At 39.3% G+C, this 72,089-nt stretch overlaps 1 long non-coding RNA gene and 2 other non-coding genes across 4 annotated transcripts; all 3 read left to right on the top strand.

Annotated features, from left to right (window-relative positions):
• Positions 1-14,232: 14,232 nt before the first annotated feature.
• Positions 14,233-17,045, top strand: LOC122053764. Of its 2 annotated transcripts, none has more exons than XR_006132346.1 (5): positions 14,233-14,605; positions 14,670-14,750; positions 14,834-14,923; positions 15,457-15,521; positions 16,799-17,045. It is a non-coding gene; the product is annotated as an uncharacterized LOC122053764 (long non-coding RNA). The 2 variants fall into 2 exon arrangements; XR_006132345.1 differs by having other exon boundaries at positions 14,688-14,750.
• Positions 17,046-43,086: 26,041 nt separating this feature from the next.
• Positions 43,087-43,194, top strand: LOC122054431. The gene has a single exon (XR_006132743.1). It is a non-coding gene; the product is annotated as a small nucleolar RNA R71 (small nucleolar RNA).
• A 6,654-nt stretch (positions 43,195-49,848) lies between these two features.
• Positions 49,849-49,956, top strand: LOC122054315. Its single transcript, XR_006132642.1, has one exon. It is a non-coding gene; the product is annotated as a small nucleolar RNA R71 (small nucleolar RNA).
• Positions 49,957-72,089: the final 22,133 nt, after the last annotated feature.

The raw sequence follows: 72,089 nt of genomic DNA on the forward strand, positions 1-72,089 counted from the left end.
ACTCTCTACTATGATCTTAGCATCTACCCTGTTTGGTGACATTCAGACAGCTTAGGGTCAGGACCTTGAAATTCAGAAAATCAAGCAAGGGTTAACAGAATTAGAAAGTGGAGAATTCAGAGTATCTAATAGTGGGGTATTGTATTTTGGTGACAGACTATGTGTTCCGGATCAGGAGGAACTACGAAGGAAGATCCTAGACGAGGCTCACAGGACTCCTTATACGATGCATCCTGGTTCCACCAAAATGTACCAAGACCTAAAGAAACATTTTTGGTGGCCTGGGATGAAAAAATATATCGCTAGATATGTCAGTACCAGTCTGACTTGTCAGAGGGTCAAGGCAGAACACCAGAGACCAGGAGGAGTTCTGCAGCCTATTCAGATCCCAGAATGGAAGTGGGAGGATATTTCAATGGATTTTATAGTGGGAATACCCAGAACCATGAATGGTTTTGATGCCATTTGGTTAATAGTCGACAGATTAACTAAATCAACCCACTTCTTAGCTATCAGGATATCCTACTCCATGGAGCAGCTAGCTCAGTTGTATCTCAAGGAGATTATCAGACTGCATGGAGTCCCATGGACCATCATTTCAGACAGAGACAATAGATTCACGCCACACTTCTGGGAGTGCGTATAGTCAGCATTGGGCACCAGGCTAAAGTTTAACACAGCTTTCCATCCTCAAACAGATGGTCAGACGGAGCGAGTAAAACAAGTACTCGAAGACATGCTCCGAGCATGTGCCCTAGACTTCAAGGGAATTTGGTGCAAATATCTGTGTTTAGCAGAATTTGCATACAACAATAGCTATCAGGCCACTATCGGCATGGCACCCTACGAGGCTCTCTATGGGCGGAGGTGTAGATCTCCAATCTGCTAGTATGAAAGTGGTGAACAGAAAGAGCTAGAACTTCAGACAGATCTAGTAGCAGATACCACAGCAGCTATACAGCAGATTCGCCAGAGGATAGATGCTGATACACAGCGTCGACCCTTAGAATTTTCAGTTGGGGATACAGTATTCCTCCGAGTGGCTCCCATGAAGGGAGTAATGCGTTTTGGGAAGAAGAGCAGATTGAGTCCCAAATATGTGGGACCATACCTTATCATTAGAAGAGCTGGCAAGGTAGCATATGAGCTAGAGCTACCCCACGAAATGTCAGCTATTCATAATGTATTTCATATCTCTATGCTGAAGAAGCATATCCCAGATGCCATCCAGGTAATTGAGCCCCAGTTGTTATCAGTCCGCGAAGACCTCAGCTATGACAGTCGGCCTATTCAGATAATAGATCGAGCAGTTAAGAAATTACGGAATAAGGAGGTACCATTAGTAAAAGTCATTTGGCAAAATCACACAACAGAATAGGCAACTTGGGAGACAGAAGCTAGTATGAGACAGAAGTACCCAGTGTTGATGCGGGAAGCATCCGACGATCGAACTTGTGTTTTGATAAAGACAAAGGATTCAAAGTTAAGGTGTTTTGTGATCTAACAAGTCTGCTTGAGTATTTCAGGAAAGTCCTAGCTGCGGTTAGGCAAAGGGAAAACCCTAGGGGGTGGTAACCCTAGGTCATAGGGGGTGATAACCCTATGAGGAAAGTCTTGGCAGGTCGATGGCTTCAGGCAAAAGTCCTAGGGGGTGGTAACCCTAGGTGGAAAGTCCTGGTGTCGCGAACCAGGTGAAAGACTGGACTAGCCGGGAAGCAGATGTCCAGCAGAAAGTCTGGAAGTGTCGAGTGCTGAGCAAAAGTCCAGTCGATCTGGAGGATCGCACTGGCAACAGGTAAATCTCCTGAGTGGAGTAGGTGAGGACGCGTTCCCCGTAGAGGGACAGTAGGCGTCGGGTCGACCTAGGATTTCCGGACGGAAATCCGAAGTCAAACCCGGATAGTCTAATGACTATCGATAATATTTTGTTACCTTATTTTTGACTTTATGTGCTAACTTTGTGTTGCAGGATATTGTTTGAGACTAACATGTCTTGCAGGTACAAAATAATAAAGTCTTCCCTCGGATGAACAGTGTCTGAGGCGCCTCCATGGAGCTTGGAGGCGCCTCGGGTGCAAAGCTAGAGCTGGCTGTGAAGCACCTTGGGAGGCACCTTGAAGGAGTCATAAGGCGCCTTGGAAGGCGCCTTGAATAAGGCATAAGGCGCCTTAAGCAGATGAACTGTAACGACCCAATTTTCCTCATTAGGAGTTCTAAAAGTTCTTAAAAATATTTAGAAATACTTTAGAAATATTCTAGAGATTTTTAGAGTATTTTTATGTAATTTTTGGAGATCGTTTGGTATTTTTACTAAACGAAAGAAGTTTCGGCAAAAATAATTTCCAAGCTGAGATTCGAACTGGAGACCTCCCATTAAGCAAAGCCTTAAGTAAATCCGGCTAACCAAGTGTGCTGCGGATATTTTGTGAACATATAGGAACTAAATTATACTTAAGCCATAATAGAAACAGAAATATCAAAATAAAGGGAGCCGAGCAGAGTTTGAACACGCGACCTTTAACTCGCGCTAAACCGCTGCTGACCAAGTATTCAGGCCATCGGTTCTGTTTAGAATTGATAGCAAATTTATTTAAAGAAGTTAACCGAATATTGAAGTTATAAAAGAGAACTTAGGGCTTGATTGATTACCCGTGACCTAAATTCCTTCCTCCCCTTTCTCTCACGCGCGGCGCGTTGACACTCCTCTTCTCGGGTGAAGACGCAGCGGGGAGTTGGGGTTTCTCCGGCGGCCAGCCAAAGAGGATTTCCGCGAGCTCTTCTCGGACCCGAGTCCCTCTCGTCAAGGAGAGCTCGTGGGTGCAAGGAAGAGCTGGGATCTCGAGCTCGCCGAAACCCTAGAAGTTATTCCGGTTGTGAGTCAAAGAACAAGAGGTAAGTTGCTTCTCACCTGCAATAGGAGTAGTTCCCTTCGATTGGTTTTCGATTGGTTTGCTTTCTTGCCACGATTGTGGATTTCCTGTGTAGCCTTGCTGTGTTAGTTCAATGTGTTGTTCAGATAGGATGTGGACTTTTGATTTCATGTTTGGGTTTTCTTTTCCCCTTGACAGTTTGGATGCCAGCATTTGTTGTTAAGTATTTGATGTAGAGCTTTCCGAAGGTTTCAAACAGGAAATTGTGGTACATAATCAGAGGGAATTCGTTTCGAATTTCTTGTTGCTTTTGAGATGCTGGTTGGATTAGAGTGAGTAAGTCCAAATCGATGTTGCTCTGTTACCGAGAAAAAAAAAAGAAAAAATGTGGAATTGGTTTGGATCTTAAACAGGGCTGATATGTCCCTATGACTAGTTAAGTTGTTTTTTTTAGGAATTGATTCAACAGATTGTAAAATATCTGCTATGGTGATTACAAGTAATTGTTATGTTCGGGATTATGGAATTGGTGTTATTTAGTTATGTGGTAGTAGATGTTTTCATTATTTCCTTGGAGGAGTAGATCTAGTGATGCATGCTTTAGTATACCATGTGTTATGAACAATTAGTCTCAGTCTTTAGGTTCTTAAAGTATAAAACAGTTTTAGTTTTTAGGTTGCTTGTGACCTTAACTAGCTTTTGTTTTTGTGTTGAATTACTAAGTGTGAACAGCCCTTTGGAGCTACTATACACTTTAGCTCACTGTTTAATTGCCGAGGCAATCTTAGAGCTTGTAGAGCAGAATTTTGTTAGCTTAGTATGCAGATTTTAGATAAGCATAATATGATGATTTTTGTTAAGCTTTGCATGCAGATTTATGTTAAGCTTTGTATACAGATTTTTGTTTAAGCATTTCAGTGTTAGAATTTGTTTAAACATTTCCGTTTTGTAAGGGGCATTCTTTTATAAGAAAAGTATAAGAAAGATAAAGAAAAGAAAGAAAAAGGCCAAGGCCTTAAGTAGATCCCAAAGTCAAGACTTAGGGATTTTGGCACACAAGGTGCTTATTAAAATGCCAAGGCATTTAAATAAGAAGTAATTAAGATTATAAGTATTTTACTTTTAAGAAGAGGCTAGTATCCGACTTTCGAGGTTGTCGTTAAACAAATCCAGGTGTCCAATTCCGAGGTCTTGACCCTAGTAGACCGAGGTCTGCTCTTTTAGGATTGGTGGCTCGCTACCCCAACCTATTAGGGAACGTGCATAAGATGGTACTATGCCTGGGCCCAAGAAGAAAGTTGATTATTATTTTGAAGTATTATAAGTATAAGTTTTTGAACAAGTAAAACGAGTTTTACATAAACATAAAGTATTAAAGATTAAGTTTAGAACAAATGAAATAAGTTTCATATAGTTCTAAAAATCAGTAAATTTAGTTCTTTATTCTACCATTTTATCTAGTAGATGAGTAGTTTTTCATGTTTACCTATTAGATGAGCAGCATGATTAGCTATTAGAATTACATGAGTAGATTCATTAGCTTTTCTTTGCTATTAGTTTGACATGAGCAGTTATGTTTATGCTTTACTTTCTTTTAGAGCATATAGTTTCTAGTTCTTTCTGTATACATGCATTTTCGTGTTTTTGTGAGTTAGATAGCGCTTACTAAGCAAATTTTGATTATAGATTGCACTTCCTCTTACTGCAGATAAAGGAAACGAAAAGATTTAGCAAGGAAGGCGACAAGGTGGTGCGGAAGGTGTGTGATGTCAGGACTGTGGGAGAGATCAGGGGAATTGAGTCGTACTTTATGCTTATTGTCGACTGAGATTGTTAAAGAGTTATTTCTTATTATTCCGCATTGTTAGTTTGGTTGTCTCCACTGTTGGACCTTTATTCATGTACTATTGCTAGAATAGTTTGTTTTTAGTTGTTGTGTCTTATTACTGCGTGGTTGTGAAATATATATACCAGCCGCATGTGGCTGATGGTCTATTATTTGCATGTATTGATGAATTTGGTCACCGGTACAGGGGAGACTCTGCCGAAATTTTTCGGTAAGGACTCCTCGTGGTTTCGATCATACCGGTTAAGTAGAGTTAGTAGCTAAGTAACGGTCACTCTTAGAGAGTAGTAGTAGTAAGAAGGGTGGTCGTTACATGAACTTCGACCAGTTCAAGCTTGATCCACGCGGGAGACTCGACAGCATGGAGGCGCCTTAAATAGCCTTCAAGGCGCCTTGAACACCCTTTATAAGGGGGTTTCGAGCAGCACCTTGAATAATCAACTTCCAGGCTTCCTTTCTTTAACGTGTCGCTAACAAGATCATTCCGAAGTGCTGCTGCAACATTCCGGCGACCCGAAGCTCCGTAACTTGTGGTTTCTATACTGTTGTCGGTATAACCGTATCTCTTTCTATTGTACTTATTTGCAATACTTGTACTCTATTCGAACTTATAGTTGTTGCCCACGGAAAGCGATCAAGGATCGCGGGCCTTCGAGTAGGAGTCGCCTTAGGCTCCGAACGAAGTAAATTCCCCTGTGTTTGTGTGTTTGTTTTTATTCCGCTGCATTTTAACTCCGATAGTTTTGCGATTCGAAAAATGAAATAGCCGCGAGCACTATTGACCCCCCCTCTAGCGCGTTTCGATCCAACAATTGGTATCAGAGCGGGGTCGTTTTGAATTGGTGCAACCACCATTCAAAACATTTTTTCGTGGTATTTTTTTGGTTTTTCGGAGTCAATTAGAAATTAGCTTAGTAGCTAAAATTCTAATTCTTTTCAAAATCGGTGTTGCTCAAAGTTGGTCAATACCACTTGAGCTCGTTTTTTTTCTATTCTTCCCGCACTACAAATCCAAGACTCAGTCTTGAAACAGATCTTCTTGTTTTTAATTTTTGCAAGATTTAAATGGCCCAACAAGAAGGATATAGCACTGTTCGTCCCCCACTATTCTCCGGAGAAGACTTCGGGTATTGGAAGGGGCGAATGGAGACATATCTGAAGATCCAGTTCAACACCTGGATGATAGTCAAAATCGGGCTTCAACTGCCAACTGACGGCACCGGCAAGCCACTACCGTACGAGAACTGGGACGCAAACCTTATCAAAAAGGTAGAAGCAAATGCAAAAGCAACGTATACACTTCAGTGTGGTTTAATGAATAAGGAGCTGAATCGCGCCGGCCCATTCTCAAGCGCCAAGGAGCTGTGGGAGAATCTGATTGAGCTACACGAAGGTATTCCTGATACGAAAATATGTAAACATGTTTTAATAAATAAATTATTTGATCAGACTAATACTATTCCGGCCGAGGAAGGTGTTGCGTTATTTGCAGGAACAAGCAAGATAAAGAAAGCACTGAAGGCAACATGGTCCGAGTCATCAGATGAATCCGAATCGGACGAAGAAGAGCAAGCGAGCCTTCTCGCTCTACCAGTACTATCACATGTTGTTGAAACCGAGTTTGAGTTCGAGTCCGATTCAGAAACCGAGAGCGAATCAGACACCGAGTCCGAGCGAAGCCACGAATCCGTATCCATTTCTGAAGGACCCAAAACCACTGTAAGCTCTTTAATGTCTAGTATTGACTTAGAAAATTCGGAAAACTTAATTCCTTACCTGCTTAAAAAATTGGCTAAATCTAACATCTGGGTCAAGTCGCTCCAAAACGAGGTAACAGCCCTTAAGGAAGCGACTGACTTGAGTGCTTTAACTGAACCAGTTCAAATTGGAAGTTTGACTCAAGTCCAACAACTTGAGGAAGAAAATTCCAATTTGAAAACTCAAATTAAAGAACTCAAGGACACGTTGGAACGATTTACCTTGGGTTCCAAGAATTTGAACCTAATTCTTGGAAAATAGCGAGCCGTTTATAACAAATCCGGACTTGGATTTAGAACCAACAGAAAATATAAATCATATATATCTCTAGTTAATAGAAATAATAAAAACACAATTCAAGCATGGGTCCCCAAGTCAAACTTGGTTAATCAAGTTGGACTTGGTCAATACTGGGTTCCGAAGGATCAAATACACTACCTCGATAGACCATATCGAGGCTATGATCTAGGGGGAGTTAACAGAAAAACCATTAAAATTAAAATTTAAAATTCAAAGTCAAATTCAAAATCAAATTAAAATTAAATTAAACGAAATTAAAATTCAAAATTTGAAATTAAATTATAAATTCAAAATTCATAAATTCAAAATCAAATTAAAAATTTGAAATTAAATTATAAATTCAAAATCAAATTAAAAATTCGAAATCAAATTATAAATTCAAAACAAATTAAAAATTTGAAATTAAATTATAAATTCAAAATCAAATTAAAAATTTGAAATTAAATAATAAATTCAAAATCAAATTAAAAATTCAAAATTAAATTATAAATTCAAAATCAAATTAAAAATTCGAAATTAAATTATAAATTCAAAATTCGAATTCAAATCAAATAAAATGGAGGATCCAGAATAGCTGACACCCCCAACTGAACTACCCGATAGGGTAACTGAACTTAATATACCCGAAATGGGTAAAACAAGAGTAGATTACCCGGGAGGGTAATTAAGGTTAGATTAAAACGGGCTAGGTTTAACTTGACCCACAGTACTGGTGAAATTTTTGGATGATAGTACGTTAGGGAAACTTGGGCATCGCATGTCTAGGAAGATATGACTTCGACCTGGTGCATTTGGCCAAGTGGAACTGACCGAAGCTGCCTTTAAATGGATCCTAACTAGTTAGACCAAGGTTTAGTATTAAGTTCAATGGATAGGACTATTTGGAAAACCTCGAAGGCATGGTTACATTAATGAGTTCCTTGTGACTCACCATAGCCCAGAAGTTTATCTAAAAAATGCTTACTTGTTGAATCCAAAGCTAAACCTGAATCTAACACAAAGTTAAATCTTACACTAAAATTCAACCATAATTCATCTCACAACAATTATAGGGTTCCCTGATTCAAAATTCGGGTGAGATGACTAAGAGATTAAAATTAATAAACTTAAAACTTAATTTCAAAATTATTTTAAAACTTAATTTTAAAATTATTTTAAAACTTAATTTCAAAATGATTTTAAAACTTATGTTCAAAATTATTTTAAAACTTAATTTCAAAATTATTTTAAAACTTAATTTCAAAATTATTTTAAAACTTAATTTCAAAATTATTTTAAAACTTAACACCATTTTGTAAGGGATCACGTAGCTAAGGGTGAAATTGCACTCAACCATGTTGAGTCCAAATCAAACCTAGCTGACATTTTTACAAAACCCTTACCTGAACTTGAGTTCAGTGCACTTAGAAGGCAAATAGGAATGTGTTGGGTAGAGTAGGTGTCTCGTTTTATTTAATTATCTTGTTTTTTTAATTCTAGGAAAAATAGTTTTCAAAATTCCAATTTATTAGATTTTTCAAAAATTGGACTTAGCTTAAGTTTACCCCCTAGAAATCATGTACCCCTAGACTTAAGTCAGAGCATCTCACAAACACCTAGGTATACCTTGATTGTGTTTGAAAGACATAGAACGGTGTGAGATGCATAGGGTACAGCCTGGACTCAAGAATGCTTATATCTGTGCATCAATATGAGTCTGGGCGTTAAACACGTAATATACATCAATCAAGTCAAGTTTTTCAGCTCTAGTCAAATCTAACTGGGCCAAATGACTTAACTTGACTAACCATGTGAAAGTTTTTGCCCTGTAGGCAATCAACAAGTAGCTAAAGGTTAGACAGTTGGTAAAGGATACTCAATTTTCTGGTTAAGCATGTTTGATCTTTAGGGCTCTGATACCTCTTAAAGTCAATCTATTGAACTTGACTCATGCTTGGACTTAAGGACCAACTGACTTTGAATAAATAACCTAACCCAAATTTTTAGCTACTCTACTCCCTCCCTGTCCTAAAATTTAAATAAGTATTGTTTAAAATCAAGCTAAGTTTTTTTTAACCTAAACTATAGCTTTCAAAATTCAATACTTGCAAAGAGCTAAGCTAAGCTCCAATCTTCATTTTCAAAATTTTAAAACTTAGCTCACTTTGAAATCTAACTTTGTAAATTCTTGCTTTCCTGAGTAATGCACAATTTTGCAAAATTCAACTCATTGCTTTCAAAAGTTAAAAAATGACTTCAAAAATATTCTCTCCAACAAATTTTCAAAATCTAAACAAGTACTTCTCTATGTATAGTTTTACTAGCTTTTCAAAAACTGTCAAAAGGTTCCACCTTCTAGTAGTTTTATAATTTTAACTAAGTTTCCAAAGATCTAACATCATCTTTTCACTTAGCTAAAAATAAGAAATGACAATCATATACTGTTAAGTGTTTTCAAAATCTTGTTAAATCAAATAACTATTTTTGCTTATTTTTGATATATGGCAAAGGGGGAGAGTAGCAAATTCAAATAATTGTAAAATTCAAATTTAAAATAATGAATATTAAAGGGGGAGTAACAGTTAAGGGGGAGCCCATACTTGGTGCTATACTTTAAATTCATAGAGTTTACTTTAGCAAATTTGCTAAGCTTGCTTTAAATGTTTTCATCTATTCGTTATTTGATATCTGTCTACTTAACTTTGAATTTGAGTTGGCATAATCAAAAAGGGAGAGATTGTTGATGCGGGAAGCTTCCGACGATCGAACTCGTGTTTTGATAATGGCAAAGGATTCAAAGTTAAGGTGTTTTGTGATCTAACAAGTCTGCTTGAGTATTTCAGGAAAGTCCTAGCTGCGGTTAGGCAAAGGGAAAACTCTAGGGGGTGGTAACCCTATGAGAAAAGTCTTGGCAGGTCGATGGCTTCAGGCAAAAGTCCTAGGGGGTGGTAACCCTAGGTGGAAAGTCCTGGTGTCACAAACCAGGTGAAAAACTTGACTAGCCGGGAAACGGATGTCCAGCAGAATGTCCGGAAGCATCGAGTGCTGAGAAAAAGTCCAGTCGATCTGAAGGATCGCACTGGCAACAGATAAATCTCCTGAGTGGAGTAGGTGAGGACGCGTTCCCCGTAGAGGGAACAGTAGGCGTCGAGTCGACCTAGGATTTTCGGACAAAAATCTGAAGTCAGACCCAGATAGTCTGATGACTATCGATAATATTTTGTTACCTTATTTATGAATTTATGTGCTAACTTTGTGTTGCAGGATATTGTTTGAGACTAACATGTCTTGCAGGTACAAAATAATAAAGTCTTCCCTCGGATGAACAGTGTCCAAGGCGCCTCCATGGAGCTTGGAGGCGCCTCGGGTGCAAAGCTGGAGCTGGCTGCGAAGCAACTTGGGAGGCGCCTTGAAGGAGTCATAAGGCGCCTTAAGCAGATGAACTTCGACCAGTTCAAGCTTGATCTACGCGGGAGACTCGGCAGCATGGAGGCGCCTTGAATAACCTTCAAGGCGCCTTGAACACCCTTTATAAGGGGGGTTTCGAGCAGCACCTTGAATAATCAACTTCCAGGCTTCCTTTCTTCAATGTGCCGCTAACAAGATCATTCCGAAGTGCTGCTGCAACATTCCGACGACCCGGAGCTCCGTAACTTGTGGTTTCTATACTATTGTCAGTATAACCGTGTCTCTTTCTACTGTACTTATTTGCAATACTTGTACTCTATTCGAACTTATAGTTGTTGTCCATGGAAAGCGATCAAGGATCGCGGGCCTTCGAGTAGGAGTCGCCTTAGGCTCCGAACGAAGTAAATTCCCCTATGTTTGTGTGTTTGTTTTTATTCCCCTGCTTTTTAACTCTAATAGTTTTGTGATTCGAAAAATGAAATATCCGCGAGCGCTATTCACCCCCCCCCTCTAGCGCGTTTCGATCCAACACCCAGAGTTATTCTAAGTTCGAGGACAAACTTTTTATAAGGTATGGGGGTTTGTAACGCCCGAAAATTCTCAAATTAATTTTAGAAATATTCTATTATTTTTCTAGAATTTTAGAATATTTTTATAGAATTTTTGGAGTAGCAGAAGTAGCAAAATTAAATAAAAATGTAAAATACCCTAAGGGGGAATCGAACCCGAGACCCATGGACTCTATGACATATATGGTGACTTTAGTAACCAAGAGGCCCCAGCAGGGGTGTGCTGAAAGGAAAGGAGAACAATTATACTTAAGGTTTAGTAGGGGTGTATTAATCACTTAATATAAATAGGGAAATTAAGTGGAGAATTATTATTGTTGGATTGGCAATTCTCTTTTCCCTCAAACCCTCACTGTCGAACCCCTTTCTTCTCCTCATCCTCTCGGCGCCCAATCCCAAGAAACCTAGGGTTCCGTCCCTAGGGTCGTAGGAGCACCTCCCGGCGACGTCTCCGATACGAGGACACTCCCCTCCGCGAGAAGGAAGCGCAGACACAAGAGGATCGCCGAAACGATCATCTTCTCCGGAAATCTAGCGATCGGATTGTAAGAAAATCTAGCGCAGGAAATAAGTAACCCCTCACCTGCAGCATAAGTAGCTATTCGCATGCTTTTATGGTCCTAGTTCGCTTTTATGATCTTAGTGTAGTCATATGCAGAATTAGAGCACACCAGGTGCTCGGTAGAATGACTAGTATAGTCATATACCACAGTAGGCATTTTTATTAGTACAATTAAAAGCTATTGATGTATTTTAATAACATACATGGTCTTGTTTCAGTTTTATGGGACTACGGTCCAATGGGTGGGCTCCCATAGTCGCCTCTAGGTTCAGATAACCTAGTTCTAGGTTCAGATAACCTAGTAAGAGCAAGTTAAGATATCTTAGCTATGAATCAGTATTTTACTTTATCAGTGACACTGTACTGGACTTCAATTGTCCTTGGGTTGGGCTCCCATAGTCGTCCCTAAGCTTAGATAACCTAGTAACCCTACTGGATTCGGGACTTGCTACCTCAGGCCTAGTTAGGGATGCGCGCACAGCAAGTACAGTTGCCGGACCCATCAGCAACATGTTTAGTATTTTTATCTACTTATGAAAATAGTTTTCAAAATTTCACAAATCAGTTATGTGAATGTAGTACAGTTCAGAATTTACCTAATGTTAATCTTAGCCTGGCTTAGGTATCAGTTTAGTTCTTTTGTTGATACAACAGATATTTTATGAGTAATAGTTGATTGCCATGACTTGTATGTCAATATGCCATGTTTTAGCATTTGTACTATGATTCTCATCTTGCATATCAGCATAGCATCTTTTAAAAGCATGATTTCTCGAATGCATGTTTTGTGTGGTAGATGGTTTCTTACTAAGCTCCCAAGCTTATAGTTTCATTTTCCTTATACTGCAGATAAAGGTAAAGGAAAGATGGATTAGCGGAGGCTGGAGGGCAATGCAACCAGATGTGTGTGAGAAGGAACTTGGAATGAAGATCTTTGGGGGAAACTAGCAAATTTAAGAACTCAGTATTTCTTATAGTGTTACTTTTCCGCACTTTTAGTTATTTGGATGTCTTGAATTATGAGAGTTATGTTTAGATTACTCGTTGTCTGGATATTAGATAGCTAACTATGAGAAATGACATGCCTAGTATTAGTGTTGTGTTTGTAGTTGAATTTTTGAAGGTTCTGTATGAGGTCGAGTCTGATTTCTGCAGAAATCAGAAACCCAATCGATCAGCCGATCGATTGAGCAGTCCTCAATCAATCAGCCGATCGATTACAAGAAGTCCCCGCGTACAGAACGCCATTGAGTCGATCAGCTGATCGATTGAGAAGTCCTCGATCGATCAGCTGATCGATCGAAACGCGATCTGCCGCGTACGTAGAGCTGATGAGTCGATCATCTGATCGATTGGCCATGGATCGATCAGCCGATCGATCGAGAAATTTGCTCCCACGAATAGAGAGCTTCTGAATCGATCTCTGGATCGATTGGCCAGACTGGATCGATCAGCCGATCGATCCAGACGGGACCTCCGTGCACAGTAGCACGTTGAATCGATCAGTGGATCGATCAACAACTCCAATCGATCAGCCGATCGATTGGAGAGTCTGATTTCAACTAGAAGTGTATGTTTTTAGTCTTTTACCGAATAGAGAGTTTAGGTTCCCTTCATAGCTTATGTATAACTTCAAAAGTGTATTCTGAATATAAATTTCATATTTTATAGCAAATAGCATGAATTTTTAAATTAGTTCAATTTTCTGCCAAAAAGAGTTTAGTTTAGCGTAATGTAACCCCCGGCCTCACAACCTAGTCAGTAGAAGGCGGGGCGTTACAGATTTTTAAAATGATTTTTAAAAGAATTTTTTAAAGGATTTAAAATAATTTTTAAAATGTTTTTTAAAGAATTTTTAAAATGTTGTTTAAAGAATTTTTAAAGGATTTAAAATAATTTTTTAAAGTATTTTCAAAAGAATTTTAAAATGATTTTAAAAGATTTTCAAAATGATTTAAAATAATTTTTTAAAGTATTTTCAAAAGAATTTTAAAATGATTTTTTAAAATAATTTTTTAAGAATTTTTAAAATAAATTTTTTAAATGATTTTTAAAAGAATTTTTAAAGGATTTTTAAAATAATTTTAAAATGATTTTAAAAATAATTTTTTAAGTAATTTTTAATTTAATTTAATTCAATTTTAATTTAATTTAATTTAATTTTTAATTTAATTTAGTTTAATTTAAATTTAATTTAATTTAATTTTTAATTTAATTTAATTTTAATTTTAATTTAATTTAATTTAATTTAATTTGAATTTTGAGTTTTGTTCTTAGTCATCTCACCCGATCTAGATTTTTCATTCAGGGGATCCTATAATTTTGTGAGATAAATTAGGTTCAATTATAGGGTTTGGTTTAACTTTATGTTAGATTCAGATTTAGCTTTGGGGTCAACAAATAGGCATTTTTTGGATAAACTTCTAGGCTATGGTGAGTCACTTGGACATCATTAAATTAACCATGCCTTCAAGGTTTTCCAAATAGTCCTATCCACTGAACTTAGTACAAAACCTTGGTCTAACTAGTTAGGATCCATAAAGGGTAGCTTCAGTCAATTCCACTTAGTCAAATGCACCAGGTCGAACCCATATCTTCCTAGACATGCATAGACTAAGTTTTCTTAACGTACTATCATCCAATACTTCACCAGTACCGTGGGTGAAGTTAAACTTAGCCCTTTTATTCTAGCCCTAATTGTAAGATGTGCAAATTTATTTTAGGGTTACAATGAAATAACCTTATGACAATTTTAGGAAATTTTAGAAATTTTTCTAGAATTTTTCGGAGGTCGTATGACTAGTTTCGCGGGGATAGAAGTGGAGGTTTGGTTAGGAATACGCGTGTGAGGGATTAATTGAGATGTTAGTTAGGGTTTGATTTCCTTAACCCTAAGTGGGTTCTATTAATAGGGCTTTTTATCACCCGAACCCTAGAACCCGACCCGACTCACTCTCTTCCTCTTTCTCTCTCGCGCGATCTCCCCGACGCCTACGCCGACGCCTGCTGTGACCATCGGCGATCTTCTCCTTCTTCTTCTCTCGGAGGCGCCGACGGCGAGGGATCTCGGAACGTTGGGAAGGAGGGATCCTATTCCTTTCCCGACCTTTCCTTCTCCTCTGGTCTCGGCGAACCGCGGCGACGGGGCTTCGATTTGGGGTTTGCGCTTATTGTTGGAAAGGGACCGAGGGCACCGGCGTTAGATCTGGCCAGCGTCGAACGATTGTGTGAGGTCACGATCATTATCCCTCTCCGATCTCCTTCCCTTGCTCGTCGGCAAGCACAGATCGTGCCCTAGCCGGGATTTGTGGAGGTAAGCGTTTTGGGGTTTTGTTGTGAATTCGAATCTGATCTTCTTTCTGATTTTGATTCGGTAGGTTTTGGTTGAGAATTAGGGTTCTGACCTCTTCTCTGTGCGTTAGCAAGAACAAGACCGAGCCCTAATCGGGATATTGGAGGTAAGGAGTTGGTTTCTGTCTTGAATTTGGGTTCTGATCCTCCTTCTGGTATTGATTCGAAGGGGGTTTGATTCTGAGAACAGGGGTGCTGTGGTGATTTCAGCCATCACAGATTGATTGGGTTGGTTCCTCCACCGGAGTTGTGATCATCTCCGGCGATTGAAGCAGTAGAGGTAAGGGCATCGATTGGTTATTGTTGTTTACAGAATTTTTAGTGAATTCTCACTGTTCTGTTCTTGATCCGACCAGTGAAGATGTTATGTGTAGTTTACTTGTTGTAGGGAATTGATACACTGTTAATTCTTGCTCCATTCTCTTGATTTAACCTGAGTTGCAGTGAGTCCAGTGTATTTCCTTGACCTAGATCAATGATGGGATCAAGAGGAGTTGTGAAATGTGTTGTTCGGTTGTGGAATGCTGTGAGTGCTATGTTACTCTAATTTCTGTGAAGGCTGTGGGTTGTTGGTCGGAATTGGTTAACAGTGGTGGGTGTCACTATGTTGGGAAATTAAAGGTGGTAAATCTAGATTAACCTAAATCTGAGGTCAAGATCATGATGTGGAGGTTAGTTTCTTATTGAAGGATAATGGAAAGGAGTAGTAATCATGATTAGCTATTACTCTAGAATCGGTTATTTATTTATAGGTGTTTTATGTATGTGTAGTACAGGTATATGTATATTACATGTATTGTATATGTGACACAGGACCTTGATCTATACGAGCAGCGTGACACGGGGTGGTTCTGTTGATACGAGATATCTGGAGGCGGGTATTTCTTCCTTATCTCCTATCTAGTTCTTTAAACTATAAAGCATGGTTATATTCGGATGCTTAGGTTGCATTACCTTAAATCTGTATATTTGTTTTATTCCTGCTTGTCTCTTTCTATTTGAGCTTTGATATGATCTTGTTTACTTCGATACAGTCTCACCCTTGATATCAGAACTCTGTGCATGTGTATTGGTAGAGTTGGTATCTTAGAGTCGTCTGATTGGTACGATTAGCGTGTTTATCATGCATATTGATGATGAGTGTACATGTGACGGGTATGTGGTATTGGGGTTGTATACCTGGTTGACCATGTTGTGTGTTGGAGTAGGTATATACGTTTGTGGTGGTTATTGGGGGCGTTGGGATACACTATGGATGATGGTATTTATATTGTGACTATTCACATCATGTCATCATTCATTGCATACTGGCGACCAATGTCTTCCTTGTGGTGAGAGGGTCGTCAGTTGTTTATAGCTGCCCATTCAGCCACTTTTGGAGAGTGGTGGATAGGAGTGGAGCTAGTCCTGTCACGCTTGCTCAGCCGTTCAGTGATTATACTCTGTCAGCCTTGACCACTCTGGAGTAGTGGGTCTTGAGGGTACAGTAGTCAGAGGGCTTGAGTTGTGAGTGGTCAGGGACCCTTAGCTGTGTAGTTATATAACTACTTAGCTGACCGTCCGCTTCGGCCGCCTATAGCGGTGCTTGTACTGGAGGCTAGTACGGTTTGTCACGGACCCAAGCCTCTCGGCCATATAGGGGTCGTGGTGTCTAGAGAGGTGGCGGGGGTGACCATGGAGCATGCATGCACTTTTGCATAGGATGCGCGGTGCATCTGGGGAGATATTTTCGCATACATGCCTAGTAGATATTAGTTGCATGTGATTGTGTGCTGTTGCATTTGTTTGCGCTATGTATGTTGCATTTTGGGTGTCATACTGCATACATGTCATCTATTTTACATGTATATGCAGTCGTATCTATATTTGCACAAGTGTCTCTAGTTGATCTGTTGCTAGTCCGGTGAGTTCCCTGATTTTGGTATCATGGTATTGATTCTAGTCGAGCATGTGCATCTACTGTGTCAGGTATGTTTATGTATAGTCATTGTACTAGATATGGTTAGTTGTGTTATGTTTCGATAGCATGATCCTATTCTTATTATGGAGACTGTATCCCTTGTTTCTTATGTTGTTGTACCTACCATGCTTTATTCTGTTCTCACCCACTGAGTTCTTTGTACTCACTACCCCGTCTATACTATTATGTTTTCAGGTAGTAGGTAGATGATATGGAGTTACTTGGAGTATGCTGCCAGCCGGTCCCATTTCCCGCGTTACATCTGAGGATTCTTATCGGTTTTTAGTCTTTTACTATTAGCATTTTATGTTTCATGGATTTGGTGTTGTCATTTTATACTATGACTTGATACGTGTATTGTGGACTTATACCTGTGGTGTGTTTTTGTGGACTTTCGATTATGTGGGTTTCATATTCGTTTTCCGCTGAGCTTTTTGATATAGTCATGTGGGCTACATATTCAACTGCGTGGTTGTGGTTATTTTTCTGCATATATATCCCAGCCGCATGTGGCTGACATATTTTTTGCATGTATGGAAGTTTCAGATTGTCACCGGTACAGGGGAGGTGTTGCCGAAATTTTTCGGGAGGTACTTCCCTGGGGCGTGACACTAATTGCCCTGCCGGGTAGGTTGTGTTTGGTTACCCTGTCGGGTAGATTCTTCTTGGAGGTGCTAGCTATTCTGGAGCCTCCATTATTGATTATATTCCTTTAATTTTATTTGTTAAGATAATTATTTATTTATTTATTAATTAGATTTGGGTTATATTTAAATTAAGTTTAGTAAATAAAAGGTACTTGATTATAGCTTGGTATGTAGTGTTTAAGTTTTACTTTAGACTTATAACCCAAGTCTAGATTTCGTGATTTGACTAAATTATTAACAATCTTCTCTAATTTATCAATTTTATCTTTTAAAATATTATTTTGTATTTCTAATTTTTTAAGAGTTAATTTCTTATTTTTATTTGAATTAATTTTATTCATTACATTATTAGCATGCATATCTAATTTTGAAGAGAAATCTATACTAGAGCAAGTAGGATTAGTTAAACTAGTGCAATCATGTGTTGCAAAAACTGGATTTTCATATAATGTAAATGTACTAACCTTGATTTCTTCCTCTGGATTCTTGGGTCTTCTTTCTAAGCATTGTCTTTTGCAGTGACCCATTAGTTTGCATTTGGAGCATTTAATGCGTTTCTTCCCTCTCCTAATCATTTTCTCCTTCTCCTCCGATTGTGCCAGTAGAGTCTTACGAGTGGGGCATTCGTTTCTATAGTGCCCTCTCTCCCTACCCTTAAAACAGGTTATGAGAGATTTACAATTTGAATTTACAATTTTACCTTTTAGATCTGTGATAGGATCCTCCCCCTTGACTGTTTCCCTTTCAAATTCTAACTCAGATTTAAATATCTTGTCTTTGGCCATCAGTGCTATGAAATCGGTTTGCTCTGATTCTTCCGAGTCTGGTTCGGAGGTTGACTCTGGGGATTCAATTTCAAATTCGAACTCAGGTTCTATTCGATCTTCTGGCTCTAAAGGGATCTTATAAAGCTTGAGCACTTTCTTCCAAAGCTCCTTAGCATTGTTGAACTTTCTAACTCGATTAAGATCTGAATTTGTTAGTCCGCATAGGAGAATCCATGTTGCTTTTGCATTTGCCTCGAATGTTCTTATTGTTTGTGCATCCCACTTGTCACAGGTGATGGGTACACCTTCTTCGGTGGGGAGAATAAATCCAATATGGACTATGGTCCATGTTTTTGCTTCGGTCTTCAATTGGTGCTCCATCTGGTCTTTCCAGTATCTAAAATTTTCGTCGGACAGAAGTGGTAGGCATGTGGAGTTGTACCCATCTTCGTAGGCCATTAAGAAGTAATCTCGCAAAATAAACACAATAAAACTTGTTCCAAGACTTGGTCTTGGATTAGTAGTACGGGAAAGGATAGAAATAGGAATTTATGAATTTCGAGAAAAAAATAATAAAATAATTATAAAATATTATTAAAAATATTAAAATATATTATTTTAAATTTTGCCAAATTCGATATTTTATCAATACTAATAAACTATGAAGAGATGAAAATGAATTTTTTGAAAATAATTTTGGAGGGAAAAAATGAAAGGTGTAAGGTTTTATTTTTACCCTATACGAACGAGAAAGCGACAAAAAAAATGCTCGAACGGTAGTTGTACCAATTCAGAGCAACCCCGCTCTGATACCAATTATTGGATCAAGAAGCGCTAGAGGGGGGTGAATAACGCTCGTGGCTATTTCGTTCGATTTAAAACAGAGTCGAAAATACGCAGCGGAATTAAGTAAAGAAAATAGCACACACAAACACAAGTAGTTACTTGATTCGGAGCCTGTGTCGACTCCTACTCCAACGCCCACGCTCGTTGAGCATTTACGTTAGGCAACAATTATAATCTCGTAAAGATAGTTACAAATTTCAAGTACAATTAATAATGAAATATACCAACGACAAGATTAATAGTAGATTCTGAGCTTTGGGGTCGTCAGCGTCAAGTTACAGCTTCGTCGGAACTTCTCGTTGGCAGCTTGTTGCATAAGGATTGCTTTTCTTGTCTTGTCTAACTGATGCCTCGAGGTCCCCTTTTATACACTGTTGGAGGCGCCTCCAAGCTTGTCCGAGGCGCCTCCAGGCCTCCCAAGTCGCCCGCGTGGATCAGCACAGAACTGGTCGCACCTCATCCACTTGAAGGCGCCTTCAAGCGAATCCAAGGTGCCTCCAACCTCTGGTCCAAGGCGCCTCCAGCTCCCTCCGAGGTGCCTCCAGCAATGCTTCACGACTAGCTCACATTCTACACCTGAGGCGCCTCCAAGCTCCATGGAGGCGCCTCAGACACTGTTCATCCGAGGCTTGCCTTATTTATTTGTCCCTGCAAAGCATGTTACTTCACCCAACATACACATACCATGCAAGACAAAGTTAGCACACATAAAATATGACAAATTAAGTGATTTGACAGTCATCGGACTGTCCGGGTCTGACTTTGGATTTCCGACTGGAAACCCTAGGTCAACCCGACGCCTACTGTTCCCTCTATGGGGAACGCGTCCTCACCTACTCCACTCAGGAGATTTACCTGATGCTAGTCCAGTCCTCCAGACTGACTAGACTTTGCGCCTAAGGTTACCACCCCGTAGGACCTAGGGTTACCGCCCCCTAGGATTTTTCTCCACCTAGGGTTACCACCCCCTAGAACCTAAGGTTACCCCCCCCCCCCCCCCCCCCCTTAGGATTTTCCTCCACCTAGGGTTACCATCCCCTAGGACCTAAGGTTGCCACCCCTTAGATTTTCCTCCACCTAGGGTTACCACCCCCTAGGACTTAAGGTTACCCCCCCTTTGGATTTTCCTCCACCTAGGGTTGCTGCCCCCTAGGACCTTAGGTTATCACCCCTTAGGATTTTCCACCTGCCTAACCGCAGTTAGAACTTTCCTGAAACCTCATTCAAGCATGTTAGAAAACAAGTAATCTTAACTTTGAATCCCTTTGCCATTATCAAAACTCGGGTTCTATCGTCGGATGCTTCCCGCACCAACAGCATCGTGGGAGTTATTAGATTAAGAGTGTACAAATTGCCAACCAACGTACCAGAACAGATAATTGTAACAACCCAAATTTCCTCATTTTGAGTCCTAATAGTACTTAAAAATATTTAGAAAGGCTTTAGAAATATTCTAGAGATTTTTAGGAATTTTTAGAGTATTTTTATGTAATTTTTGGAGTTCGTTTGGTATTTTTACCAAACGAAACAAAGTTGAGGCAAAAAGAGGTTGGGCCGAGGTTCGAACCAGAGAGCTCTAGTTAAGCAAAGTCTAAAGTTGTTTCGGATGACCAGGAACCCAGCAGGGCCGTGCTGATCAAATAAAGGGTGAAAGTAATTTAAGCAGTAGTAGATAACAGAAAATACCTAGGTATAAGAGGGATAAGTTAAGAGAGGAGTTGAGATTTTATTTTGTTGTGACCTAACCCTTCCTCTCCTCTCTCGCGTGCGATGGCGGTGCTCGGGCGAAAAGGAAGAAGGAAGCTAGGGCTTCATCTCTGACGGCCGACCAAGGGTCAATCCGAGGGTTTTTCACATCCTCACGATCCTCTCGTCAAGGAGAACGTGTAGACGCGAGGAGTCGCCAGAAAATTTGAGTTATCCGAAACCCTAGAAGCCTATCTCGGCTGTGAGTCAAGGGAATAAATGTAAGTGTTACTCACCTGCAGTAAGGGTAGTTTTGAGCTTCAATTTTCTTTTCTCTACTGCCAGAACATGCTGTACCGAATTGAGGTTGCTAGGGATTAAGTTTTTCCTTCTTGGCTTTCAGAATATGCGGTACAGAATTGGTTTGTTAGAGGTTAAGAATAGTTTCAAGATTTGCCTTCTCCTTTGCATTTCTTCTGTAGCATGCTTAAAGATTTCTATCACTCTATAAAAGCATAAGCTTTGAACAAGTTTTACATGGGTTTTGTTTTAAAATTCCAGCAAGCTTAACTTGATTATGCTACAAGAGGGGCACGAACAACCCCTGGGGATTACTGTTTTAGGTATGTTTCGGCTATGCAATGGGCATGAACAACCTTAGTTTTGGGAGTATTCGGTGGATCTTTTATTGCTATTTCTTTAACGTGTAGTTTAGATCTTTTCTCTGTCTAGTTTAGCAATTCTAGTACAAATTACTTTGTGAATTCTAAGCAAGAACAACCATCAATTTCATATTAACTGTAGGTCCTTTACTGATTTATAACCAGGCGTGAACAGCCTGTAGTAGCAGTGCAGATTTATTGCTTCTGCCATGCAGAGTTATCATTTTTCTGGCTTTGTTTAGTGTGAACGACTTTAAGAAATAGGCATTGTATGCAGATTTTCATTTAAGCATTTCAGTTTTAGAATTGTTTAAGCGTTACAGTTTTAGAATTGTTTAAGCATTGTAGTTTTGTATAAGGCCTTCTTTTATTAGAAGTATTAACAAGTAACAAGTATTTTACTTGAAGAGGCTAGTACCCGACTTTCGAGGTTGTCGTTAAACAAATCCAGGTGACCGGTTCCGAGGTCTCGGCCCTAGTAAGACCAAGGTCTTTACCCTCATAGGACTGGTGGCTCGCTACCTCAGTTTCTATTAGGGAGCGCGCAATGGTACTAAGCCCGAACCCAAGAGATTATTATTTTGAAGTATAAGAGTATAAGTTTTGGGAATAAATGAAATAAGTTTCTCATGGATTTAAAAATCAGCAAGTTTAGTTCTTCTTTTCTAGCATGTTGTTTAGTTTTCTTACTGTTATTTGTTATTAGATGAGCAGCCTTACATGTTTAGCATTTCAGTACGTTTTGATTCCTTTGCTAATAGAAGAGCATGAGCAGTTTTTCTTTTAAAGCATTCAGTTTTAGATTCTTTCTTACTCACAGCCATATCTAAGTTTTGTGAGTTAGATAGCGCTTACTAAGCATCTGCTTATAGTTGCATTTCCTCTTACTGCAGATAAAGGAAAAGGGAAGCTATAGTGAAGGAAGGCGACAAGGAGGTGTGGATGGATGTGTGATGTCTGGACTATGGAAGCCTTGGGATTTTCTTAAAGAATTTATTAAGATTTTGTATTTAGACATTTTGTGAAATGTAGGTGGGTTGAGTCCTTTTTGCATTGTTGGAATTATGCTTTTATGTTGATGGCTTATTCATAGAATGTTTTTATATATTTAGAATTCTTCCGTTTAAATTGTTATGCACATTAGTCCTATTATTTGAATTTTATCACTGTCGCATGCATGTGCAGATTGATATGTTTTTAGTTGTGAACAAATGCTAGAGTAGAATGTTGAGATGAGTTATTTATGTTTTCAGTTGTTACTAAATTGCATGCTTCGAGTTTTCAAAGAGTTCTAAGTATTACTATCAACATGTGAGCAAGATTAGTTATGTAAAGTTTATAGTTAAGTAACGGCAACACCCTCACAGACTAGTAGAGAGGAGGGTGGGGTCGTTACAAGTTGGTATCAGAGCAGTTCCCATTCTCCAGCATCACACACACATCAGCATCAGCCTTGACGTCTTCAAGTAAGAAAGTACTTAAATTCTTTTATTTAGTATGCTTTTCCTTGTCATTTGCAGTATAGAGAAATCCTTAGAAGTAATTGCTTATATGTGTTTAAGTAAGATAAAAGTTCTTGTTTTGTTTTTCTATGTTTTTATATATATGTCTAGAGGGTATAGAGACGATTTCAGGTTTTCTCTCTCTGTATGACTAGATGGCAAGGAGAGGGCGTCCCCGTACCGCTCGTACTGAGGACCAAGCACAGGAGTACGAAGAACCCAGAATGACTGAACCTGATCTCTCTGAAGTTGTTGCTCAACTCCAGAGACAAGCAACAGAGCAGCATCAAGTAATTGTCAATCTGATGGCTAATCGGCAACCAGTACCTCCCACTCCCCCAACTATCAATGTGGAGACCCCAGTGGTGACTGAAGTTCCACCAGTTGCCCTGGAAGTTGCCACAACACCTAAAAGATAAGAAGCATATCTGATACAGTGGCTGAAGCTAAAGCTAGAAAGTTTCTTAGGCACGACTGAGCCCTGGGATGCTCAGGCTTGGTTCAAGACACTAGAGAGCACAATGGAGCTTCTTGACTGGCCAGAAGTCGAGAAGGTCAAGTGTGCCTCTTTCTGCCTATCTGGAGATGCTCGTATGTGGTGGGAGAGAGTGAAGAGCAAGAGAGCAGCCAACCAGATGAGCTGGGCTGACTTCGAGACAGAGTTTTACAAAGAATTCTTCCACCAACGGATCACCAATAAACATTATGAGGAGCTTATAGAATTCAGACAGGGGGACCTGCCAGTAGAAGAAGCAGTCAAGAAATTCAACAGGCTAGCTCATCTCTGCCCAGAGCTAGTAAGTACAGAGAAAGAACGAGTCAGACTGATGCTCCGAATGCTGAGGCCGGAAATAGCACTTAATGTGAGTAGTGGAACTCACCGACCACAGACTGGTGAAGAGCTAGTCAACAGGGCATTAGTAGCTGAGCACTATCTGAACAGCATCAAGGCACAACAAACGCAACTCATGCCGGTCAAGATGGAGGATAAGACAGCAGGGAGTCAGAAACCCCAGGCAAGTAAGCAGAACTGGAAGGGGAAGGATAACAAGAGGAAACGATGGAATACAGGAGGCATCCAAAAGGGAGGTCCAGTAGACAAGCAGGCCAAGTTCCCTCCCTGCCCTAAATGTGGGAGACTACATCCAGGAGCCTGTCTTGTGGGTATGACTGGATGTTATTCGTGTGGTCAAGAAGGACACCTGGCTAAGGCGTGCCCTAACAAGCTCAAAGCACCTCAGCAACAGGCAGCGCAATACGGGAACAAGCCTCAGTTACACTACATTCCTGCAGCTCTGGATGGACCTCAGCTCAGTCAAGGAAGGTTGGAAGCCCCACCAGTTCCAGCCAGTGCCAGAGTATTCTCCCTCACTAAAGAGGAAGCTGCTAGTGCCTCCACGGTCATAACAGGTCAAGTAGTTATTTTTCAATACTTAGCTACTGTACTATTTGATACTGGGGTGACCCATTCTTTTATATCAGTACCCTTTGCCAAGGAATCTCAGGTGCCTACAGAGAGCATGAACTCCAAGTTCTTGACAACCCTACCTTTTGGGGAAGTCATGGAGTCCAACCAGCGGCTTCGGGCTGTACCAGTCAAAATTTCAGACCGAGAGCTATATGTTAATTTAGTAGTCCTAGCGATGTAGGATTTTGACGTTATTCTGGGTATGGATTTTCTCAGTAAGTACAACGCTTCGGTGGACTGCCGCAGAAGGAAAGTGATTTTCAACCCAGAAGGTGAACCATCCTTTGAGTTTACGGGAGTGCCGAAGAGGAAGACTCAGAAATTCCTCTCTTCCCTAACAGCTCACCAAATGTTAGCTAAATGGTGTATTGGTTTTCTGGCGTACATTGTGAATGCAGAAGAACAAGAAGGACCCAAGCAGGAAGATGTTCGGGTAGTCTGTGAGTATCCATAGGTATTTCTAGAAGAGCTACCTGGACTACCTCCTAACAGAGAAGTGGAGTTTGAAATTGAGTTGGTTCCTGGCACCGGTCCAATTTCCAAAGCTCCATACTGGATGTCTCCAGCAGAGCTGAAAGAATTACAAGAACAACTCCAGGAGCTGCTTGACAAAGGTTTCATCCGCCCTAATCATTCACCATGGGGAGCTCCAGTGTTGTTTGTTAAGAAGAAAGATGGATCTATGCGGATGTGCATAAATTATAGAGCGTTGAATAAAGTGACAATTAAGAACAAGTACCCTCTTCCTAGAATAGATGATCTATTTGATCAGTTAAGGGGAACAACAGTGTTCTCTAAGATAGACCTGCGCTCTAGATATCATCAGTTGAAAGTGAAAGAAAGTGATATACCCAGAACAGCTTTCAGGACCAGATATGGACACTACGAGTTTGTAGTCATGCCTTTTGGAGTGACTAATGCACCTGCGGTCTTCATGGACTTAATGAACAGAGTGTTCAGAGAATACCTTGACAAGTTTGTCATCATGTTCATCGACGACATTCTGATCTATTCAAGAACCCCAGAGGAGCATGACACGCACTTGAGAATAGTACTGCAGACCCTTCAGCAAAAGCAGCTTTATGCCAAATTCTCAAAGTGCGAGTTCTGGTTGGAGCAGGTGGCGTTTCTAGGTCACATCATCTCTAAAGAAGGTATCCAGGTGGATCTTGCCAAAATAGAAGCGGTCAACAACTGGTGTAGACCTAAGAATGCTAGGGAGATCAGAAGCTTCCTTGGTTTAGCTGGATATTACAGAAAATTCGTGGAGGACTTTTCGAAGATAGCCTCCCCACTAACAGCCCTAACTAGGAATAACAAGAAGTTTGAATGGTCAGACAAATATGAGCAAAGTTTCCAAGCATTGAAGAAAAGACTGACCAGTGCTCCCATTCTGTCTGTTCCAGAGAGTGACAAGAGTTTTGACACATACAGTGATGCTTCCAAGATAGGTCTTGGAGCTGTTCTCATGCAAGAGGGGAAGGTTATAGCTTATGCTTCCAGACAACTCAAAGATTATGAGAAGAATTACCCCACTCATGATCTTGAGCTGGCAGTTGTGGTCTTTGCACTAAAACTCTGGCGACATTATTTGTATGGAGTTTAGTGCAGAATCTTCACAGACCATCAGAGCTGGAAGTATTTCTTTACCCAGAAAGACTTAAACATGAGACAGCACAGGTGGCTAGAGTTGGTTAAAGATTATGACTGTGAAATCCTCTACCACCCAGGTAAAGCTAACAAAGTGGCAGATGCACTAAGCCGAAAATCCACTGCAACTCTGATGCCCTTGTCATTATTGGCACTGCCACTGTAGAAGGAACTGTCAAACTTTGGGGTTGAAATTATTTATGGGCAACTCTTGGCATTGACCTTAGAGTCAACCCTGCTCGAGGATATACAGAGGAAACAAAGTGAAGACCCAGACATCCAAAGGATCAAGCAAGGGATACAAAAAGAAGAAAATTCAGAGTTTCAGGTATCAGACAGTGGAATTCTTTATCAAGGGAGCCGCCTTTGCGTCCCCAATGATGAGGAATTGAGAAAGAAGATTTTAGAGGAAGCTCATAGTACACCATACTCCATGCATCCTGGTTCCACCAAGATGTATCAAGATTTGAAACAGAGATTCTGGTGGTTTGGACTCAAGAGAGATGTTGCAAAATATGTCAGTACCTGCCTGACATGCCAAAGGGTAAAAGCAGAGCACCAGAGACCAGGAGGAGTCCTGCAACCCCTCCCAATACCAGAGTGGAAGTGGGAAGAAATATCCATGGACTTTATAGCAGGTCTTCCAAGAACCACCAATGGGTACGATGCGATATGGGTTATAGTAGACAGGTTGACAAAGTCTGCCCATTTTCTAGCCATCAAGGTGTCTCACTCAATAGAGCAGTTGGCACAGCTATATGTTAAGGAGGTGATCATACTTCATGGAGTCCCGAAGTCGATTGTTTCTTATGGGGATGGGCGATTCACCTCTCACTTTTGGGATTGTGTCCAGAATGCATTAGGCACCAAACTCAAGTTCAGCACAACTTTCCATCCCCAGACTGATGGATAGACAAAATGAGTAAATCAGATTTTAGAAGACATGCTCAGGGCTTGTGCATTAGATTTTAAGGACAGTTGGTGCAAGTATCTGTATTTAGCTGAATTCGCCTACAACAATAGCTACCAGGCCACTATCAAGATGGCACCTTACGAGGCACTGTATGGTTGAAAGTGTAGATCACCCATGTGCTGGCAAGAAGCAGGTGAAAGGAAAGAAATGGAAGTGGAGCTGGGCATTCGGATAGAGATGATAGATGAGACCACACAGGCTATCCAGAAGATCAGACAGAGAATTGAGACTGCCCAGAGCAGACAGAAAAGTTATGCTGACGCACGTCGTAGGCCACTTGAATTCCAATTAGGGTATTCAGTCTTTCTCAAGGTTGCTCCTATGAAGGGAGTGATGAGATTTGGCAAAAAGGGCAAGTTAAGTCCCCGCTACGTAGGACCCTACCTGATCACCGAGAGGATTGGGAAAGTAGCTTACAAGCTGGACTTACCTCAAGACATGTCAGCAATACACAATGTGTTTCATGTCTCCATGCTAAAGAAGTGCCTCCATGACTCTAGCAAAGTGATTGAGCCCCAGTCAGTACAGATCCAAGAGGATCTTAGCAATGAGAGAAGACCTACACGGATAGTGGACAGAGAAGTTAAGAGACTAAGGAACAAAGATATACCACTAGTGAAGGTCATTTGGCAAAATCAGAAGCACAAGGAAACTACTTGGGAGCGTGAAGACAGTATGAGACAGAGATATCCAGAATTATTCTAAGTTCGAGGACGAACTTTTTATAAGGTATGGAGAATTGTAACAAACCAATATTTCCTCATTTCGAGTCCTAATAGTACTTAAAAATATTTTAAAAGGCTTTAGAAATATTCTAGAGATTTTTAGGAATTTTTAGAGTATTTTTATGTAATTTTCGGAGTTCATTTGGTATTTTTACCAAACAAAACAAAGTTGAGGCAAAAAGAGGTTGGGCCGAGGTTCGAACCGGAGACCTCTAGTTAAGCAAAGTCTTAAGTTGTTTCGGATGACCAAGAACCTAGCAGGGTCATGCTGATCAAATAAAGGGCGAAAGTAATTTAAGCAGTAGTAGATAACAGAAAATACCTAGGTATAAGAGGGATAAGTTAAGAGAGGAGTTGAGATTTTATTTTGCCGTGACCTAACCCTTCCTCTCCTCTCTCGCGTGCGACGGCGGTGCTCAGGCGGAAAGGAAGAAGGAAGCTAGGGCTTCATCTCCGGCGGCCGACCAAGGGTCAATCCGAGGGTTTTTCACATCCTCACGATCCTCTCGTCAAGGAGAACGCGTAGACGCGAGGAGTCGCCGGAAAATTCGAGCTATCCGAAACCCTAGAAGCCTATCTCGGCTGTGAGTCAAGGGAATAAATGTAAGCGTTACTCACCTGCAGTAAGGGTAGTTTTGAGCTTCGATTTTCTTTTCTCTACTGCCGGAACATGCTGTACCGAATTGAGGTTGCTAGGGATTAAGTTTTTCCTTCTTGGCTTTCAGAATATGCGGTACAGAATTGGTTTGTTAGAGGTTTAAGAATAGTTTCAAGATTTGCCTTCTCCTTTGCATTTCTGCTGTAGCATGCTTAAAGATTTCTATCACTCTATAAAAGCATAAGCTTTGAACAAGTTTTACATGGGTTTTGTTTTAAAATTCCAGCAAGCTTAACTTGATTGTGCTACAAGAGGGACACGAACAACCCCTGGGGCTTACTGTTTTGGGTTTGTTTAGGTTGTGCAATGGGCATGAACAACCTTAGTTTTGGGAGTATTCGGTGGATCTTTTATTGCTATTTCTTTAACGTGAAGTTTAGATCTTTTCTCTGTCTAGTTTAGCAATTCTAGTACAAATTACTTTGTGAATTCTGAGCAAGAACAACCACCAATTTTATATTAACTGTAGGTCCTTTGCTAATTTGTAACCAGGCGTGAACAGCTTGTAGTAGCAGTGCAGATTTATTGCTTCTGCCGTGTAGAGTTATCATTTTTATGGCTTTGTTTAGTGTGAACGGCTTTAAGAAATAGGCATTGTATGCAGATTTTCGTTTAAGCATTTCAGTTTTAGAATTATTTAAGCGTTGCAGTTTTAGAATTGTTTAAGCGTTGTAATTTTAGAATTATTTAAGCATTGCAATTTTGTATAAGGCCTTCTTTTATTAGAAGTATTAACAAGTAACAAGTATTTTACTTGAAGAGGCTAGTACCCGACTTCCGAGGTTGTCGTTAAACAAATCTAGGTGATCGGTTTCGAGGTCTCAAACCTGGTAAGACCAAGGTCTTTACCCTCGTAGGACTGGTGGCTCGCTACCTCAGTTTATATTAGGGAACGCGCAATGGTACTAAGCCCGGGCCCAAGAGATTATTATTTTGAAGTATAAAAGTATAAGTTTTGGGAATAAATGAAATAAGTTTCTCATGGATTTAAAAATCAGCAAGTTTAGTTCTTCTTTTCTAGCATGTTGTTTAGTTTTCTTACTGTTATTTGCTATTAGATGAGCAGCCTTACATGTTTAGCATTTCAGTACGTTTTGATTCCTTTGCTAGTAGAAGAGCATGAGCAGTTTTCCTTTTAAAGCATTCAGTTTTAGATTCTTTCTTGCTCACATGCATATCCGAGTTTTGTGAGTTAGATAACGCTTACTAAGCATCTGCTTATAGTTGCATTTCCTCTTACTGCAGATAAAGGAAAAGGGAAGCTATAGTGAAGGAAGGCGACAAGGAGGTGTGGATGGATGTGTGATGTCTGAACTATGGAAGCCTTGGGATTTTCTTAAAGAATTTATTAAGATTTTGTATTTAGACATTTTGTGAAATGTAGGTGGATTGAGTCCTTTTTGCATTGTTGGAATTATGCTTTTATGTTGATGGTTTATTCATAGAATGTTTTTATATATTTAGAATTCTTCCGTTTAAATTGCTATGCACATTAGTCCCATTATTTGAATTATATCACTATCGCATGCATGCACAGATTGATATGTTTTTAGTTGTGAACAAATGTTAGAGTAGAATGTTGAGATGAGTTATTTATGTTTTCAGCTGTTACTAAATTGCATGATTCGAGTTTTCAAAGAGTTCTAAGTATTACTATCAACATGTGAGCAAAATTAGTTAAGTAAATTTTATAGTTAAGTAACGACAACACCCTCACAGACTAGTAGAGAGGAGGGTGGGGTCGTTACAATAACCGCCCTATTTTTCTTGACAACTACTTTGTCATCAAAAGAAACAGAATATCCATCCATAAATAATTTAGAAACTGAAATCAAGTTCTTTCTAAAACATGGTATGTAAAGATAATTTCTCAAAATCAATGTTTTTTTCCGATCAAAAGATAAATAAACATCTCCCACTGCAACAACCACCACTTTCGTAGCATTGCCTATGTAGACGGTGATCTCACCTTCCAGTAGTCATCGAGTTTCCTGCAACCCCTGCAATGAATTGCAGACATGATCAGTGGATCCCGTATTTACATACCAGGTATTGGTAGATAATGTTGGTGCAACCCTAGGTCAAGGTTGACCTGGTTGACCCGACTCGAGGTGACTTGACTCGAGTTGTATTTTGATGTTTGACTTGGGAAGATTGTTGGTGCAACCCTAGGTCAAGGTTGACCTGGTTGACCCGACTCGAGGTGACTTGACTCGAGTTGTATTTTGATGTTTGACTTGGGAAGATTGTTGGTGCAACCCTAGGTCAAGGTTGACCTAGTTGACCCGACTCGAGGTGACTTGACTCGAGTTGTATTTTGATGTTTGACTTGGGAAGATTGTCGGTGCAACCTTAGGTCAAGGTTAACCTAGTTGAGTTGCATGTTTGACACTCGTGAGAGAGTTCTATTCTTGATGTGAGACAAGAATAGATGGTTGGGAGATTATTGGTGCAACCCTAGGTCAAGGTTGACCTGGTTGACCTGAAAAGTCCAAGTATGGAGACTTGGCACTGGAAAAGTCCAAGCAGGGGAAAAGTCCAAGTATGGAGACTTGGCACTGGAGAAGTCCAAGCAGGGAGCTTGGCATGGGAAAAGTCCAAGCAGGGAGCTTGGAACGAGGGAAAGTCCTAACTGGGATGTTAGGCAGGTGGAAAGTCCTGGTGAGTGAAGCCAGGTAGTGGGAAAGTCCTAACTGGGATGTTAGGCAGTTGGAAAGTCCTGGTAAGTGAAGCCAGGCAGTGGGAAAGTCCTAACTGGGATGTTAGGCAGTGTGGAAAGTCCTGGTGAGTGAAGCCAGGCAGTGGGAAAGTCCTAACTAGGATGTTAGGCAATTGGAAAGTCCTGGTGAGTGAAGCCAGGCAGTGAGAAAGTCCTAACTAGGATGTTAGGCAGTGTGGAAATCATGGTAAGTGAAGCCAGGTGAAAGTCCTGGTGAGTGAAGCCAGGCAAGGAAAAATCCAGATGGATCAAGGATGATCGGACATCTGGTGTTGAGAAGGTCAAGTAGGTCAAGGGAGTGGCCGGATACTTGACACGAAGAGAAAAGTCCAAGTGGGTCAAAGGGATTGACCGGACACTTGGTGGAGAGTCTTAGCAGGTCAAGGGAGTGACCGGATGATAAGCATGATGTACCAACAGGTCAAGGTTGACCGGATGTTGGTTTGGGAGACTTGGGATTGGTTTGGGCAAAAACCAAGCTCTGGATCGGTCTGCAGACCGATCCAGTGATATGTTTGTATATCTGATCGGTCTGGTGACCGATCAGATAACAACTTACTGATCGGTCTGGGGACCGATCAGCATGAAGCCTGATCGGTCTCCACGACCGATCAGAGACGCAGCCAAGAAAGGTGGGATCGGTCTGTGGACCGATCCAGCTGTGGCCTGATCGGTCCACAGACCGATCAGGAAACGAACAGAAAGTTGGGCAACTTTCTGTGGAGCAATCTGATCGGTCTAGGGACCGATCAGCCCAGGGCCTGATCGGTCCCCAGACCGATCAGAAGGGTCCTGGACCGATCAGGGTGGAACCTGATCGGTCCGCATTCGACCGTTGAGTCACAACGGGTCGCTCCGTCTTCTCCGCTGGTTTCTGTCTTTGCTGTGCAGGTGATCGGTCCGCATTCGACCATTGAGTCACAACGGGTTGCTCCGTCTTCTCCGCTGGCTTCTGTCTTTGCTGTGCAGGTTCGCAGGTTATAAAAGGAGATCAAGGCTTTGGTGCTACTTCTTCTTCTTCTTCTTCCTGTCTCTAAGTGCTGCTGTGCTTGAGCTTTGTTGAGCTCCTCCAAAGCTTCGCGTGAGCTTCCGGCTGGGTTCCTGCTGTTGTAGGCGTCGCTTGAAGTTGCTGCTTCATCCAGCCGACAAGAAGGCAAGCTAGGGTTATTACATTCTTGTATTGTACTTAGTTTCTTGCTGTATTCTGGTACTCCTGTTTATCTTGCTGTTGCAAGACATTGTGGCGAGGTTTCTCCACCCAGAAGGAGTTTGATTTAGCCGGTTTTCCCGGGGACTCATCCACCGACGGATTGATAGGCTTCGTCCACCTTACGGACACGCCGAGGAGTAGGAGTATCATCTCCGAACCTCGTTACATCCTTGCGTTGAGGTTTGATTTCTTCTCCTGTTTTCTTTCTGCATTTAGTTTCCGCTGCGCTAACCCTAGTTTGTAGAAAGAAACGCGAAAGATTGGGGTAGGCTATTCACACCCCCCTCTCTAGCCGTACAAAGGATGCTAACAGATAACACTGCTAAATATGTTTCGATGACTAATGAATAAGATATACCTTTATTGTTCTCGTTTCTGCGAGGACAGTCCGTCAAATGAGCCATTATCTTGAGGATATGATCCCTTACGGGTGTCTCTTCAGTCATGGTGGTCGTCATTAAGTTTCGCATGGCCTCCTGCCTGGCAGCCCGATTCAGGTGTCCGAAGAGTTCCTTGAGATTGAGCATCATATCATAGGCAGTGGGTAAGGCCTGATGCTGATGTTGCAGCACATTTGACATAGAAGCCAAAATGTAACACTGCACCATCTCATCTGCCTTGACCCATTTCCTATGTCTCTCTATCTCCTCTTTTCTAGAATCCTTATCAGGCACACTAGGACAAACCTCAAGAAGTACGAACTTGTATCCTTCAGCAGTTACGACAATGTCCAAGTTTCGTTTCTAATCAATATAATTGGGACCAGTAAGTTTGTTTTCTTTTAAAATAATAGCAAGAGGATTGAAAGCCATTTTGAAATCCTGAGAATCACAAAATAAGATATTTGGTCAAAGCTTTAGAATTTAAAATAAAATTGATCCCTCAAACAATATAATTTAAATTCACCAACACCTCAAAACACCGTGAATTTAGTATGTCATGATAGTGCAGACGTATACTAATTCAAACATTTATAAGAGGAGGTTTTACCCATTAATTTTATTATCTTGTCAACCTAACTTTATGACAAATAAAATTAATAGTTGGTTTATCTTCGGCCACACAAAATAATAGCAATGACTCCGATGGGGAGGATACTATTAAATGCGCCTAAGTGTATATCATTACTTGATACTTAGTCCATTAATTAGGATTGTGCCCCTTCAGATGGAGAAGATCACACAAAACTAAATAATTTCCTATAATTATCCATAGAGGAAGTTTGATCTAGTGATCTGCAAATAAACTCATCCGATTGGAGGAAAGCACTTAAAGCCAACGTGCAAGTTTGAATGTATCACTTACAAACCAGTAATGGAGACCGTGGAATTTAAATAAATAAACCCTCTCCCACTTAGTTATTTAAACGAAGAATTTTAACATGCACACAAAAGCATACACATCACAGCACATAAAGGCAATAAATATGAAAAAAAAAAAATTCAACTATTATGGCCTCATCCATAGCTATTCTCCGTATGCCGCTAACCCTAGCCGTCGCCAACCCTAGCCGCCGGCCCTAGGGTTTATGTCATTGCATCCTTCTTGCTTCCTCTTCCGCCGCGCCTCCGGTCCTCAAGGTAGCACCACGCATAGCAAGGAGACGAGCCGCAACAACAAGAAATAAAAAATTACATTTATCGATCCTATATTCCACGAAGGAATGTACATGTAATCTAGATCGAATAAAATATAAAATAAACTAATACAGCTTCGGCTATATTTAATAATTACAATCATGCACACACAAAATGCCCTCGACATGCCCAAGGGTCCAAATCACATACAAACACAATAGGCCATAATAGTTGTACTAGGATGCCCGCAACCACAGAGTTAATCTATTTTGCATATCCTACTATTATCCTACCTAAATTATATATGACTAGTGCATAATTTAACCGAAAACCAAACATACAGAGGCAGAAACCTTGCTCTGATACCAATTGCTGGCGCTCGGAATTCCGTTCTATGTAAATCCCCTGTACAAAAATTTGTACAAGGACAGAACTATTCCTAGCAAACCATTTGCATGATCAGACATGTGTTTGATCAATCAAGCAAGTTCTTTATTGATCAAAATGCACCTTGGTCGAAGCACAAGATCGTAGCCTCTTGTGCTGGTATTTTAGGATCCATACAAAGAAACAAAACTAGTTGCGCTGCGAAATAAATAACTAGTTGTACCTTTCTTCGTAGATAAAGACCTCTTGATCTTCTGTTGTATTCCTCTCCTCTTCTTGGAAGTCATGTGGGCGACGATCTACCAAGACAAACCACCCAAACCTTCTTTTGTTTCCAAGCCGCCTACCACCAAAAGATGCAAAGAAAAGGGGTGCCTCCTCCTTCTTCTTCTCCTCCAAACCGCCTACCACCTAGGGTGGTTCTTCCCTTTTTCTTCTTCTCCTCCAAGCTCCGGCCACCAAAGGAGATATGCGCCGGCCCTAGAGGGAGGAAAGCGAGGAAGAGATGAGAAGGTGGAGCGCCGACCCTAGGAGGAAGAGAGGAGGTGGGTGCCGGCTCTAGGGGAAAAAAAAAGAGAGAAAAGAAGAGATGAGGTTCTGGCCACAAGCAAGGGAAACCAACTCAAGAGAGATTAGGTTATGGTGGCATGGCCTCCTCCCTTTTTATAACCTTTGGCACCAGATAAAAGAAGAGAAATATTAACAGAATTTTTGTTTTAAAAAAATCTCTAGAAAATAATTAACATAATTCTTTTTAGAAAAATTTCTTAGGAAAGAATTAATATAAATTTTTTTAGAAAATTTTTAAGAAAGAATTAACATAATTCTTTTTAGAAAAATCTCTAATTGCGTTGAGAAAAAATCTCCCTTTTACAACTCCTTTTTTTTCTTCCTTTTCGTTTCTTTTCCTTTTCTTTTCTTTTGGTTTGGTTGGCCCCTTGCTTGGGCACCAAGCAAGGCTTGGCCGGCCTCTTTCTTGGGTAGGAAACAAAATCAAATGAGTGAATGTGAGGCTATGTAGAGGCTACAACAGGAACCGAGAGGAGGAATTGGTTTTGGCCTCCTGATGGACTTGAACTTCCTGTGTTCGACCCGAACACCCAACTCAAGTTCATCAATAATAACTCATAACACTAAAGAGTTATTATTAAACTACCATACCAATCACATATTACAATATGGGCTCCTTCTTATCATGAGTGCGTTAACCTCCCTATGTTTAAGATATTGTATGTCCGTTAATTAAATGAGTTACTGACAACTCACTTAATTAACATTTGATCCAAGAGTAGTACCACTCAACTTTATTATCATCCCGAATTAAGTCCACCTGCACGGTTTACATGATAATCCTTATGAGCTCCTCAAGGGGACATCATCAACCTAAATAAATAGGACACAGTTTCCTTTTATAATCAACAACATACTATATAAATGGTACTATCTACCAACTTATCGGACCTATTGATTTAACGAATAAATCTCACCCATTGATAAGTCAAAGAAATAAATACTAAGTGTACGTGCTTGTTATTATATCGGGATTAAGAGAACGCACATCCATAATAACAGAGATTCTATTCTTTTTATGCAGTCAATAAAAATCGAACAATCTCAAATGGTCCTGCTCATTACACACATAGTGTACTAGTGTAATTTTATAGTCAAGATAGACTAATACCAAATTATACTATAACAGTTCCAATGGTTTGTCCCTATCCATCTCGGTCGTGAGCTACTATGTATAATTTATAAGGAACTGATAACATAATCTTCTGTGTGACACCACACACCATGTTATCTATAATATAAATTAAATGGACAACTACATTAACATATAAATAAATATAAAATGCAACATTTGACTAAAGTGATTCTCATTTCAAAATAGATGTTCATACAAAAAGCTAGGCTTATAGTATACATCCCAACACCGACGCATACTGCTCCCTCTACGGGGAACGTACTCTCACTTACTCCTCTCAAGAGAGTTTACCTATTGCCAAATCAGTCCTCCAGACCAACTGGACTTTCTGCCTAGGGTTACCACCCCTAGGACCTAGGGTTACCAACCCTTAGGACCTAGGGTTACCACCCCCTAGGGTTTTCCTCAGCCTAGGGTTACCACCCCCTAGGATCTAGGGTTACCACCCCCCAGGGTTTTCTTTAGCCTAGGGTTACCACCCCCTAGGACCTAGGGTTACCATCCCGTAGGGTTTTCCACCTGCCTAACCGCAGCTAAGACTTTCCACCACTAAGGGTTACCACCCCATAGGGTTTTCCACCTTCCTAGAATCCACTAGGACTTTTGCCTAAGACAACTTAGGACTTTCCTACAAGCTCAATGAACCTTATTAGATAACAAGACAACTTAACTTTGAACCCTTTGACATAATCAAAACATAGGTTCGATCGTCGGATGCTTCCCGCACCAACAACGGTTGCGTAACAAGTTTTTAGCGTTGTTGTCATGGACTGCGTCTATTACATTAGAGATAATCATTTGAGTTAGACTAAACTTTTCTTTTCTTTTCTTTTCTATTACATAGTTATAACTAGTCTTAGAAATTCTATTTTTGAAAGCTTACCTTGCATTTCTTATTACTTTTTCTACAATTTTTCTTATTGTAATTCAAATTCTGCATTTTATATTTTCAGTATTTCAGTTTAGTTTGTCTTTAAAGTAAAGAGAAAATTTGGAAAACTTGTGATCTTGTTCTTTGTATGTGAAGATCTAACCTTGCAGGTGATTTGTTACCTTTTGATCCTGAAATTGATTGAACCTTTCATAAAAGAAAAACCTCGTAAAGACATTTAGAAGAACAAGAACACTCAAATATGACAAACAAACCACTGAAAGATTATGCAGCACCTAATGCAAGAGGACTTCGTTCTAGCATAACAAGGTCATCTATTGAAGCCAATAATTTTGAAATCAAGCCTGCAATAATCACTATGGTTCAACAGAATCAGTTTGGAGGCGGACCACATGAAGATCCTAATCAAAACTTAAAGTTTTCTATGAAATCTATGGTACAATGAAAATAAATAGTGTTCCAACAGAAGCAGTGCGCTTATTATAATTATTTGGATTTTCTTTGAGAGACAGAGTCAAACAGTGGTTGAATTCTTTGCCTACAAATAGTATATCCACTTGGGAACAATGTGAGCAATAATTTTAGGACAAATTCTATCCTCCAAGCAAAACTGCTCATATGAGAAATTTGATAGCAAGCTTCAGGTAGTCAAACTCTGAATCATTATTCGAAGCATAAGATAGATACAACAATATGCTTAGACAATGCCCACTCATGGACTGGAAAAATGGCTAGTCTACATACGTTTTATAACAGCATCAACTATTATACAAAGGTGTCTCTAGATTCTGTAGCAGGAGGGGCACTTATGAACAAAAGCCTAGATGAAGCCAAGAGCATTATTGAAAGTGTATTAGAAAACCATCATCAATGGGGATCAGGAAGGAGTGGAGGGTATTCATATACAAATCCAATTAAAGCATCAGGAAAATTTGATGTAGATGAAATTACTTTGATGTCTGCAAAACTAGATGCTCTTACTAAAAAGCTAGAAAATATGGGAATGACTTCTAGCACGATCAATACCATAGTGTGTGTTTGCAAAACATAAGGAAGCATAGATCATGCTCAAGATTCATGCCCATTGGGAGCCATCTCTGCACAAATTAATCAACTTGAATAGTGTGATGCTATCATGAGTTACGATAAGAAACAGAACAATCCATACTTCAACAGATACAACCCTGGTTGGAAGAATCATCTAAACTTCTCTTATCATAATAATCAAGAACAAAGACCATCCATGAGGGCTAGACCAATCTACCAACCTATTGTTTGGCGTTTCGCAAGTGTACGGAAATGTCGTAAGTAATAATAAAAGATATCGTATCCATAGGGACTGGAATAACCACTAAAGATGTCTCAACGCGACTTAGCTAAACAACTAATCAATTGATTCACAAAGGCAAAGTGTAACTATGAAAAGTAAAACATAGAAACAAAAGAATAAGAATCAAGAATAAGGGCAATGATAAGGGATGTTCTAGGAGTTTTGGTTTCTTTGTAAGGTTGTTCAATGTAAATGATCTACCGAATCTTATTTCTCAATTGTCTATCATTTGTAGAGAGTTGTCGGTTCTCTCTTGCAATAGAAAACCGACCTAGGACTAAATCTATACCTAAATGTGATCAAATAGAAATGAATCTATGTTGTCCTTACACGGGCTTGCCTGTCACGTGCGTCCCTCGGATAATCAACATAGGAATTCACCACTCATCAACCGCATCGAGATATAAAGATTAATGCAAATTATCCATCCAACCCCCTTGAATGACCCTATTTCACCTTCAAGATCATCCCTCAAACATCCTTACATGGGCATGTTTTTGTCATGAACGTCCCTCGGAAAATCGAATGAGAAACAATCCATACAAGATCAACAAGATATTCAAACATTCAATCAAGCATGGTAATTAGGCACAATCCATACAAAATAAAATTGATACAAATAGGGTAAAATCATAGAAATAGGAAATCAGCAAATCCACAAGAGTTTTACATCAAATCATCCTTACAAATACTCCCTCCATCCTAGAACAAGAGATCTAATCCATAGAACAAGGAAAGAAATTCAAAGATAAGAAAAATACAAACATCTTGATCCCAAATCTAAGAAAAAAAAGGAAGAAAAGCTTATCTACGATGAAGAACCATCTTCGGATCCAATCCTCATTCCTCGGAGTTGAAAGATGAAGATCTGCCCTTAGATCGCGGGAAATCTCTCCAAGATGAAGAAGAATCACCCTAAATCTTGATTCCCCCAAAAGGGAGAAGATCCTCTTTGAAATGAGGAAGAAACCCTTATATAGAGAGGGAAATTTGGGCACCACACAGCCCCATGACCTGGCTGTGTGTGAGACACGGCCTATACAACTCCCCTTGCTGCCCAGGTGACACGGTCATGTGATGCTCACACGGCCATGGCATGCTCTGCCACTGCCCCCTTGCACGGCCGTGTAGATCTACAAGGCCTGCTCTGCCTCCAACTCTAGAACTCATGCACGGTCGTGTCTGGGACATGGCCAAGGCAAACTTGGCCGCTAGATATGTTTCACGGGCATGCGATGTTCACACGGCTGTGCTCCTCCCCTTCTTTGCTGAAGTTGCATGGGTGAGCACCACCACACGGCCTGGACACTCCCCTTCTCTGCCAATGTTGTAGGAGTGAGCATCACCACACGGCCAGGCTATCTCCCCATGACAGGGTCGTGTGGCTCACACACCCCCTTGCATCACATGGCCATGTGGCTCACACACCCCTTGATTGGCCTTGCATAGCTATGTCTTATTGCAACGTCTTTTACTCCATCAAGATGGGATTTACTCTAGTTGATGTCTCATCAAAGTTGTAGATCCTGAATTTATCTACAAATTGGTTCAAAGAACAGCTCAAAACTCCAATGGAACACAAAGTTATGCATGTTTTACGCTTGGTGTGCAGTGTAGGGATTCCACATGGCCCTGTGCTAAGGCCGTGTCACATAGAAACACAGTTTAGACCTTCATGAAGTGGTTTTCTCTGGTTTAAGTATTCTTAAGAGTTGTATATCTTGAAGTTATCTACATTTTGATATATGTAACGGCTCATAACTCCAACTAAGCACAAAGGTATGGCCATTTTACTTTTGGTCTGCAGTGCTGAAAGTTCCACACGGCCTTCGCACGGCCGTGTGACATTCACACGGCCTTTGCATGGCCGTGTGACATTCACACGGCCTGAACACGCCCCCCACACGACCTTGACATGGGGGTGTGGTCTCCACATGGCCAGAACTTGCAAAAACTATGTTTTTGCATGCCTGTGACACTCCAAAAGCTCTAGACTTCATTGAAGCTCCGCTTTTGCTCTAAATTACGTCCTATCAATCAAAACAAGCAAAAAGCAGATCTCTGAACAAAATATAATAGAAGTATGACATCACAATGATATAGGGTGCAATAAACATAGATTATGCTGATGAAATACAAGTAGATGTGCATCAAAACATGCATAAAAGTGTATATAATCTACGCATATCACACCCCCAGACTTAAACCTTTGCTTGTCCTCAAGAAAAATCCCGCAATCTAAATTCATATGTTCTACAATGCACTCATATCCCTAATGCATTTTCCTAACTCTATCAAAAAGTTTCATTAACAAGCATGATCATGGAAACAAGTCAAGAATGGCTCAAGCATAAGTCTCTTGTGCATAGTGCAAAGATTGACCCAAACTTTTCAAGTTTTAATCTATGTCCTAGTCAAGTCGTCATCCAGATGAGTTCCTAATGTTTACAGTGATAGGCACGTAACCAGTGATAGGCACTTACCTGCCACACACTTGGTTCATATTTCTCAATCAACCCAAAGTCTTAAAGGCGTGCTCAATCTCAAGATAAGCTAAGCAGTCATTTCCCCAGTAATCTAACTCGGTCTCAAAGGGGCGACTTACTAGATTCCACTCACGACAATTGGTTTTTATATCCCTTATTCATTCTTTTTTTTCATAAGTATTTACATTGTGCAAAACTTATCTAGTAATGTACTTTTAGCACAATTGTTGGGATATTTCGATTTTTTCAAATGAGCTTACATGATTTAAGCCTCATCCAGTAACCAAAATGAAGTTTGAGAAATCACCATGGGAACCAAGTACTAAACAAACAAGATGAATCATGACTATTTCAATGATATCAACTATCCAAGCTCAAGTATAGTGAAGTGAAGGTAAGATCCTTAAGGTCAAGCCAAAACTAAAACCTATCTCCATATGATACTTAGCTTATATCATGCTACCCAAGATAGAGAAAAGAGGTACATTAAGCATACTGCTAGCATCATTTACAACATCATGAATCTAGATAATGAACATGCTAATATTTTCACTTAAAGACAAGAAAACATATAAGTGAAGTTTGATGTTCCCAAGATGAATGTCATAAGAAATCAAAACAAAATGAAAGACATAAGCAAAAAAAAAAAAACAAAGTAATTCAAATGCATCTAATGAATCCCCTCAGACTTAAACTTTTCATTGTCCCAGTAAAAACTATAAATAATGTGGAGGAGATTAAAAGTAAGAGAAGTTACCAAATGATGCATGCCAAATGCCCATGTCATTAACTTCTCCATCATATAGTTATACTCCTCCTAATCTTTGAGTCCTATAAAAGAAGATTGACAACAAAAATTAAGTAGAGGATACATGTTTATTATAAAGAATGAAATGAAAGTAGAAAGAACTAAAGACAAATGAAAACAAAGAAAATGAACTTGGGTTGCCTCCCAAGAAGCGCTTGTTTAAGGTCATTAGCTCAACCACCTCATTAGATTTATCGAAATCTCGCTCTTGGAGGGGTAAGATATTTCAACACCCTCCTACCAAGGGCTCTTATTATAAAGGGAGCTTTCAATATAGGAATTACAAAATGAAGTATTGCTCTCTCCATCTTCATCTTCTTTGAAGTTCTTTCAAGTGGTTGAAGACGGTTCAGTGTAAGCTTCCAATTATTAGCCCAAGTGAAATCTGCACATGCAAAGAAAATACAAATCTCCCACAAACATATTAGATAAGATAGAGTCATAACCATATTAAGATAAGCAGAATAAGAAATAAAAATTGAATCACATCCAACAAAGTCAATAATAGGTAACTCTATAAAATTTTCCAAAAGATCACAAGAAGTACTTACCTTGCTTTGCTGAGAGATACGTGATATTTCTAAACATGTGGATGTGACTTCCTCTGAATCAAATGATGGTTCTGGCTCTGGCTCAAGTGCTGGCGATATCAAAGATGGTGATTCTTGAGACTCAACCATATCTACATGAGTCCCTACACATTGGTCCACAACATGCTCAATCCTTGCAACTCTTATAACATCTAAGGATTGTGTGGACAAAGGAGGTGATTCTTGAGATGCTGCTTCCACAACACAACTCCCTACACATTGTTCTATATCAACATCATCAACACAAACATCAAAAAACAAACCCACATCAATATCCTCAATAAGAGAATCAATTATAGGAGGATCAATAACTTCACTTGCAATTTTAAATTGATCAACCACATCACATTTATCATCTGAAAATTTAATGTCACTACAACACCCTATAAAATTTGGAGGTAGATCTAAAAACTTATTTACCACTGCTTTATCTTCACAATCCTCATTTGAAGAGTCTTCATCTTTATACAAATTAAAAAATTTGCACTCAACCTTACCAGTGTCACAGAATTTTTTAAAGTCATAGTTCTCATTGACCCCCACTAACTTTTGTGGAAAAGGAACCCTTAGTGAAGGTCTTGGGAAATGTACTTCTAATTTCCCATTTTCCCTTTTAGATTGTGGAGAAGATTCAACTTTCTTATCTAGTGTTGTTATGATCAATCGTTGAGGAAAAGGTACTTGTGGCATTTGGGAACCTCCTGGAATAATGGAACAGAGTTCATGTGGTCTTCTACTGTTCTTCTCCTCAATTCTAAACATGTCATTTTTCAGAAGTTCTTCATGATTTTTTTCAATTCTCAACCCAACATCATCACACTTTTCACTAGATCTTGTCTGCAAAGGTGGGGGATCTTCTTTAAACCAATTTGAAATAATACTTTCAATCTTTGCCCCTAAATGTTTGAACTCCACGTTCTGTGACTTGTGATTTTTAAAACTCATAGATGGTTGAGTTACAATTTGTTTGATAGGCTCTATAGCATTTATGGTTTGCACTTCTTGAATGTTTGAGGGAGATTTCATCCAACTTATGTTTGACCATTCATGGAGGTTCAATGTCACTTGATCAATTAACATATATGCTTCATCTACACTTTTATCCATAAAAGAACCTCCAGTTGATGAATCTAATAAACTCTTATCTGATAAAGAAATTCCCCCATAGAATATGTGCAAAATCAACGATTTTTCAAAACCATGATGAGGACACTATCTTTGAAGACTCTTAAATCTATCCAATGATTCAAATAATGATTCTCCGTATGCCTGAGCAAAATTTGTTATGCAATTCCTCAAATATACTGTTCTGCTTGGAGGGAAAAATGATTCAGAAATTGCTTCTCCAATTGTTCCCAACTTGTAATGCTTTGAGGACGGAGAGAATATAACCAAGTCCTTACTTTATCCTTGATACTGAAAGGAAATGTCATCAATCGAACTGCATCTGATGAAACTCCTTCACATTTCACCATATCACAAATCTCTAAAAATGTTTCAAGATGCAGATAAGGACTTTCTGACGCTTCTCCTCCAAATTTGTGACCTTGTATCATAAAAATTAACTCTGGGTCTAGTTAAAAACTTTCTGCTTCAATTTGAGGTTACACAATGCGAGATAAAAATCTTGTAGAAAAGGGTGTAGGAAAATTTCTCATAGGCCTGCTTGACATGTTAGTGCTCATGGATATTCAAGAAAAAATTATTAGAAGAAAAAAAATTGAAGAATCAAAGACAAGAAATAAAATGCAATATGAGAAGCAAGAAAAACAATGCAGAATTAAAATTGCAAGAAAGAAAGTGCATAATGAAAACAAGAAAGAAAAGATAAAAGAAAAAAAGGAAAATGTTTAGAATAATTCATATGCTAAAGATTGCAAGATATGTTTACAAAAGAAAAGAAGAAAGAAACTAGATCAAAAGAGAAAACAGAGAAAAGTTAGATTAGGGTGCTAGAAATCAAGAATGCAAAGTTAGAATTAGAATTAGAATTGCAACAAAAAGAATTGTCAAGAATTAGAAAGATATGCAAATGATGAAAATAGAATTCTAAAGATTAGTTTCAATTATGCTAATGAAAGAAAAGAAGTTATGTTTAACTCAATTGATAATCTCTAATGTTATAGCGCAACCCTCGACAACAGTGCAAAAAACTTGATTGACGTTCCACAAGTGTACGGAAATATCGTAAGTAATAATAAAAGATATCATATCCACAGGGACTGGAATAACCACTAAAGATATCTCAACGTGAGTTAGCTAAACGACTAATCAATTGATTCACAAAGGCAAAGTGTAACTATGAAAAGTAAAACATAGAAACAAAAGAATAAGAATCAAGAATAAGGGCAATGATAATGGATGTTCTAGGAGTTTTGATTTCTTTGTAAGGTTGTTCAATGTAAATGATCTACCGAATCTTATTTCTCAATTGTCTATCATTTGTAGAGAGTTGCCGGTTCTCTCTTGCAATAGACAACCGACCTAGGACTAAATCTATACCTAAATGTGATCAAATAGAAATGAATCTATTTTGTCCTTACACGGGCTTGCCTATCACGTGCGTCCCTCGGATAATCAACATAGGAATTCATCACTCATCAACCGCATCGAGATACAAAGATTAATGTAAATTATTCATCCAACCCCCTTGAATGACCCTATTTCACCTTCAAGATCATCCCTCAAACGTCCTTACACGGGCATGTTCCTGTCACGAACGTCCCTCGAAAAATCAAATGAGAAACAATCCATACAAGATCCACAAGATATTCAAACATTCAATCAAGCATGGTAATTAGGCACAATCACAACAATCCATACAAGATAAAATTGATACAAACAGGGAAAAATCATAGAAATAGGAAATTGGCAAATCCACAAGAGTTTTACATTAAATGATCCTTACAAATACTCCCTCCATCCTAGAACAAGAGATCTCATCCAAAGAACAAGGAAAGAAATCCAAAGATAAGAAGAATACAAGCATCTTGATCCCAAATCCAAGAATGAAAAGGAAGAAAAGCTTATCTACGATGAAGAACCGTCTTCAGATCCAATCCTCATTCCCCGGAGTCGAAAAGATGAAGATCTGCCCTTAGATCATCGAAAATCCCTCCAAGATGAAAAAGAATCACCGCAAATCTTGATTCCCTCAAAAAGGGAGAAGATCCCCTTTGAAATGAGGAAGAAACCCTTATATAGAGAGGGTAATTTAGGCGCCACACGGCCCCATGACCTGGCCGTGTGTGGGACACGACCTAGACAACTCCCCTTGCAACCTAGGTGACATGGCCGTGTGATGATCACACGACCATGGCATGCTCTGCCACTGCCCCTTGCACGGCAGTGTAGATCTACACGGCCTGCTGTCACGCTCCGCAAGTGTACGGAAATGTCGCAAGTAATATAAAAGATTATCGTATCCACAGGGACTGGAATAAGCACTAGAAATGTCTCAATGTGAATTAGCTAAACAACTATCCAATCGTTTCATATGCAAAGTAAGGGTAAACAAATCTAATATTAAATATCAACAAACAAGAGTTTAGTGTTTTGGGATATGATAAAGGGAGATTCTAGGAGTTTCGGTTTCTTTGTAAGATTTCTTGAATGTAAATGGTTCACCAATTCTTTTCCCTCAATTGTCAAACACTTGTAGAAAGTTGCCGGTTCTCTCTTGCAATAGATAACCGGCTAAGGACTGAGAAATATATCTAAATATGATCAATTAGATGTGAACCTACGTTGTCCTTACACAGAAGCGCACCTATTACTATGCCTTCCTCGGATATCAACATAGAAGCCCACAACTTATTAATCTAACAAGATACAAGAAACTAATAACAAAATCCATCCTACTCTCTTGAATATTCCTATTTTCTCTTCAAGATTATCTCTCAAACGTCCTTACACGGGCTTGCACCTGTCACGTGGATCCCTCGGATGATCGAGTGAGAGTTTATCTTCACAAAGTCCACAAGAAATCCAAAAAATCAATCAAGAATGAGAATTAAGCACAAATCACCATTAATTATTCAAGATCTAATTGATACAAGCAAGACAATGTCATTGAAACAAGAAAATGACAAATCCATATGAAATTACATCAATCCATCATACAAATACTCCCTTAATCCTAGAATACAAGATCTACTCCATGAATCGAGGAAGAAAACCCGAAGAAATAAAGATTACAAGCATTTCTTAAATCCCCAATCCAAGAAACCAAGAAGTGGGGGAAAGAGAAAACTTATCTATGAAGAATCCTCGCTCCGGATCCAATCCTCGCTCCGGAGTCGAAATCGTCAAGATCTCCCTTAGAATCGCCCAGAAATCCTCCCAAGAATGGGAGGAAACCACCAAATCTTGCCTTCTCCCAAAAGGGGGAGAGATCCCCTTTCAATTCATGAAGGAAGGTTTAAATAGAGGAGAAAATCGGGCGCCACACGGTCGTGTGAGATTCACACGGCCATGTCCAGTTCCTTCTCTGCCAAAGCTGCACGGCCATGTGACTCCACACGGCCAGGACCCTTCTGCTCTCTGGAAATGCTACACGGCCGTGTGGTGCACACGGCCACCACCTGCTTGGTCTCTGGAAACTTCACACGGTCGTGTGATGCACACGGCCACCACCTGCTTGGCCTCTGAAAACCTCACACGGCCATGTAGATCCACACGGCCACCACCTGCTTGGCCTCTGGAAACCTCACACGACCGTGTAGATCCACACGGCCATGTAAGGCATCTGCTCTGATTTCTTCAAATCAAGACACGGCCGTGTGAGATTCACACGGCCATGTCCTCTTCCCTTCCTGTTAAGACTACACGGCCATGTGTGGTACACGGCCTGATGATCTCTCCCTTCAATTACTTCCAAGCTTGCCCGAGGATGCATAATCTTCACCAATTTCGACTCCTGTGTACAGAAAATGCACAAAAAGCAGATCTCCGAACCAAAAGAGTAAATACGCTAAAAGGAAAGCTGGAAGTATAAAAATGCATAGATCAAGCATGCTCAAAGTATGTAAATGTGCGTAAAAACATGCATAAAAGAGTATATAATCTACGCACATCACACCCCCAGACTTAAACCTTTGCTTGTCCTCAAGCAAAATGCTGCAGTCTAAATTCATATGTTCTACAACACATTCATAAAACCTAGTGCACTTTCCTAACTCTATCAAAAAGTTTCATTAACAAGCGTGATCATGGAAATAAGTAAAGTATGGTTCAAGCATAAGAATCTTGTGCACAGTGTAAAAGTAACTCAACACCCTTCAAGTTTCAATCCATATCCTAGTCAAGTCGTCATCAAATTTGAATTCCTAATGTTTCCAGTGAAAGACAAGTAACCAGTGATAGGCACTTACTCACCATTCACTTGGTTCATATTTCTCAACTAACCTAAGGTCTCAAAGATGTGCTCAATCTCAAGAGAACCTAAGCAGTCATTTCCCCAGTAACCTAACTCGGTCTCAAAGGGGTGACTTGCTAGATTCCACTCATGACAACTGTTTTTTATATCCCTTTTTTTTTTTTTTTTTATAAGTGTTTGCATTGTGCAAAACTTATTCACAAATGTACTTTTAGCACACATGTTGGGATATTTTGATTTTTCCAAATGAGCTTTAATGATTTGAGCCTCATCCAGTAACCAAAATGAAAGTTGAGAAATCACCATGGGAACCAAGTACTAAGCAAACAAGATGAATCATGACTATTTCAATGACATCAACTATTCAGGCATTAAGCACAAGTGTAGTGAAGATAAAATCCTTAAGGTTGAACTAAAACTAAAACTCATCACCATAAGATTCTTAGCTTATTAATGCTTCCCAAGATAGAAAAAAGAACTACACAAAGTTTACTACTAGCATCATTCGAACATCATGAATCAAGACAATAATCATGCTAACATTTCACTTGAATCCAAGAAAGCATATAAGTAAAGATTTGATGTTCTCAAGATGTATGCCACAAAAAATCAAAACAAAATGCAAGACATAAGCAAAAACAAAAACAAACAAAGAAAATCAAATGCATCTAATGCATCCCCCCAGACTTAAATTTTTCATTGCCCCAATGAAAACTAAAAACAATGTGGAGGAGATTTTAAGAGAAGTTACTAAGTGATAAGCTCCAAATGGTTGACATTCATGTTTTTTTTTAAGATACTCCTCTATACAATGTTCACAATCCTCCACAACTTTAAAATCTACAAAAATAAGATAGACAAGAAGAATTAAGTAGAGGGTATGATTTATTATCAACAAAATAAAAAGAAACTAAAAGTAAAATGAAAACAAGATTGAACTTGGGTTGCCTCCCAAGAAGCGCTTGTTTAAGGTCATTAGCTCGACCACCTCATTAGATTCATCTAAATCTTGCTCTTGGAGGGGTAAGATATTTTAGAACCTTCTTACCAAAGGCTCTTATTATGGAGGGAGCTTTCAATATTGGAGTTAAAAAGTGATGTATCGCCCTCTCCATCTTCGTCTTCTTTAAAGTTGTTTCAGGTGGTCGAAGACGGTTCAGTATGAGCTTCCCATTATTGGCCTCTCGAAAACCTACACACCCAAAAGAAAAATAAACCTCCCACAAGAATGTAATATAAGAAGGAACTAGAATCATATTAGTATGAATTGAGTATGTATCAAAAAATGAATCACATCCAACAAAATCAATTATAGGTACATCTATGAAATTTTCTAAAAGATCACTAAGAATACTAACCTTGCATTGTTGAGATGTACCTGAAAGTTCTAAACAATGGGATGTGACTTCTTCAGAATTATGTAGTGGCTCTAACTCAGGTGTTGATGATATCAATGATGGTGATTCTTGAGACTCTACTAGCTCTGTATAAGTCCCTACACATTGTTCCACAACATGATCAATTCTTAAAACCTCTAAGGGTTGTCTTGACAAAGGTGGTGATCCTTGTGATGCTGCTTCCACAACACAGCTCCCTACACATTCTTCCATATCATCATCATCAACACATACATCAAAAAATAAACCAACATCTATGTCCTCAATAGGAGAATCAATAACAAGAAGATCAATAACTTCACTTGCAGTTTTAAGTTGATCTACCACATCACATTCATCATCTGAAAATTCAATGTCACTATAACACCTTATAAAATTTTGAGGTAGATCTGAAAACTTATTTACCACTACATTATCAATAAAATCCTCATCTGAAAAATCTTCATCTTCATATATATTCAAAAATCTACACTCAACCATATTAGTGTCACAGGATTTGCCGATGTCTTTATTTTCATTGACCCCCACTAACCTTTGTGGAAAAGGAACCCTTAGCGAAGGTCCTGGGAAAGACTGAACTCCCTTTTTCCCAAATTCCCTTTGAGCTTTTGGAGGAGGTCCAACTTGCTTATCTAATGTTGGTGTGATTAATCGTTGAGGGAAAGGTACTTCTGGCCTTTGGGAACTTCCTAGAGAAATGGAATCGAGTTCTTGTGATCTTCTATTATTCTTCTCCTCAATTCTAAACATGTCATTCTTCAAAAGTTCTTCATGATTTTTGCCACTTCTCAACCCAACATCATCACACTTTTCATTGGATCTTGACTGTGTAGGAGGGGGATCTTCTTTAAACCATTTTGAAACAATACTATTAAGCTTTGCCCCCAAATGTTTGAACTCCTCACTCTGTGACTTGTGAATTTCAACATTTTTAGGTGGTTGAATTTCATTTTGTTTGACAGGCTCTCTTACATTTATGGCTTTCACTTCTTGAATATCTGAGGGAAATTCCATCCAACTTTTGTTCGACCATTCATGGAGGTTCAATGTCACTTGATCAATTAACGAATAAGCTTCATCTACACTTTTGTCCATAAAAGAACCTCCAGCTGATGAATCCAATAAAGTCTTGTCTGAGAAAGAAATTCCCCCATAGAATATGTGCAAAATCAACCATTTTTCAAAACCATGATGAGGGCACTGTCTTTGAAGACTCTTGAATCTATCCCATGCTTCAAATAATGATTCTCCATATGCCTGAGCAAAATTTGTTATGCAATTCCTCATGTACATCGTTCTACTTGGAGGGAAAAAATGATTCAGAAATTGCTTCTCCAATTGTTCCCAACTTGTGATGCTTTGAGGACAGAGAGAATATAGCCAAGTCCTTGCTTTATCCTTGATACTGAAAGGAAATGTCATCAATCGAACTGCATCTGCTGATACTCCTTCACATTTCACCAAATCACAAATCTCTAAAAATGTTTCAAGATACAGATAAGGACTTTCTGATACTTCTCCTCCAAATTTATGACCTTGTATCATGAAAATTATCTCTGGGTCTAGTTGGAAACTTTCTGCTTCAATTTGAGGTTGCACAATGGGAGATAAAAATCTTGCAGAAAAGGGTGTAGAAAAATTTCGCATGGGCCTGCTTGACATGTTAGTGCTCATGGATATTCAAGAAGAAAAAGAAAATTATCAAGAATCAAAAACAAGAAATAAAATGCAATATGAAAAGCAAGAAAGCAAATGCAGAATTTAAATTGCAAGAAAGAAAGTGCATAATGAAAACAAGAAAGAAAAGATAAAAGGAAAAAGAAAAATATCTAGAATAATTCATATGCTAAAAATTGCAAGATATGTTTACAAAAGAAAAGAAGAAAGAAACTAGATCAAAAGAGAAAACAAAGAAAAGTTAGATTAGAGTGCTAAAAATCAAGAATGCAAAGTTAGAATTAGAATTAGAATTGCAACAAAAAGAATTATTAAGAATGTTATTCAAGAAAGGAAAAAAAACTTTTGAAAACATAATTCTAACAATTAGTTATAACTATGCAATATGAAAGGAAAACAAATGTTATGTTTAGTCTAACTCAATTTGTAATCTCCAATGTTATAGCGCAGTCCCCGGGAACGGCGCCAAAAACTTGTCACGCTCCGCAAGTGTACGGAAATGTCGCAAGTAATATAAAAGATTATCGTATCCACAGGGACTGGAATAAGCACTAGAAATGTCTCAATGCGAATTAGCTAAACAACTATCCAATCGTTTCATATGCAAAGTAAGGGTAAACAAATCTAATATTAAAGATCAACAAACAAGAGTTTAGTGTTTTGGGATATGATAAAGGGAGATTCTAGGAGTTTCGGTTTCTTTGTAAGATTTCTTGAATGTAAATGGTTCACCAATTCTTTTCCCTCAATTGTCAAACACTTGTAGAAAGTTGTCGGTTCTCTCTTGCAATAGATAACAGGCTAAGGACTGAGAAATGTATCTAAATATGATCAATTAGATGTGAACCTACGTTGTCCTTACACAGAAGCGCACCTATTACTATGCCTTCCTCGGATATCAACATAGAAGCCCACAACTTATTAATCTATCAAGATACAAAAAACTAATCACAAAATCCATCCTACTCTCTTGAATATTCCTATTTTCTCTTCAAGATTATCTCTCAAACGTCCTTACACGGGCTTGCACCTGTCACGTGGATCCCTCGGATGATCGAGTGAGAGTTTATCTTTACAAAGTCCACAAGAAATCCAAACAATCAATCAAGAATGAGAATTAAGCACAAATCACCATTAATCATTCAAGATCTAATTGATACAAGCAAGACAATGTCATTGAAACAAGAAAATGGCAAATCCATATGAAATTACATCAATCCATCATACAAATACTCCCTTAATCCTAGAATACAAGATCTACTCCATGAATCGAGGAAGAAAACCCGAAGAAATAAAGATTACAAGCATTTCTTAAATCCCCAATCCAAGAAACCAAGAAGAGGGGGAAAGAGAAAACTTATCTATGAAGAAGCCTTGTCTTCGGATCCAATCCTCGCTCCGGAGTCGAAATCGTCAAGATCTCCCTTAGAATCGCCCAGAAATCCTCCCAAGAATGGGAGGAAACCACTAAATCTTGCCTTCTCCCAAAAGGGGGAGAGATCCCCTTTCAATTCATGAAGGAAGGTTTAAATAGAGGAGGAAATCGGGCGCCACACGGCCCCACGACACGGTCGTGTGAGATTCACACGGCCATGTCCAGTTCCTTCTCTGCCAAAGTTGCACGGCCGTGTGACTCCACACGGCCAGGACCCTTCTGCTCTCTGGAAATGCTACACGGCCGTGTGGTGCACACGGCCACCACCTGCTTGGTCTCTGGAAACTTCACACGGCCGTGTGATGCACACGGCCACCACCTGCTTGGCCTCTGGAAACCTCACACGACCGTGTAGATCCACACGGCCACCACCTGCTTGGCCTCTGGAAACCTCACACGACCGTGTAGATCCACACGGCCATATAAGGCATCTGCTCTGATTTCTTCAAATCAAGACACGGCCGTGTGAGATTCACACGGCCATGTCCTCTTCCCTTCCTGTTAAGACTACACGGCCATGTGTGGTACACGGCCTGATGATCTCTCCCTTCAATTACTTCCAAGCTTGCCCGAGGACGCATAATCTTCACCAATTTCGACTCCTATGTACAGAAAATGCACAAAAAGCATATCTCCGAACCAAAAGAGTAAATACGCTAAAAGGAAAGCTGGAAATATAAAAATGCATAGATCAAGCATGCTCAAAGTATGTAAATGTGCGTAAAAACATGCATAAAAGAGTATATAATCTACGCACATCACCTGCTCTACCTCCGACTCTGGAACCCATGCACGACCGCGTATGGGACACGACCAAGGCAAACTTGGCCTCTGGATATGTTGCACGGCCATGTGATGCTCACACGGCCGTGCTCCTCCCCTTCTTTGCTGAAGTTGCATGGGTGAGCACCACCACACGGCCTGGACACTCCCCTTCTCTGCCAATGTTGCAGGGGTGAGCATCACCACATGGCCAGGACATCTCCCCATGACAGGGTCGTGTGGCTCACACACCCCCTTACATCACTTGGCCATGTGGCTCACACACCCCTTGATTGGCCCTGCATAGCTATGTCTTACATTTGAGTTGTAGATCCTAAAGTTATCTACAAATTGGTTCAAAGAACAGCCCAAAACTCCAACGGAACACAAAGTTATGCCTGTTTTACTCTTGGTGTGCAGTGCAGGGATTCCACACGGCCCTGTGCTAAGGCTGTGTCACATAGAAACGCATTTTAGACTTTCATGACGTGGTTTCCTCTAGTTTAAGTCTTCATAAGAGTTGTAGATCTTGAATTTATCTACATTTTTATATCTGGAATGCCTCATAACTCAACCAAGCACAAAGTTATGGTCACTTTACTTTTGGTCTGCAGTGTTGAAAGTTCCACATGGCCTTCGCACGGCTGTGTAACATTCACACGGCCTTTGCACGGCTATGTGACATTCACACGGCCTCAACACGCCCCCACACGACCTCCACATGGGGGTGTGGTCTCCACATGGCCAGAACTTGTAAAAACTATGTTTTTACATGCCCGTGACACTCCAAAAGCTCTAGACTTCTTTTAAGCTCCGTTTTTGCTCCAAATTGCGTCCTATCAATCAAAACAAGCAAAGAGCAGATCTCCAAACAAAATATAATGGAAGTATGACATCACAATGAAATAGGGTGAAATAAACATAGATTATGCTAATGAAATACAAGTAGATGTGCGTTAAAACATGCATAAAAGTGTATATAATCTACGCACATCACCTGGGCAACAAAACTTTCAACAACAATCTTCTCAAGGCTATCAATTCTCTAAATTGGAGAAAATACATGAAGAAGTCATTTCTGGTCAAAATGAATTGAAGCAAGACATCAGGCTGTTAAATCAGAGAATGGATAATTCAGAGAAACACTAGAAAATGCAAGATGGCCAAATTACCTAGATAGCTTCTTCATCTTCAAGAGCATTAGGATAATTTTCTAGAAAACCTGATGTCAATCCAATGGAACACTGCAACAGAATTGAGCTTAGGAGCGGACGAACCTTGGGAGATCCTCAAGTGATTGCTCTAAAAGGGAGGAAAATTCAAGAAGAGCTCTCTCCTCCAACACTTGGACCATTTTAGATTCATGATGATGAGGAGAATACCAAGAAGGTTGAAGAGACTCTTTCACTTTACCCTCAAAGCCAAACAATCCCTTTTCCTCAAAGATTAGTCATGTTGAAGAAGGATGAAGAATTTGACAGATTTCTTGACAAGGTTAAAGATATTTGTGTTGAGGTCCCTCTAATTGATGTCATTCAAAAAATGCCAAAGTTTACCAAATTTCTGAAGGATATTATGTCCAACAAAAGAAGAAAAGGAGAGATCGAGACCGTAGCTCTAACTGAAGAATGTAGCACTTTATTTGAAAAAAATACTTCCCCGTAGCTCCAAGGTCCAGGAAGCTTTTATATTCCTTGCACTATAGAATCTAAATTTATAGAAAAAGCTTTTTGTGATTTGGGGGCAAGTGCTAGCCTCATTTCATACTCAATTTATAATAAGATAGGTCTCAAAAACTTTAAACTTACTACTATGACACTGCAATTAGATGATCATACTTGCAGGTACCCTATGGGTATAGCTGAAGATGTGTCAGGAGAAGTGGGTGGAAGTATTATTCCCACAGATTTTGTTGTGCTTGACATGGAAGAAGACCTGAAGATTCCAATAATACTGGGAAGACCTTTGCTTGCAACAGCTGGAGCTATGATCGACATGAAAAACTATAACTTACATTGGTAATCGGTAAGGAAAGGTTGAAGTATGATCTATCTAATTCTTCTAACTGTATCTCTTCTTTCTTAGTGAACATTTGTAGTGGGACAGATGCTTACAAATTGGAGGATTGGGACTTCCATTCTCATGGGAGGTCGTCGTATGAGGAACATGATCCGGCAAGTGTTGGGAGAAGGCCCCCACTAAAAAATGAGAAGTACATCTGCCCTCCAAGGGCAAGAATGAGGGAAGAAGAAGCACATTCAACTCCAGCAGAGAAATACGTATCTCCTTGGGTATATCTATAAAATCAGAGACGGGGTCGAGCCAATAACCTTAAATAAGCGCTTCTTGTGAGGCAACCCAAGGGTTCTTTTAGTTAAATTCAATTTTAGCTTTCTTTTCCATTAGTTAATATTTTTAAATTGTTGTTATTTTTGTTTTCAGATTGTACATTGCTTTCATGAGCTAGCCATAATTATTTCATGGGCATGGAGGCATTGGAGAAGTAGGAAAGGAGGAAATTCAGCAATACTGAACCTAACAGAGCCCGACCGTGTACCATACACGGCCATGTGACACTTATAGAGGGAGAGAAGCAGCTGTCCGTGTGAGCTCACCTGAGAAGAAGAAGGAGGTCGTGTGACACACATGGTCGTGTGAGGCCAACTAAAAAGAAAATGAACTCGGTCGTGTGACACACACAGACCGTGTGAACCTTGCAGAGAAGGAGACATCACCGCTCGTGCTGTTTGGCATGGCCGTGTGGATCTGACCAAGAGGAGGACTTCTTGGATCATGTAGATCTACACGACTGTGTGGAGCATCTTGACCTGGTCGTGTCTATAAGACACGACCATGCCGAGACCATGTCGGCCACACCCCCAAGCCAAAGTTCTTCTCCAACTCTTCCTAATCATTAACCTTCCTTCTTGACCTCTCAGATCTATATCTCTTACTCATACTTCTCCATAAATCACATCTAGATTTAGATCTAAACAACAATTCTCCTCTCTTACCTTCAAGATCTACAACCTCCTTCCCTAAGATATTACTTCTTAAGATCTATTTTCTCAAGATCTCACCTCTCTAATTAAATAACACTTTTCTCCTCTCTGAACTTGACATCATGTCTAACCTTTTGAAGAAACTTCGAAAAGGAAGTGGGGGATCAAGCCAAGAAAAGGAAATATGAAAGGAAAAGGGAAAGGATAAAGTCATAAAAGGCAAAGGCAAACAGAGTGCACGCGATGAAGGTAACGATAATGAATTCAATATCATTTTTAGAAATGATGATCACAAAACTAGATTTGATATTCTTGTCACAAGAAGGATTATGTGTATACGATACATTGACCCAACTGTTTTGAATGTTTTAGGAATTAGAGATGATATAGATTGGATGATTAGTTCTCTAGATTGGGATGATATTATATACACACATCTTCCTATATATCCTCGAATTGTACTTGAATTCTTGAGTTCATTAGATGTCCACTATTCAAATGAAGATGATTATATTAGCAAAATTACCTTTAGATTAATGAATCAAGAGTTTCAGTGGACATTTAATGACTTCAACAATTGTTTTGGTTTGTCTACAGGTGGCTCTCGCAGATTTGACCCAAGATTAATTGGAATAATATTTAGAATTCAATCACCGGATTGGATCAACCTTATGAGCCTTCTAGGGCTAAAGCTTCCCACATCCAAAACCCCATCTTTAAATACTTACACTAAATTATGAGTAAAACTATTTTTGGTAGAGGGGAAAGAGATGGAGTCGTTAGGAAAGTGGAACTTTATGCTCTTTGGGCTATGTTACATAAGGTTGATTTTGATTCCGATTTTCATTTTTTACAAAACCTAGTGAGACCCAAGAAGGCATCCTCGGGATTGATTGTCTTTGGTGGTTTGATCACCCAAATAACTATAAATCTAGGTTGTGATCTAGATTAGTTAGAAATCATCTATGGCAATGACATGATCGATATCAATGTATGTATTGCCATGAAGATGATTTGTCAGGATGAGAATGACTTTGCCTTTCCTAGGAAGGATGGTTTTCCATTACCCTTTCTTTGTCTTGAGCAGATCTCTATTCGCAACCCCACTAATTGGGTGATCACTAATATAGATCCTAAGAATATCCCTTCCTTGTCCAGAGACACCGAGCCCCACCTTGAGCTCTCGTCATCTAGACACCCACAGTCGCCCGGACATCCGGAACTTGCTATGCACTCTTTTGTCTATGGTACGGGTCACTCCAGATTTGATTTTTCTGATTTCCACGCCTCTCTAGACTCACTTCACGAGAAGTAAGAGGCCTCATGAGTAATGTTGGAGGGCCACTTCACTTTGTCAGATGACCAGTATAGAGAGGTGAGAGACCATTTTCAATTCACGAGGAACTTTCAAGGTCAAGTGGCTAAGTTTGTCCAGGATTATGATATGGAGCAAGCTAGAATAAGAGACTTCATAGAGGGCATGAGTGTTATGTGTCAACAAATTGACGCCCTCTACGAATATCATAGGATTCTGAGCGAGACTCCTGTCTTTCCTAGTTTCCCTATTGGCCGACTGCGTAGACCTCTATTTCCCCGCCCTCCTCTACCACCACCACCATATTGATTTCATCAGGACGATGAAAAGTTTAAGTCTGGGGGGTGTTTGTAACCTAAAATTTCTGTAGTTTCTTTTACATTTTAAGTTGTTCTGCATTTTGTTTTACTTTGTTTGCATTCAGTTTTTGCTTATGTCTTGCACTTTTCTTTCCTTTGTTTGCTATATTTGGTTTTGACTGTCTTTTAAAATATTATGGCATATTGAGAACATCATTTCTCACTACTTCTGACTTGTCTACAAGTAAAATTATTTGCACATTTATATCTTGACTCATGATGTTGTAGATATAATGCTAGTATGTTTAGTGTACCTCTTTTTTCTATCTTAAGTAGCAAGATATGAGCTAAGTACTGTACGGAAATAAATTTGAGTTTTGGCTTAATCTTAAGGATTCTATTATCACTTTACTTGAGCTTGAATAGTTGATATCATTGGAATAGTCATGATTCATCCTATTTGTTTAATACTTAGTTCCTATGGTGATTTCTCAAACTACATCTTGTTTACTGGATGATTGTTGACTCTCCGCAAGTGTACGGATATGTCGTAAGTAATAATAAAAGATATCAAATCCACAGGGATTGGAATAAGCACTAAAGACGTCTCAATGCAAGTAAGCTAAACAACCAATCAATTGATTTACAAAAGCTAAGTGTAACTATGAAATGTAAACAAAGAAATGAAAGAATAAGAAACAAGAAATAGGGCAACGATAAAGGTATGTTCTAGGAGTTTTGGTTTCTTTGTAATGTTATTCAATGTAATGATCTACCAAATCGAATTCCTCAATTGTCCGTCATTTGTAGAAGGTTGTCGGTTCTCTTTTGCAATAGACAACTGGCCTAGGACTGAAATATATCTAAATGTGATCAATTAGGAATGAACCCTATGTTGTCCTTACACAGGCCTGCCTGTCATGTGCGCCCCTCGGATAATTAACATAGAAATCCACTACTTCTCAACCTCATTAAGATATAAAGATTAATGCATCCAATCCATCCTACCCTCTTGAAATACCTAATTTCCCTCTCAAGATTACCCCTCAAACGTCCTTACACGGGCATGTTCCTGTTGTTGGTTGCTACTCGGAAAACCTAATGGTTCCACTGTACAAAAATTTTGTACAAAGGTCTGAACCTTTTCCTAGCTACCATGTGTTCTTTTAAATTAAACTTGGATCGCTTGCGGAACTTAACACGTTTGATCCAAAGTTTAATCTATTTGTTCTTTTAGGATTAGACTTGGATCTCCTGCGGAACTTAACACGTTCGATCCAAATCACCTAGGTTATTAATTCCATTAAACATTAATTTCTAAAATTGGCTTCCAGGACTGCATGGCGAGGCACATGGCCTTCTTGGATATGGGAACAACCACCACCGCCTAGACAAAGCCTTTTAAGGAAAGCTAATATTTAATTTCCTTAAATAACTTTAGGTCAACCGAAAAGAACAATCAAATCACAAGGAAAAGAAAAACAAAAGAACACAACATCGAAAACAAATTTGAAATACTAGAATCGCATGCCTCTTGTATTTGGTATTTTTACAAAGAAGTAAAACTAGTATGATGCAGAAATTAAATACTAGTATACCTTTTCTTTTGCAAGCAAAAACCTCTAGGTCTTCTACCGTATTCCTCTTCTAACCTCAGACATTGTGTGGGCAACGATCTTCCGAGATGAGAAACCACCAAAGCACCTTCTTCTCCTTTCTTCAAGTTTCAGCCAAGCACAAGATGAAGATCTTTTTCCACCAACCAAGCTCCAAGGGATGTAAGCTTTCTCTCCTTCTTCTCCAAGCTAAAATCTGGCCACCACAAGATCTCCAAGGAAGAAGAAAGGTTCGGCCACAAGGATGGAGAGAAGAGAAAGAGAAGTGTCGGCCACACCAAGGAAGAAAAGAGGGAGAAAATAATAGAGGTTGTTCACCTTAAAGGCTCCCAAAACCCCCTCTTTTATAATCCTTAGCTTTGGCAAATAAGGAAATTTAATTACAATAAACTTTCCTTAACTTTCCTTGACATGAATTAATTAAGAAAAATTAAACAAAATTTCCTAATCCCTCATGTCATGGCCGGCCACCTCATGGAGAGCAAACAAGACAATTTTCAATCAACAATTAAAAATTCCTTATTTGTCTTCGGAAATTTTAAAAAATAAAATTTCCTTTTAAAATCCCTTCATGGTTGATAAAAAGAAATTTCTATAATTTTAATTTTTCAACATGTGAATAATTTATAAAGAAGAAAAATAAAATATCTTTCCAATCTACAAATAAGGAAAGAGATTTAATCTCTTTCTTTAATCTTTTGTAGAATCTTATAAAAGAGATATTTTAATTTTTAATCTCTCCAATAAATTATATCTTTCACATAAGAAAATTTTAAAATTAAAATTTTTTTTAATTAAATAGGGTCGGCCACCTAAGCTTGGGTTCAAGCTAGGGTCGGTCACCCATGAACCAATGGTTTGGTAGGCCCTAGCTTGATCCACAAGCTAGCTTGGTCGGCCCCTACACCATGGGTATGAAGGTGGGTATAGGTGGGTATAGTACTCTATAAATAAGAGGCTATGATAGGGACCGAGATGAGGAATTGGTTTTGGTCTCCCGATAAAATTAAGCATCCCGTGTTCGCCCCGAACACACAACTTAATTTTATCAATAATAATTCATTCCACTAGAGAACTATTATTGAGCTACCGCACCAATCCCAAATTATATTTTTGGGCTCCTTCTTATTATGAGTGTGTTAGTCTTCCTGTGTTTAAGATGTCGAATGTCCAGTAATTAAGTGAGTTACTGACGACTCATTTGATTAATATCTTAGTCCAAGAATAGTACCACTCAACCTTATCGTCATGTTATACTAAGTCCACCTGTATGGTTTAACATGACAATCCTTATGAGCTCTTCTTGGGGACATTATCAACCTAGATCACTAGGACACAGTTTCCTTCTATAATCAACAACACACACTATAAGTGATATCATTTCCCAACTTATCGGGCTTATTGATTTATCGAACTAAATCTCACCCATTGATAATTTAAAGAAATAAATATCAAATATATGTGCTTATTATTATATTAGGATTAAGAGCACACACTTCCATAATAACTGAGGTCTTTGTTCCTTTATAAAGTCAATATAAAAGAAACGACCTCTAATGATCCTACTCAATACACTCTAAGTGTACTAGTGTAATTATATAGTTAAGATAAACTAATCCCTAATCACACTACAACCTTCCAATGGTTTGTTCCTTTCCATTTTGGTCGTGAGCTACTGTTTATAATTTACAAGGTACTGATAACATCATCTTCTGTATGTGACACCACATACTATGTTATCTACAATATCAATTAATTAAACAACTACAAATAAATGTAGATAATTTGACCAAATGTGATTCTTTATTCATAATAAATGTTTACAAAAGCTTAGGCTTTCAGTATACACTCTAACAATCTCCCACTTATACTAATGACTAAGCTGCCATATCTTCTGCCATACATCTGATTCCCATTCCCTCCACATGCCGATCAAAAGCTTTTACCGGAAGGGCCTTAGTGAAAGGATCTGTCAGGTTATCTGCTGATGCAATCTTGGCGATGACAACTTCTCCTCGCTTCACGATATCTCGTATCAGGTGGTACTTGCGCTCTATATGTTTACTTGCCTTATGGGCTCGTGGTTCCTTCGAGTTTGCAACTGCACCGCTATTATCACAATAAATTGTGATGATTTTGGGCAAACCAGGAATCACATCTAAGTCCATTAGAAAGTTCCTGAGACATACTGCTTCTTTAGCTGCCTCAGAGGCTACTACATACTCAGCTTCCATGGTTGAGTCTGAAACGCATTTCTGCTTAACACTCCTCCATGCAATGGCTCCACCTCCTAAAGTAAACACATAGCCTGATGTATACTTACTGTTGTCCCTATCTGATTGGAAATCTGAATCCGTATAACCCACAGGGAGCAAATCGTCTGCTTGGTAAACTAGCATATAATCTCTAGTCCTTCTCAGGTACTTTAATATATGCTTTACTGCAGTCCAATGTCCTTGTCCAGGGTTACTTTGATATCTGCTAACCATGCCCACGGCAAAACAGATATCAGGTCTCGTACAAAGCATTGCATACATAAGTCTTCCTACAGCCGAGGCATAAGGAACTGCTTTCATGTCCTCTATCTCTTTTGATGTCTTCGGAGACATCTCTTTAGATAGAGCTACTCCATGCCTAAAAGGTAAGAAACCTTTCTTGGAATCTTGCATGCTAAAACGAGCAAGGATTGTATCTATATATGAAGTTTGGGACAGACACAACATTCTTTTCTTGCGATCCCTTATAACTTTGATCCCAAGAATGTGTGCACAATCTCCTAAATCCTTCATATCAAATTGTTTGGACAACCATACCCTTACGTCCGATAATACCTTGACATTGTTGCCAATTAACAAAATATCATCTACGTATAGTACAAGAAATACCACCACATTTCCGTTACACTTCTTGTATACACAAGACTCATCCGGACACTGAATAAATCCATATGACTGGATTACTTCATTAAACCGGATGTTTCAAGACCTTGAAGCTTGCTTCAGTCCATAAATGGACCGATTGAGCTTGCATACTAGATGCTCTTTGCCTTTTTCAATGAACCCTTCTGGTTGCTTCATATGGATGTTCTCTTCAAGACTTCCATTAGGGAAAGCTGTCTTGACATCCATTTGCCAAATCTCATAATCCATATGAGCAGCAATGGATAAGAGTATCCGGATAGACTTAAGCATGGCTACCGGTGAAAAGGTCTCCTCATAATGGATTCCCTCTTTCTGAGTGTACCCTTTCGCAACAAGCCTAGCTTTGAAGGTTTCTACCTTCCCGTCTGTCCCTCTTTTCCTTTTGTAGATCCACTTGCATCCAACAACTTTTACACTATCAGGTGGTTCTACAAGCTTCCAGACCTTATTAGAGTACATAGACTCTATTTCAGAATTCATTGTCTTTTGCCAAGATACTGCATCTATATCTTGGAGTGCTTCGTCATATGTTCGGGGATCAGGTTCATGTTTACCCGGGATCAAGTCCGAAGACTCTCCCAAAAACATAAATCTCTCAGGTTCCCTTACAACTCTCCCACTACGACGAGGCACAGTCTGTAGTTGTGTATCAGGTGTAACACATGTTGCAGTCTCTTGTGGCACTTCATCTTGTATTGTTGGTACTAAAGTAGACGTGTCCTCTCTAAGTTCTTCTAGAACAACTTTGCTACTGGGCTTGTGATCCATTATATAGTCTTCTTCCAAAAACTGGGCATTGGTGCTAACAATGACCTTCTGGTCTTTAGGACTATAAAATAAACCACCTTTCATTCCTCTGGGATAACCCACAAACACGCGAACTTCTGTACGAGATTCTAACTTATCAGCATCTGGTTTCAGCACATGTGCTGGACTACCCCAAATCCGAATATGTCTTAGACTGGGTTTTCGCCCATTCCACAATTCTGTGGGAGTAGAAGAAACTGATTTAGAAGGTACTAAGTTCATAATGTGCGCTGCCGTTTCCAGAGCGTATCCCCAAAACGAATTTGGTAATTCTGAATAACTCATCATCGATCTAACCATCTCTATAAGAGTCCTATTCCTTCGTTCTGCCACACCATTCTGTTGGGGTGTACCAGGTGCAGATAATTGGGATTGAATCCCGGCCTCTGATAAGTAATTCTCAAACTCTCCTAAGAGGTATTCGCCACCACGATCAGACCGTAGTGTTTTGATACTTTTACCTAGTCGTTTCTCCACATCAGCCTTGTACTCTTTGAACCTATCAAAGCACTCGGACTTGTGGCGCATTAGGTAAATGTATCCGTATCTTGAATAATCATCTATAAAAGAGACAAAATATTCAAAACCACCTCTCGCCTGGATAGACATAGGACCACACAAATCAGAATGAACCAATTCTAACACTTCTTTGGCTCTATACCCCTTGGCCTTAAAAGGCCTCTTGGTCATTTTACCTTCCAAGCAAGATTCACAGGTTGGAAAATTTTCCAACTCTAATGAACCCAAGAGTCCATCGGCTATAAGTCTTTGAATCCTACTTAAGTTAATATGACCAAGCCTTAGATGCCAAAAATATGCTTGGTTCATTTCCGAAGGTTCTTTTCTCTTATTTGAGTTAGAAGATGTGTTATTAATTTCCATATTTTGCTTTGTGGGAGAAATTGGATTTAAAGTATATAAATTGCCAACCAATGCACCAGAACAGATAATCACTTTATTTCTCTTAATAACCACATCGTTACTAAAGGAAACTGAATATCCATTCAAAAACAGCTTAGAAACTGAAATTAAATTCTTTCTAAAATTGGGTACATAAAGATAATTTCTTAAAACCAAATTTCTATTCCTATTAAAAGATAAGTAGACGTCTCCCACTGCAACAGCCGCCACCTTAGTAGCATTGCCCATGTAGACGGTAATCTCTCCTTCAATTAGTAGTCGGGTTTCCTGGAACCCCTGCAAGGAATTGCAGACATGATCAGTGGCTCCTGTATCTACACACCAGGTGCTGGTAGATAACACCGCTAAACATGTTTCTACAACTAGAGCATGAGATATACCTTTGTTGTTTTGATTCCTACGAGGACAGTCTGCCTTCCAATGCCCTGACTGCTTGCAGATGAAGCACTTGCCCTTCGGCTTCTTCATTCCAGCTTTAGGTCCTGTACTCTGAGATTTATTCACTTTCTTTGCTGAGCTAACTTGTTTCTTCTTCTTCTTTCCTTTCGGTTTAGAAGTAGAACCATTTTCAGCATAGTGAATATGAGAATTATGACGGAACAAACCTTCTGCTGCCTGAAGTTCTGTTAGTAGTTCCGCCAATGAATATACCCTTTTATTCATGTTGTAATTCAGGCGGAATTGCTCAAAACTTCTATGTAGTGTTTGGAGGATCATATCGATCTGGGTTTCCCCATCAATTTCTCCTCCAAGAATTTGTATTTCATTTAGATAAGTCATCATCTTTAGGATATGATCCCTCACGGGAGTACCCTCTTGCATGGTGGTCGTCATTATCTTTCTCATGGCTTCTTGCCTAGAAGCCCGATCCTAGTGACCAAAGAGTTCCTTGAGATTGTTCATAATATCATAGGCTGTTGGTAAATCTTGATGCTGATGTTGCAATACATTTGACATTGAAGCCAAAATGTAACACCGCGCCATCTCATCTGCTTTTACCCATTTCCTATGATACTCAATCTCCTCTTGGGTAGATTCACCATTGGGTGTATCAGGGCAAGGTTCAGTCAATACAAACTTATAGCTTTCAGCAGTAAGAACAATGTCCAAGTTCCTTTTCCAATCTATGTAGTTAGGACCAGTAAGTCTGTTCTCTTTTAGTATGATGGCCAGTGGGTTGAAAGTCATCCTAAGAATCACAAATAACTTTTGGTCAGAACTCTAAATTTAGAATAATATTGATTCCTCAAACAATACTATTTTAAATTAACCAACACCTCAAAACACCGTGAATTTTGTATGCCACGATAGTGTGGACGTATACAATTTCAACATTTGTAAAAGGAGGGTTTAACCCATTAATTTTATTATCTTGTCAACCTAACTTTTTGACAAATAAACTTAATAGTTGGTTTCCTTTGGTCACACGAATAATAGCAGTGACTCCGATGGGGAGGATACTATTAGACGTACCTAAGTGTACACCATTACTTGACACTAAGTCCATTAATAAGATTGTGCCCCTTCCGATGGGGAAGATCACACGCTCTTAATTAATTTCCTATAGTCATCTAAAATGGAAGTTTGTTCTAGTGATCCACAAACATGCTCATCCGATATGGAGGAAGGCACTCAGAGCCAACGCGCAAGCTTGTTTGCATCACTTACAAACCAGTAATAGAGACTGTGGAATTTATTTAAAATCTCTCTCCCACTTAGTTATTTAAAGTGAGGAATTTTCACTATGCTAGTCTACTAAACATGTATACTAACATGCACACACAGCACAATATAAAAGCAATAAATAGAAAAACTAATTTTCAACTATTATGGCTTTTATCTATTGTTGTCCTCCGTGTGTCGTCATCCTTAGCTGCTGCCATCTTTGGCCACTGCCACCGGGTCTAGTCGCATCCATCTTGCTCCTTGTTCCGCTGCGCCTCTGGTCCTCAAAAGGTTCCACGCCTTGCAAGATTCGATCCGCGACATAAATAGAATTTTACATTTTCGATCCTATATTCCTCGAAGGAATGTACATGTAAACTAGATCGAACATAAAATAAAATTTACATCCATCGATCCTATATTCCATAAAAGGAATGTACATGTAACTACATCAAAAATAAAATCCTAATAAAACTAAATACAACTCCTACTGTATTTTATAATACAATCATGCACATATAATAAATGCCCTTGACATGTCCAAGGGTCCAATCATACACATAATAACTAAAAGTCATAATAGTTGGATCCTGCATCCACAAAGTTAGCACATCCTACTATTAACCTGCCTAAATTATGTATGACATGTGCATAATTAAATTAATACCAAATACATAGAGGCAAAACCCTAGCTCTGATACCAATTGTTGGTTGCTACTCAGAAAACCTAATGGTTCCACTGTACAAAAATTTTGTACAAAGGTCTGAACCTTTTCCTAGCTACCATGTGTTCTTTTAAATTAAACTTGGATTGCCTGCGGAACTTAACACGTTTGATCCAAAGTTTAATCTATTTGTTCTTTTAGGTTTAGACTTGGATCTCCTGCGGAACTTAACACGTTCGATCCAAATCACCTAGGTTATTAATTCCATTAAATATTAATTTCTAAAATTGGCTTCCAGAACTGCATGGCGAGGCACATGGCCTTCTTGGATATGGGAACAACCACCACCGCCTAGACAAAGCCTTTTAAGGAAAGCTAATATTTAATTTCCTTAAATAACTTTAGGTCAACCGAAAAGAACAATCAAATCACAAGAAAAAGAAAAACAAAAAAACACAACATCGAAAACAAATTTGAAATACTAGAATCGCATGACTCTTGTATTTGGTATTTTTACAAAGAAATAAAACTAGTATGATGCGGAAATTAAATACTAGTATACCTTTTCTTTTGCAAGCAAAAACCTCTAGGTCTTCTATCGTATTCCTCTTCTAACCTCGGATGTTGTGTGGGCAACGATCTTCCGAGATGAGAAACCACCAAAGCACCTTCTTCTCCTTTCTTCAAGTTTCGGCCAAGCACAAGATGAAGATCTTTTTCCACCAACCAAGCTCCAAGGGATGTAAGCTTTCTCTCCTTCTTCTCCAAGCTAAAATCTGGCCACCACAAGATCAACAAGGAAGAAGAAATGTTCGGCCACAAGGATGGAGAGAAGAGAAAGAGAAGTGCCGGCCACACCAAGGAAGAAAAGAGGGAGAAAATAATAGAGGTTGTTCACCTTGAAGGCTCCCAAAACCCCTTCTTTTATAATCCTTAGCTTTGGCAAATAAGGAAATTTAATTACAATAAAATTTCCTTAACTTTCCTTGACATGAATTAATTAAGAAAAATTAAATAAAATTTCCTAATCCCTCATGTCATGGCCAGCCACCTCATGGAGAGCAAACAAGACAATTTTCAATCAACAATTAAAAATTCCTTATTTATCTTCAAAAATTTTAAAAAATAAAATTTTCCTTTAAAATCCCTTCATGGTTGATAAAAAGAAATTTCTATAATTTTAATTTTTCAACATGTGAATAATTTATAAAGAAGAAAAATAAAATATCTTTCCAATCTACAAATAAGGAAAGAGATTTAATCTCTTTCTTTAATCTTTTGTAGAACCTTATAAAAGAGATATTTTAATTTTTAATCTCTCCAATAAATTATATCTTTCACATAAGAAAATTTTAAAATTAAATTTTTTTTTAATTAAATAGGGCCGGCTACCTAAGCTTGGGTTCAAGCTAGGGTTGGTCACCCATGGACCAATGGTTTGGCCGGCCCTAGCTTGATCCACAAGCTAGCTTGGCCGACCCCTACACCATGGGTATGAAGGTGGGTATAGGTGGGTATAGTACTCTATAAATAAGAGGCTACGATAGGGACCGAGAGGAGGAATTGGTTTTGGTCTCCCGATAAAATTAAGCATCCCGTGTTCGCCCCGAACACACAACTTAATTTTATCAATAATAATTCATTCCACTAGAGAACTATTATTGAACTACCGCACCAATCCCAAATTACATTTTTGGGCTCCTTCTTATTATGAGTGTGTTAGTCTCCCTGTGTTTAAGATGTCGAATGTCCACTAATTAAGTGAGTTACTGACGACTCATTTGATTAATATCTTAGTCCAAGAATAGTACCACTCAACCTTATCGTCATGTCGGACTAAGTCCACCTGCAGGGTTTAACATGACAATCCTTATGAGCTCTTCTTGAGGACATTATCAACCTAGATCACTAGAACACAGTTTCCTTCTATAATCAACAACACACACTATAAGTGATATCATTTCCCAATTTATCGGGCTTATTGATTTATCGAACTAAATCTCACCCATTGATAATTTAAAGAAATAAATATCAAATATATGTGCTTGTTATTATATTAGGATTAAGAGCACACACTTCCATAATAAATGAGGTCTTTGTTCCTTTATAAAGTCAGTATAAAAGAAACGACCTCTAATGATCCTACTCAATACACTCTAAGTGTACTAGTGTAATTATATAGTTAAGATAAACTAATCCCTAATTACACTACGACCTTCCAATGGTTTGTTCCTTTCCATTTTGGTCGTGAGCTACTGTTTATAATTTACAAGATACTGATAACATCATCTTCTGTATGTGACACCACATACTATGTTATCTACAATATAAATTAATTGAACAACTACAAACAAATGTAGATAATTTGACCAAATGTGATTCTTTATTCATAATAAATGTTTACAAAAGCTTAGGCTTTCAGTATACACTCTAACACCTATCACGAATGTCCCTCGAAAAATCGAATGAGAAGCAATCCATACAAGATCCACAAGATATTCAAACATTCAATCAAGCATGATAATTAAGCCCTAATCACAACAATCCACACAAGAAAGAATAGATATAAACAGGGCAAAATCATTGAAATAGGCATTTTGGCAAGTCCACAAGAGTTTACATCAAATCTCCATTACAAATACTCCTTCCATCCTAGAACAAGAGATCTAATCCATGGAACAAGGAAAGAATCCCAAAGATAAGGAAATGACAAATATCTTGATCCCAAATCCAAGAAAGAAAGAGAAGAAAAGCTTATCTACGATGAAGAACCGTCTTTGGATCCAATCCTCGTTCCTCGGAGTTGAAACGTTGAAGATCCGCCCTTAGATCGCCGGAAAGCCCTCCAAGAAGGTAAGGAACGCCCCAATATTGCTTCCCTTTCTAAAGGGAGAAGATCCCTCCTCAAATCATGAAGGAGGCTTTATATAGAGGTGAGGTTTGGGCGCCACACGACCCCCGAGACACGGCCGTGTATGGTTCACACGGCCAAATCCATTCCCTTCTCTGCCAACCTCACACGGCCGTGTGTGAGACACGGCCATGGCACACACTACTTCTGCTTCCCTTGCATGGCCGTGTAGATAAACGGCATGCTCTGCCTCTGCCTCTGGAAACCTCGCACGGCCGTGTGGATTCACACGGCCATGTCATTCTTCTCCTCTGGAAACATTACACGGTCGTGTGGCTCACACGACCATGTGGAGCTTACACCCCCTTGCATGACATGGTCATGTGGCTCACACACCCCTTGATTGGCCTTGCATAGCTATGTCTTATTGCAACGTCTTTTACTCCATCAAGATGGGATTTTCTCTAGTTTATGTCTTCATCAAAGTTGGTGATCCTGAAGTATCTACAAATTGGTTCAAAGAACAGCCCAAAACTCCAACGGAACACAAAGTTATGCCTTTTTTACTCTTGGTGTGCAGTGTAGGGATTCCACACGGCCCTGTGCTAAGGTCGTGTCACATAGAAACGCATTTTATACCTTCAAGACGTGATTTTCTCTGGTTTCAGTCTTCATAAGAGTTGTAGATCTTGAAGTTATCTACATTTTGATATCTAGAACGGCTCATAACTCCAAACTAGCACAAAGTTATGACCATTTTACTTTTGGTCTGTAGTGCTGAAAGTTCCACACGGCCTTCGCACGACTGTGTGAGGTTCACACGGCCTTTACACGCCCCCCAAACGGCCTTGACACGGCCATGTGGGTGGAACACGACCAGAACATGAAGAAAACTTAGTTTTGCATGCCCGTGTCACTCTAGAAGCTCTCGACTTCATTTAAACTCCGTTTTTGCTCCAAATCATGTCCTATCAATCAAAACAAGCAAAAAGTAGATCTCCGAACAAAATATAATGGAAGTATGATATTATAATGAAATAGGGTGCAATAAACATAGATTATGCGCATGAAGTAAAAGTAGATGTGCGTCAAAATATGTATAAAAGTGTATATAATCTACGCACATCAATGATGCTTGAGTCATGTAAGCTCATTTGGAAAAATTAAAATATTTTAACATTTGCACTTATAAGCATTTGTGTTCAAGTGTTGCAACTTGTAATCACTAAAAAAATGAATAAGGGATATAAAAAAATAGTTATCGTAAGTAAAAACAGCAAGTTACCCCTTTGAGACCGAGTTAGGTTACTGGGGAAATGACTCCTAGGTTTCTCTTGATATCAAGCACACCTTTGAGACCTTGTGTGGATTGAGAAATATGAACCAAGTGTGTGGTAGGTAAGTGCCTATGATTTGGAACATTAGGAACTCAATTGGATAATGACTTGACTAAGACAAAGATTGAAACTTGAAGAGTTTGGGTCACTTATTGCACTGTGCACAAGAACCTTATGATTGAGTCATACTTGAGTTATTTCCACGATCATGCTCATCAATAAAACTTGTAGATAGAGTTAGGAAAGCGCACTAGGGATTATGATGCATTATAGAGCACATGAGTTTAGATTGTGGCATTTTGCTTGAGGACAAGCAGAGGTTTAAGTATGGGGGTGTGATGTGCATAGATTATATACACTTACTTAGCATGTTTTGACGCACATTCATATATTTTATGCATGCTTTGTCTATGAACTTTCATACTCTTTATCTTACTTTCAGCATAATTACTCTTCTTTTTTCTGAGATCCGCTCTTGTGTATTTTCTATTTACAGGAGTCAAATTTGGATAAGAAATGATATTCATGGTTGATCTAGTCAACAAGCGAAGGAAAACAACACTGGCCATGTGAGCCACATGACCATGCCAAAGGAGCAAGAGAGAAAATGACTTTGGTTATGTGGTGTAGACAACCCATGTAGCTTCACCAGAGGAGGAGCATGACATGGCCGTGTGGATCCACACGACCGTGTCACCTCAACAATGCAACCAGAACATGGCCATGTAGATCTACACGACCCAAGCAACACTTCCACATGGTCGTGGAACATTTCTAGAGAAGAGGCAAGCCCAGGCCATGTGTACCACACAACCGTGCAAGGTTTCCAAAGGCTAAGATTGGCTAGGCCGTTTGAGCCAGCCAGAGACAAAGCAGTACATGGTCGTGTGAAGGCTACACAACCGTGTGACCCTGGCGATGGCAAAACGTTTGAGGGCGTGTGTGCCACACGGCCATGGCACGAGCCGTGTGGTGCCCGTTCCCTACCCTATATAAGGGGGTTCTTCCTCTTTCAAAAGGGGAAGAAGGCTCTCCCTTAGGGGAGATCAAGTTTGGGGATGTTCTTTATCTTCTCCAGCCTTGATCCAAAGTTCCAAAGCCATTTCCATCTCCGGTTCGACTCCAGAAGCTAAGGATTAGTTTCGAAGATCACTCATCGTCTCTAGATAAGTATTTCTATTCTCTTCTTTCGATTGGGATTGAAATGTTTGTGATCTCTTTGTCTTTGGATTTTTATCTTTGTATTATGGAGTAGATTTATTGTTCTAGGACTAAAGGAGTATTTATGGTATGATTTGATGTAAGAATCTCATAGATATGCCATTTTCCTATCTAGATGATGTTGGTGTGTTTTGTATCTATTTGATCTTGTGTGGATTCTTGTATTTGGACCTAATTACCATGTTTGATTGGATGTTTGTGATGCTTGTGGATCTCATAGAGGGATTTCCTAGATTGTATGACCGAGGGGCGTCAGTGACAGGCTGCTCCACTAACAAACATCTAGGGGGTTACCTTGAGAGGTGAAGCAAGCCTCCACAAGGAGGTGGGATAGTTGAATACGCTTTGTTCATGCACCTTTATGTAGATTGAATGGTGATGTATTTCTATGTTGTATGACTGAGGGTCGTTCGTGACAGGCTTTCCACTAATGGACTTCATAGGGATCGTAACTATTTAATTGATAAAGGTGTAGATAAAAGTCCCTTGCCGGTTGTTTTCTGTAAGAGAAAACTGGCAACTTCCTACAAATGCATGTCATTTAAGGATATGAATTAGAGGACCATGATACATCAATGAATATCACAAAGAAACCGAATTCCTAGAACACTCACGAAACCGCTTCATTTCCTTTCCTATTTCTATTTCTAGTTACTTACTTGGTACATTTCCTTACCTTGTTAATTGTTTAGCTAATTCTACGTGAGACATCTCTGGTGCTTATAACCAGTCTCTGTGGGATCGATAATTTTTTATTACTGACGATGAAACCGTGCAATTGCGGTTGCGTAACAACTACATCTTTTTTCTGCAACCCTGTGGTATTCTTTGCCTCTCTGACTCTCCTCTTCTCAATAGTAACAGTTGTAGTTGATCTCTTCTCCTTCCTCTCGAATAACAGTCATTATTGCCTTCTCTGAATAATAAAAG

The sequence above is a fragment of the Zingiber officinale genome, chromosome 3A (genome assembly GCF_018446385.1).
Source record: "Zingiber officinale cultivar Zhangliang chromosome 3A, Zo_v1.1, whole genome shotgun sequence".
Taxonomy (NCBI): Eukaryota; Viridiplantae; Streptophyta; class Magnoliopsida; order Zingiberales; family Zingiberaceae; genus Zingiber; species Zingiber officinale.